Genomic DNA, 60,948 nt, shown 5'->3' with positions numbered 1-60,948 from the left:
AAGGACATGGCAAACCACTCTGGTATCCATGTCAAGAAAACCCCAAGAGTTGGACAGAACTGAACCATTATGTTTTGCCTTTCGTTGTATCCCCCAGCGCTTAGCACAGTGCCTGGCATAGAGTAGGCGCTTGAAAAATGCTGGGTTCTTGTGGACCGACCAGGTAACTAACCCTGGACAAGTCATTTCTCGCTGCCTCAGTTTCCTCAACTGTATAATAGCACCTACATCTCTGGGTTGTTTGTGAGGATCAAAGGGGCTTTGTCAAGTGCTTTGCAAACCTTACATAAAGCGCTATTTATTATTGTGACTGGGGAGAAAGTTGGGTGCAGGAGACCCCGTCCGGAAGGGAGAAGCTCCTGAAGGGTCCAGGCAGCAGGAGGTGGAGATCGGGGGTTCCGCCAGTGACTTTGGGAGGAGGCGGGGCCAGAAGCACCAGGCCCCGCCCCCAGCGCTCTGTGGCCACTCCGCAGCCTGGGCAGAGGGAGAAAGACAAGAGGGGAGTGGCCATGTAGATCCTGGCGCAGGCGCAGTTTCTTCCGCCTGCCCCTCGCCGAGCTAGCTCGGCTGTTTCCTGGAGAGCGTAGGCACTTTTCCTTTCTTCGCTCCGCCCCCCTCGCTCTTCCTGGCGGGGGCTCCTAACGCCGCGCTCGGCTGTTTGCGTGAGAGCGCAGGCGCCCCTCTCCTCCCTCCGCCCACTTTTCCCCACCCGTTCGTCTTCCGCGTTCTGCAGGCTCGGCGGTTTCCGTGAGGGCGCAGGCGCCGCTCCCCTCTTCCCCCGCCCCTCCCGCTTTCCCTGCTCTGGGCGTTCGGCTATTTCCGTGAGCTCCCCTTCGCACGGCTTGTCTCCGCCTGTCGGGGGCGGGCTCAGCGGCTCGCTCGGTATCATGGCTGCAGCCCTAGCCCTGGCTCCTGCTGCTGCTGCTGCTGCTGCTTCTGCTGCTTCTGCTTCTTCTTCTGTCTCTGCTCTGCCTCCTCCTCCATCTCCTCTGCTGCTTCTGTTGCCGCCGCTGCTACCGGAGGTGGAGGCCAGGCTGCGGGCTCGGGGTGACGTGACGGCGAGGTGGGTCTCGGCCAGCCGACTGCGGTGGGGCCATACTTTACGAGGAGGGGCTGGGCCATGCCAGGATTTACAGATTGGGGGGTGGTTATGAGTGGAGGTTCGGGCCATGCTGGGAGGGGCCGGTCTGTACTGGGCAGTGGAGAGGTGTTTCAAGCTGGAGAGGCTGAGTTACACTGAATTAGGGGAGGCTGTCCTTGGAAGAGGCTTTTGGGGGAGGGGGAGAATCCTAACTATACAGATGGGGACTGAGCTACATTGGGAGGTTCTGGGCTATAATGGGTCATGAGGGGGTGGCCACAGTGGAAGAGGCTGAGAAATACATATCTCTCTATCTGTGTAATTATATTTGGGGTGCTTTCCTTGGAAGAGGCCTTGATTATATTGGGGAACCCCAGCTATGCTGGGTAGAGACTGAGCCATTGGAGGGTGGCTTAAGTGGGAGAGAATGGGTTACATACCGAATTATATTTGGGGGGCTGCCCTTGGAACAGGCCTTGGCTATATTGGGGAACCCCAGCTATAATGGATGGGGATTGAGCTGTATTGGAAGAGGCTGGGCTAGAATGGATTCAGTGGAATGGGGCTGGGGCTGGCTTTACCAAGAAGGGGTCCCTACTGCTCTAGGTTATATTTGGGGGCTGTAAGCCTCTACAGGGAAGATTAGGCTGTGATAGGGGACATGGCTTATACCAGGAGGACCCAGACTATAATGGGTGGAGGCAGACCTGGTTGTCATGGGGGCTGACCAAATTAGGGGTGGGGAGGACAAAGGAGTGCTTGGCCTGGGCTGTACTTGGGAGGGCCTGGCCCCAGCTGTAATGTGGAAAGGTCTGGGGAGTCCATCCTCTTATGTGTCAGGGAGAAGACAGGATAGGGAAACTGAGCTCAAGCAGGAAAATGGGGTTCAGGATGAAAGCAGGGCTAACTGGCTGGAATATTGCATGCCTGTGTTGTGGAAGGGTGGGATGCCCAGAGCAAAATGAAGGGATTTTCATTGCTGTGAGGCTGCGGAGGGGCACCCCAGGAGGTGGTTGATATATTCACGTAGCCTCTCTCCTTGCTCCCATGCCCCCCTGGCCTGACGTGAATGACTCTGTGTTGTTGGCACAAGAACTCTGGCCTGGGAGTCAAAAGACACAGATTTGAATCCTGCATACCTGCTTAGCCGAGTGACACTGGGCAGGCCCCTTTATATCTCTTGGCCTCAGTTTCTCCATTTGAAAATAAGGTGGTTGGACTAGCCCATCAGTGTCTCGAGGCCCTCACAGCTCAGACAGGCTGTGTTCTGGGTCCTGGGGTTCCTTTCATCTCTGAGGGTCCACCTTCTGTTGTTCCAAGGTCCTTCCAGCTCTTAAGCCCCATGCTTTCTGTCACCTGCTCAGGCTGTGACTCTTGATGCTTGGGGCCTGGGTGCCCCTGTGGACCCATTCAGGGGGAACAGTCTATGCTTGAGCTGTCCAGGACCCTCTTCCTGAACATGCCTGGCCAAGTCCGGCACAGGAAGGGCCAAGTTTAGAAGGGAAGAGAAGTAGGAAGGAGGGCATCCCTCCAGAGAGTGAGAGAAAGAGAGATCCTGGCCTGAGATCTCTGCTTCCCGCCCACGGGCCCTGGGTACATGTGGAGCCTTGGCCTTTTGGAGCAGGGGAGCAAGGCAGACAGATGCTCTTTGGGGCAGGAAGCCCTAGCCTGGGGGAGGTGGGAAAGCTGAAGTGCCCAGCTCTCCATTCCCCCCTTCCCCCGCCTTTGGCTTGGCTGAGAGCCCTTCCAAGAGGGCTCTGCTGGCATTGGGCCTCCTGGGATGGGTTTGGACCCAGAGACAGAGCTGGGCCTGCCTCTTCCCCTCCCTTTGGCTTCAGAGCTTCCCCCTGCAGCAGGCATGATGAGGCTGGCTCTTCTCTGCTGAGTGTACATGTGTGCATGCTTCAGAAGAGCCCTGCATATGTGAGTCTGTGTGTGCATGCATGTGTGCATGGGAGAACACCCGAGAATGTGAGGGTGGTGGGGGAGAATGCAGAGCACGTGTGAATGTGTGTGGAAGAGTGAGGAGACGATGGGAGAAACACGTGTGAGTGGGTTTTCGGGAGCATGCCACTGTGTTGGACCGTGTGAGCATGAGAGCGTGTCCATGAATTGCATAAATGTGGGTTGGGAATGGGGAGGGTGGCCTCGTGGCTGATGCTTCTGAGGGGTTCGGGGGTATGGGTGGGGGGTGTGGAGCCGGGCCAGGATCCATAGACTCAGAATGTCACAGACAGAAGATAAGGAAACAGAGGTTGGAGGGGAAGGGATGTGCCTGAGGTCCCAGAGCAGGCCCCAGCCTGGATGCTCTCCAAAGTCTTCTCCATTCAATTCCTAAGTCACAGGTTCTATAAAGCCTATGTCCAGGCCAGTCCAGGCCCCCCTCCTGTTATAGGGGAAGCGACCCTTGCAAGGGCAGAAGCCAGGTATGGCCCCAGGTCACCCTGCAAAGCTGAAGGCTTTGTTCTTCCTTCTGCCTTTCCAGGTTTGCCAGTCTCCGTCACAGCTCTGACTCTCATGAATGATTCCTGCTGCCATAATCCCCCCCGCCCCCACACCTCCAATCTGTGATTTTTTTTCCTCAAGAGCCTTGGGCCCCAGCTGGCCCTTCTCCCCATGGGTGGTAGTTGCAAGGCAGGGAGAAGAGGGGGCACTCTCTCTGGGTCAGAGGGAGGGGTGAACCGTGTCACGTCCGTTCATCCTCAACATCTGTGGGGAGTCAGCATGTTCTTGGCTGTTCCTTTCAGTTTGGGATAGGGGCCAAAGCCGCTCCTTAAGAGCGTAGCATTTACAGCTAGAAGGGACCCCCTTTTACAGATGGGGAAATCAAGGCCCAGAGAGCCCGAGTATTATACCTAAAAGTGCTAGATTCACACCCAGCCCCTCTGATTCTAAACCTGGTTTCCTTTCCGGGGTGTTTGGAGAGCCGGCTGGCTCCTCCATCCTGAATTCAACTTCCCAGTTTGTGGTGGGACCCTGGGATCATGGAATGTTAGGTGGGAAGACCCTGGAGGGGTATCTAGGCCAACCACGACCTGAAGCAGTGTTCTAGACCTGAAAAACCTCTGGTAGGAGAAGGAAAGACATCCTCCGGTGATGGGCAGCCCACGCCACATTGGGGCAGCTCGGACGACCAGGGAGTTTTTCTTTATGTTGAGATAAAATCGTCCTCTGAAGTTCCCTGTGTTGGCTTCTGGTTTTAGCCTCAGGAGCCAAGCTGAGCAGGCCTGTTTCCTCTGCCCCAGGCTGCTGCTCCACCATCAGGGGTACCCCATTCTTACTTCACAGGGGCTAGGCTGGATGCCTTGGCCCACTGGCAAAGAGCCAGAGTCCTTCCCCCAAAGTGCATTAATTCTAGGCCTTGTAACGCTGTAGGGGAAGGAGGAACCCTGCCTGCCCCCTACCCGGGCATTGTAAATTCTCTCTGTGATCTCCTCTGTTAGAAGCCAAAGTCTGGGAATTTAGGCCATATACATAGATCAGGGCTTCTTGATCTGGAGTCTGGGAACTTGTGTTTTTAGGATTGATAACTGTATTTCATCAGAACTGGTCTCCTTTGTAATCCTATGTGTTTTATTTTATGCATTTAAAATCATTCATCTGAGAAGTCTGAGTAGACTTCATTCACCAGGCTGCCAAAGAGATTAAGAACCCTTGGTATAGATAATAGCATATGTTTATATGATATATAGTATCATATTAAGATATATAATATGCAACAAGTGGGTGAAACCTGTAGGACAAATATTCTCCCCATTTTACTGATGAGAAAACTGAGACAAAACTAGAAGTGACTTGTCCAAGGTCATGTAAATAGGGAGTTGCAAAGTTGGGACTGGAATTAATCAGTATCATAAAACATTTGTTAAGCACCTACTATGTGCTAGGCACTGGGGAGACAAGTACAAGTGGAGTCAGGAAGACCTGAGTTCAAATCCAATTTCAGACTAGCTCACTAGCTGTGTGACCTTAGGTGAGTCATTTAACCTCTGTCTGGGCCTCAGTTTCCTCATCTGTAAAATGAGGAGGTCAGATTAGATGATGTCTGAGGACCCTTCCAGTTGTAAATTTTTAGTCCTGCCGTCTCTGGGACAGACTAGCTGCCTTCCATCTCTGGAATTCTGTTTGGTGTTGGACTGATTAGGGGGAGTGCGTGCCCTGGGTCCCCTCTGGGCTCCTTGTATTGGCACTAACAGCTCTTTCTCTGTCTTTTTCCCTCCTGTCTCCTCCTGTAGGTCCTGACGCCCAGCTCCCAATCAGAGCCGTGGCCCCTCCTGGGCACAGACATTCTTCCCTGGGGCCTAGGCAACCCGTCTCCCCCAAGGTCCAGAGTATGGTGGTGATACTAGCCCTCTGCTCCATCATCTGGCTAAATCGGGGCTTCAAGCTGCGGAAAAGTGGCTAGGGCCCCCGGCCCCCTGCCCCGCTCTGCTGACACTGCCACCCCCTCCTCACTCCACCCCTCTCGCCATGTGGCTGTTGGCCCATAGCTGAGCTCCTGTCTTCTTTGGTCCGGGGGGGGGGTGCTGCCTCTCCTCGCCCAGCCATCATGGGCAGCGCCGAGGGCTTCCAGTACCGGGCCCTTTACCAGTACCACAAGGAGCGTGAGGAGGACCTTGACTTGCTCCCTGGCGACATCCTCGTAGTGAGCAAGGGCACGCTGGAGGCTCTCGGATTCCAGGATGGCGATGAGCAGAGCCCTCACCACATCGGCTGGATCCTCGGCGTCAATGAGCGTACCAAGCAGAAGGGAGACTTCCCAGGCACTTATGTGGAGTATCTGGGTCCTGTGAAGATCGCCCTGCCCTCCCACCGCCCCCGAGGCCACAGGCCGTTGCCGGCCACGCCAGGGGCAGGGCCTGTCCGTCCCCGGGACTCCCCTGAGCCAGGTAAGTCCCTGCTGCATTGTGGGGATATGGCAGAGAGCCTGATTGAGGCGTGGTGTGTCCCAGAGTGGAGTGGACTGCCTCGAGATGGGGAGGTCAGCCCCTCATTGGCAGAGGCTGGGGAGGGGGGCAGTTCATTCCTTTTTGGATTGGATGGCTTGTGGGGACCCTTCCTTCTCTGAAAGGTGATGATTCGCTGATTTTTCTCCCTATCAGGGCAGGGCTGCAGAAGGTAGGGATGGGCCAGGCTGGTACAGAGGCCCCTACAGAGGAGAAAGCAAGAGCATGGGGGGTCATGTCCTTACTGACTCAGCTCTTTACTGAGTCCCATGCTGGATACTGGGAGGGTGATGGGAGAAAACCAGGCCCTGTCCTCAGAGAGCTTCCAGGCTCCCCAGTGAGCTGGAAGAATATGGGACAATATGTTAGGAGGAGAGATTATGTAGTCCCATCCCCTTTGATTTTTCACATGAGGAAACTGAGGTCCAGAGAAAGGAAGAAAATTCCCCAAGGTCACACAGGTGGAACCCAAGGCCTCTGATTCTATATCTGGAGTTTTTACACTGTGGCTGGCTGCCAGAAGGAAAGGGGAGAGAGCTCCATGGCCTGGAGCAATAGGCAAGGGCTTCCTGGAGGAAGAGGCAGAGGGGAGGGAGGGCCAGGGGCTGGGCCAGCCTATGCTGGCTCTCCCTGCCATGGGAGCAGGCACTGCCTGGTCCTGCCCAGCTCTGCGGGGACATGCCCCAGACTTTCCCATTCTCTGCCAACGAGTCTACCCCATCTGGCTTGTCAGGACAGGACAGATGTACCTTCTCAAGGGGCCCAAACTCAGTGAAGCTTTTCCCTTCCCTTTAGCGGTGGCCAAGAGGGGAAGGGAGGCCATGGCAGGGAGGGGACTCTGGAACCACTGACCTTCCTCCCAAAGCCTAGTCATTCTGCCCCCACCCAGCCTCCTGCCACTTCTTGACTGGGGATCGGTAGATATTATGCAGGATCACATGGAAAAGTGTGTTCTCTCAGAGCCTCAGTTTCCTTTTCTGTCAGAGGGAAAGAGTAACCTTTGCCTTGCCTTCCTCATAGGGCGGTTGGGAAGCCCATATAAGAGAGTGGAAAGCGCTTCATCTGTTGAGAGAGAGCCTTTGTGGTGTGCTGCTCAGAGTGCAGAGAAAACTAGGTTCAAATCCCACCCTGATGCTTCCTAGCTGGAAGCAACCTCTCTGCGCCTCAGTTTCTTCATCTGTAAAATGGAAACAAAAATAAATTGTGCTCCCTACCTCATAGGGTTGGGGTAAGATGTTTTGCAAACCATAAAATGCTATTCATATAATAACAACAACAGAAGTGAGAGATAGCCACCCGTGGTGCAGAGAGCACAGGGTTTGAGTCTGGCTCCAGGCCCTTTGGTTACACCCGCCTGCTGGATTCTGGCAGTGGAGGTATCTGGACAAAGAGACTGCTTCTGCTACTGAAAGACAGGCTTGTTGCAGGGCCAGATTGGGGCCCCATAGTGGCGGGCCATCAGAGGAGAGCGGGATGGAATGGGCGAGGGCAGATGCCAACAGCTCCACAGGACTTTGCCCAGGTTCTCTGCACCTGGCCCTGGCAGAGTGGAGAGGAGGTAAAGGGACAAAGGGGAGATGGGAGAATAGGCAAGGCCACACTTCAGAGGTTCCTTGGTAGAAGATGGCCGGGGTGGAGCTGGGCATCACCTTTCCCTTACCTGGTCACAGTTCCTACCCATGTCCCAAAGCCGTGGAGAGGAAAGGCTCTGGAATCATGAAGCATGAAGCTGGTAATTAGGATAGCCCAGGCCGCTGGAGGAGGTGCCTGCCTTAGAACACAATATCAGATCTGGTAGGGCCCTTAGAACCCAGGATGTCTGAACTGGGAGGGCCCTCAGAACTCAGGATGTCAGAGCTGAGAGGACCCTTAGAACCCAGAATGTCTGAACTGGGAGGGCCCTTAGAACCCAGGATGTCAGAGCTGAGAGGACCCTTAGAATCCAGGATGTCAGAGCTGAGAGGACTCTTAGAACCCAGAATGTCTGAGCTGGGAGGTCCCTTAGAACCCAGGGTGTCAGATCTGGGAGGTCCCTTAGAACCCAGGGTGTCAGAGCTGGGAGGGTCCTTAGAACCCAGGGTATCAGAGCTGGGAGGTCCCTTAGAACCCAGGATGTCAGAGCTGGGAGAAACTTTAGGGATCAGAGGTCAAATCCCAGCACCGTCACTGCATTTGTGACCTTGAACAAGTCACTTCACACCTCCAGGCCTTGGTTTCCTCATGTGTAAGAGGAGGAGGTTGGGCTCAACAGCCTCCAGGGGCCCTCCCAGCTCTGAGTCTATGATCTTACGATCACCTAATTCAACCCTTCCTTTTACAATGGAGTAAACTACAGTATCACCTGGCTTGAAGTAGCAAAGTCTAGTCACACTCAGGCTTTTAGACTGTGCAGGTGTGTGTGTGTGTGTTTCTCTCTCTCTCTCTCCCCTTCCCCTCTTTCTCTCTTTTTCTTTTTCCTGAGCTCCCTGGAGACAGAATTGGCAGGAAACATATTGAGATTGGAGCAGGATCTGGGGGGAAATGGGGAGGGGGAGGGGAGGAGGCCCGGGGTTCTGCTGACACAGCACATTCCTGGAGCAGGGTTGGGGATGAAGGAAGCTCTCGCGTGGGATGATGTCCCCCCAACCCCCCAGCCCCCAGAGACTTTCTGCCGGGGTCACCACGGTTGCCTTCTGCCCTTGGCAGCTGGAATACCTCTCCTATAAAAGCTTTTACCCCGCTCCCACCATGCCCTTCCCCCTCAATGCCTCTTAGGTTTCCAGGCCATCGGGTGGGTGGGGTTTGGATCTCCCTGGTTCCATGGGGCCCCTCACCCTGAGTATCTCCGTGCCAAGGGCTCCCTCCCCCCTGCTTCTTTGGGCCTCCTGCCAGGGTTTTTTCCCCTCCCTGGTAACAGCCAGTCTGGAAAGGAACGGGATGACTCCCTTCCTGGGAGCGGAGGTGGGGGGTGGGGTTACTGGGGGGAGGGGGTGCAAAGTGAGTTCCAGGAACTTGAAACTGGAAGATCTGAAACTGAAGCAGTCTTGGGTCCTGGGCATGGCACATAGAGTGAGGAGGGTGGGCAGTGAGGTGGAGGTATAGAGAACCCTGCCCTGGGAATAGGAAACCTTTGGGATACAGAGCCTAGCTAGACATAAGTCACTGTCCCTGTGGGCCTCTGCTCTGTCTGAAAATGAGGAAACATTCTGGATTGACAGTCTGCATTATGTCTTTGATGTCCTGGGTTCTAAGGCCCCTCCCAGCTCTGACATTCTGGGTTCTAGAGGCCCCCCCCCAGCTATGACGTTCTGGGTTCTAGAGGCCTCTCAGCCCTTCCATCCTGGGTTCTAAGGGCCCTCCCATCTCTGACATCCTGGGTTCTAAGGGCCCTCCCATCTCTGACATTCTGGGTTCTAACAGCCCTTCCTGTACTAATTGTTTACATTCCCAGTCTCTTTCCCATCTCTAAATCCTCTGGCCCTATTATCAAGCACATCAGAGATGCGCCAGGCTCATAGAATTCGAGAAAAGACCTCCAGGGCCTCTAGTTCAGCCGAACCCTGCCACCAAACATAGCCAGTCCATAATAGTCATCCGACATCTGCTTGAAGACCTGGAGCAAGGCGGGATCTCTTCCTCCAGGGGCAGCCTGTTCCACTCTGGGACAACTCCCATTGTTAGAAAGTTTTTCCTGGCATGGAGCAGCAAGCCACCACAGCGATTTCTGCACCTTACTCCTAGTTCTACATGGTCCTAGGATCGGCAAAGTAACTGGGATGTTTAGCCTGGAAAAGGGAAGATGGGGGATTAGAGGGGAGATGTGACAGCTGTCTTCAGATGTCGGAAGGTCCATCATTGGCAGAGGCACTGCATGTGTGCCATTGACCCCAGAAGCCACGGCTGAAAGCTGCAGATTGGCCAGTCGAGGCAAGATGCCAGGAAGATCTCAGCAGCGGAGCTGTCCCAAAGGGCTTCTTGGAGAGGCGGTGGGTGCCCCTTCTGGCTGGTCTTCCAGCAGAGGGCTGACTGGGTCCCAGGCACGATGCTAAGCGCTGGTGATACAAAAAAAGGCAAAAACACGGGCCTTGCCTTTGAAGGATTCAGATCAGTAGGAAGGCAACAGGGACGATAACTGAACAGCCAATAGATGCAGACTCGTGGAAGGTGGTCTCATGGCAGAGGCCTCCTGTGGGAGGGAGGCTTTGAGCTGCATCTACAAGCAAGGCAGAGGTGGCGGTGAAGGGGCGGAGCGGTCCGGGCACAGGGGGACACTTGGCACTGCTCAGAAGTCATCTGGTCTGTCTCCTCCACTTTACACTTGAGTTCAGACCTGAGTCCAGAAACCGGCTTGACCAAGATCGTCCATCACAAAGGTAGAACTCCAGCCCCGCTCTTCTGACTCCAGATCCCATCCTTATTTCTCTGTTTTTTCCTCAAGAAGAGCATGAGGTATTTTTATCAAACTCTTGCAAAAAAAAAAATCCAAGTAAATTCTAGCCACCGCATTGCCACTTTTAGAAAGCCCATCAGAAAGGTGGTAACGCATTCTGGCCTGACCTGGCTCTTTGGGATGCCCTTTCTTTTTTCTTTTTTTTTTTCCTTTTATTTTCCATTTAATAATATTTTATTTTTTCCAATTACATATAGAGATGGTTTTCAGCATTCACTTTTATAAGATTTTGAGTTCCAGACTTTTTTCTCCCTCAGCCCCTTCCCAAGACAGTAAGCAATCTAATATAGGGACCCCCTTTCTTGATACTCATTGGCCATCTCTTTAATAATACAGTTTGGCCCAGAAATGAAATCCAGCACCCTGACCTGCAGTTTACGCAGTCCATTCTCTTTCCCCCACCACTTTTTTTTTTGATAGATGGTGCATTTGCCTTGCTCCCATCCTGTGGTCTCTTCGCCAATTCTCCTGCTCTTTCAGAGGTCCCTGATGGCAGCTCAGGCAGGCATGTCCACCAGTTCCCGGTATACCTAAGGACATGGTTCAGCAGGGGCACAGTCACGAGCGCAGCACAGACAGACGAGACAGCTGGGGCTCTTACTTGCTCCTCACTTCATCTCAATTATCAATGTTCCCTCAGCCATTTTTGTACCGTCCTTTCCCAATCTAACGTTCAGAGCAGTTCAGTTTTCTCTCTGGCAGTCATTACCATCCCATCCAGAAGAACCCATTGATTAGGGAATGGCTAAATAAACTGTGCCATGTGAATATTGTAGGATGCTATTGTATCGGAAGCAATAGTGACTATGAATGAGGTGATGTGGGGGGAAGTCAGCCGGACCAGGAAAACAGTCTGTTCATCTTGTCCCCCTGAGCATCTGTCTCCTCCTGCTTTCGTCATCTTCTCCCTGTATAGCGGCAACGAAAAGCCCTTTCTGTTATCCTGGGCTTTCCTCCACAGCCCCTGCTCATTCTGAGACTTAGCCCAAGGGGCATTATGCGTCTAGCAAGCAGCCTTCCACGCTCTTGTACTCATAAGAATAATAGCTGACAGTCGTGTAGTGTGCTGGCACTGTGCTAAGCATTTTACAGTTATTTTCTCATCTTCTCTTGCCTCCATCTTCTCTACATATGTGTCTTTTTAAATTTCTTTTTTTTGGGGGGGAGGGGGGAGGCCATTGGGGTTAAGTGACTTGCCCAGGGTCACAGCTAGTAAGTGTCTGAGTTCGCATTTGAACTCCGGTCTTCCTGACTCCTGGCCCAGCGCTCTGTCTTTTTAATTTTCAGTGTAAAGTCCCTCAGGGCAAAAATTGTTCTTTGTTTCATCTCTGTGCTCATAGTGCCACATACAGTAAGAACTTAATGCACGTTTACTAGATTGGGTAGATTGCACCAGGCACCTCCTCTTTTTTGTCCTCAGAGGGTTGTTTCTGTTTGTATCCTCAGAATTTCCTTTTTGAGAGTTTCCCTTTCCTCCGGCACTTATTAAATGACTAGGCACTCTTCTGACTTCTCCTGTATAGTCAGTCAGTGAACAAGCATTTATTAAACACCTCCTGTGTACTAGGTACTCTGCTGGTTCCACCTGTAGCTAGTCAACAAGCATTTATTAAATGCCCACTGTGTACTAGGTATTCTGCTGATATTTCACCTGTAGTCAGTCAACAAGCATTTATTAAGTGCCTGCTAGCTGTCAAGCACTCTGCGGACTTCTGTAGTCAGTCAGTTGACAAGCATTTGTTAAGTGCCACTGTGTACTAGGCATTCTGCTGTCAGTCAGTCTGTAAGCATTGATTAAATGCCCACACTGTTTACTAGGTACTCAACTGACTCTTCTTGTGGTCTGTCATTCAGCAAGCAACCTGCCTGCTAGGTGCCAGTGCCCTCCTAAGTGCCAGGGATGCCCAGGAAGATAAAAGACAGTTGCTGCTCTCCAAGAGCTAGCTGTGGTCCACGGGACCGACCTGTCCTTTCTCTGAATCCGGGGAGATCTTTTCCCAGATCTGGAGAGCGCGCCAGCCTGTGTGGCCAGCTCTCTCGTCCTTCTCCCATCACAGCCTTTAGGATGGACAGGCTTCCTGTCCCAGGAGGCCTTCTTTTTTAACCTGTTCCTTTAAAGTAACCTTTTCTGAAGCATTCTTCAGAAAGCGGTCATCCAGTCTTTGAGACGGGCAGCTAGCTGGGTGACTCGGTGGATAGAATACCAGGCCTGGGGCCAGGAAGGCCCGAGTTCAGATCTGGCCTCAGACACTTCCTAGCTGGGTGACCCTGGGCGAGTCACTTAACACTGTCTGCCTTGGTTTCCTCATCTGTGAAATGAGCCGGAAAAGGAAACGGCGAGCACCTGTAGTATCTTTGCCAAGAAAACCCCAAAAAGAATCACAGAGAGTCAGAGGCGACTGAAATGACCAAACAGCAACGAAGTCTTTGAGGACCAGTAGTGGGGGGGGGGGACATGGACCATCCCCAGTACCGGCCCATCCTTCCCAGATCAGGGAATGCCACTGGCGTGATTTACCTGGGCTCAGGTATGGCGTTTAGCTTGTTGTCTTGGGCTGTCCTTTTGGAAAGATGGAGGGAGACAGGGGCCAGCCGGCTGTGCGGTCAGGTGGGTCTGCAGCCAGCTGAATGGATGGATCCTGACCATCGTAATAATAGTGAGAGTCCCTGGGCAACCAGGGTGTCCCCAAAAGTCTTGGTGCACCTGCAAGCTTTCAGAGCGTAAGACTGCATGAATTCTTTGGGGACACCCTCTATTGTGCTCTCAGGTTTATAAAGCAGTCTGCTACATTTGGTCCTCACAGGAGGCAGATTCCACAGGCATTATTGTCCTCCTTTTACAGATAAGGAAACTGAGGGTCAGAGAAATGGCTTACCCAAGGTAATCATCCTAACAGCAACAACAGTAATAATCATAGCTAATCTTCATGTAGCCCCTACTGTGTGCCAGGCTTGTGCTAAGTGCTTTACAATTATTGTCTCATTTGATCCATGCAACAACATGGAGAGTGTGGAGGTGGGAATGCTGTTACTATCCCCATTTCATAGTTGGGGAAACTGAGGCTCAGAAATGTGAGGCAGCATGCCCACAGTTACGTAGTCAATGTAATCATCCTAGCAAATGTTTGTGTGGCGCCTACTGTGTGCCAGGCATGATACTAAGCGCTTTACGATTATTATCTCATGAGGTGGGGGAGTTATTATTATTGACCATTTTATAGTTGGGGAAACTGAGGCTCTGAGCTATGAAGTTACTTCCCCCAGGGTCACACAGTTACTATGTGTCAGAGATGAAATTCGAACTCTTTTCTTCCAGACTGGAAGGCTCTATCCAGTACCCCGTTTTGCCTCTCCCCCCAAAAAGAATTGTTTAGAATCAGTTTGGAAGGTTGTCTCGAGTGGTAAGCCCCCACATTTTGTACGTGGCTCCATGTTGTTTCACAGCTGCCAAAGTGATTTTTTTCCCGTAAGCCCCAATCTGACCATGTCACTCCCCTACTCAAACTCCCACGGCTCCCTGTTGTCTGCAGCAACATACGGTATTGGCCCCAACCTGTCTTTCCAGTGAAAGAGTCATTCGATCAGTCACACAGTCAGCATTTACTAAGCCCCTATTGTGTCATGGGCAGTGGAGTAGGCATGAAATAGCCTTACCCTCAGGGAGTTTACATTCTTTTGGGGTATAGCATGTATATAAATCACTATTACAAGATGAATACCTAGCAAAAAAAAATGGTGGGGTGATGACAAAAACATCTGGGAATGGATCAGGAAAGGCTACCTGGGAAGGTGTCCCTAAAGCCGAGTTTTGAAAGAAACTGAGATGAGGAGGGTCTTGCATTCCTGGTGTGGGGCACAGCCAGTGCAAAGGTGTGGCCTGTGCATGAAGGATAGAAGGCCAGTTTGGCTGAACAGGAGGGAAGTCGTGTATGTAACATAGGTGAGCAAGAAGGGAAGTCGTGTATAAATCAGGATGTAAGGATAGGTTGAGGCAGAGCTGGGATGGATCAGACCAGAGTTGACCCTGCTGTCAAACATGGATTGTGGAGATGGAGGCTGCAAGGGTGGGGGCCATTGCATTAGCCTTTATTCAAAGTAGTGATCAATTATGCTAGGGTTTTTTCCTCTTCTTTTTTATTTTAACTTTAATTTTATTTATTTTGGAGAGCCAGTCAGAGTTAAGTGATTTACCCAGGGTCACACAGGTACGACGTATCTGAGGCCAGATTTGAACTCAGGTCCTTCTGACTCCAGGGCTAGTGCTTTATCCACTGTACACCTGGCTGTTCCATTTTTGTTTGTTTTTTTTGTTTTTTAAGCAGTCTTTGTTATATGGGATGACTGAGGGAGGGAGAGGGACACAGGAGGAAATTTAAAAATAAAAGATATCAATAAAAATTTATTTAAAAAAAAAAGATTACTGGAGGGAGAGACCAGAGTCAGGGAGGATGATTAGAAGTCTGTTCAGGGCGCAGTGGATAGAGCTCCGGCCTTGGAGTCGGGAGGACCTGAGTTCAAATCCGGCCTCAGATGCTTGTCACTTACTAGCTGTGTGGCCCTGGGCAAGTCACTTAATCCCAATTGCCTCACAAAAAAAAAATAAAGAGAAGTCTGTTCAAATAATCCTGGTGAGGGGGGTGACCATGAACTATTTGAAGGGCATTAGGCCCTCTGGAGGCTTTAAAGTGTCTATTCCCTTCCTCTCAGGAGAACAGACTTTTCTTCTTTCTTGGTCTAGGCCCTGACCCTGGGGTCTCACCCTTGGTCTTGGTGCTGGGGTTTCTGCCCTGGTTGGGTCTTCTGGCACCCCCTCCCCAACCGCTTCTCTCAAGGGCCGTCCACCTTCTTCAGGGCGAACGGGAATGACTTCCTGGGTCTGCCCACCCCTGGCTCGGGGCAGCCACTTCGTAGCCATAAAGTTCTTCTCCTCCCTTGCCAGCTGGTACCCTGCTCCCTGACCTGCCGGAGCAGTTTGTCCCTCCCGAGGCAGCACCGCCCATCCTTCAGAAGTTGGTGGAAGCCATTGAACACAAAGGTGAGGGGGCTTTGTACCCAGGAGCTCTCTCAGCCCTCCTCCCTCCCCATTCTCTTCCACCTTCCCAGGGATGGTGGGTAAAGTCACCAGAATCTCAGCAGTCACTCATTGCTAGAAAGGGAGGGAGAGCAGTAAGCATGTATGGAGCACCTGCTGTGTGCCGGGTACTGTGCAGGCCCTTTGCAGATACTGTCTCCTTTGATCCTCACAGCAACCCTGGGAAGTAGGTGCTATTGTTATCCCCGTTTTGTAGATGAGGAAACTAAGGCAAACTGAGGTTAAGAGACTCGCTCCCTGGGCCCCAGAGCTAGGAAATGTTTGTTGTGGGATTTGAGCTCGGGCCTTCCCGACTCCAGGCCCACCAGCCTGTCCTCTGTGGCACCTGGAGGCCTCATTCCTTCCGTCCAGACCTTTCTGAGCTCCAGACTCCTTGGCTCCTTTTCTCGCCTCAGTCTTTCTTCTTGTTCTAAGAGCCAGCGCCTGTCCTCTCTCCTGAACTTCCTTGGCTGGTGCTCCTCCCCGCTGACCTCCAGCTCACCCTCAGGAAGTTATCTGAAGTGGTTTCTGACACCCCTGTCCGACCTTTGTCCCACACCCTGCTGAGGAGAAGCTCGCTAAGGATTGGTTTGTTTGATGTTACTCGGACCTTCCTTCTGCAGGGCTGGACAGCGAGATGCTCTATAGACCATCTGGTTGTGCGATGCGGCCACTCAGAATTGGTGAGGGACATCCTTCTTTGGGTGCTTGCTCCCCCTTCTTATCTTCCCCTCCCTCCAGAGGTTGGAGTCTTAGGGCAAGTGGGGAGGGTCTGGGAGGCGCCCGTGTGGCTGTGTGTTGAGCTCCAGAAGATGAAGGCTCATGGCGAGGTGTGATCCCAAGATCTGATGCTTGAAGCTGAGCGGGGTAGGGTAGGGAGGGAAGGATGCAACTTGGCCCCTGGGACAGGAAGCAACCATTCCCTTCCCCATGTTCCTGGCCCCGTGGTAGACTGGACTCTGAGTGACGTGGATCAGTGGGATGTGGCCACCCTTTCTGAGGCCCTGAAGGGCTACCTACAAGCTTTGCCCAGGCCCCTTGTGCCACCTGGAGCCCATGGAGATATGCTTCATGCCTTGCAGGGTGAGTCCCCTATGATTGTCTCGACAGTCACTTGAGCAGGAACTCTCAGGTCCCTTGAGCAGGGAGGTGGGAGCAGGTTGGGACGAAGGAGGAGGAAAGGGCTGACCTTGGGCCAGCCAGGTGCCTGTGGCCGTGGGGATCCCCGTAGGCCCTGGTTGGTTGGTTTGGGGAAGGGTCTGGGAGGCTGAGCAGACCCCAGTGACGCACGCCCTACCCGTCCCTCCTCAGAGATAGCCGGTCCAGCCTCAGCGGCGGCATCAGCGGGATGGAGGAGGCAGCAGCTGCAGGCAGTGCTGGAGCCTCCCCTGGTGCCCCTGCACAACGCCCTGACTCTGCGCTTCCTGCTCCAGCACCTGCGGAGGGTGGCCCGGCAGGCCCAGGCCCAAGCCCAGGGCAGCGGCCTGGGCCCCCGGGCCCTCTCAGAGATCTTTGGACCTCTCCTCCTTCGGCTGCCGGCCACTGGGTATGTCTGTACATGACCAAAATGCGGAGGAGGGGATGGAAGGCTAGGTGCATAGAGAGGGAGGAAGCAAGAACTGAGGGAGATGGGGGAGAGGAAGGAAGAGAAGGAAGAAGGAGGGAGGGGAGAGAAGGGAGGAAGGAAAGAGGGGGGAGAGAGGAAGGGAAGGAAGGAAAGAAGAGAAGGAAGAAGGAAAGAAGAGAAGGAGGGAAGGAGGAAGGGAGGGGAGAGAGGAAAGAAAGAAAGTAAGAAGGGAAGGAAGGAAAGGAGAGGGAAGAAGAAAGGAAAGGAGAGAAGGAAGAAAGGAAAGAGGGAAGAAAGGAGGGGAGAGAGGAAGGAAAAAAGAGAAGGAAGGAAGGAAGGGAGAGAAGGAGGGAGGAAAGAAGGGAGGGAAGAAGGAAGGAGAAGAAAGAAGAAAGGAAAGAGGTAGGAAGGGAGGGGAGACAGGAAGGAAAGAAAGTAGGAAGGGAAGGAAGGAAAGAAGAGAGGGAAGAAGGAAGGAAAGAGGAAGAAAGGAAAGAGGGAAGAAAGGAGGAAGAGAAGGAAGGAAAAAAGAGAAGGAAGGAAGGGAGAGAAGGAGGGAGGAAAGAAGGAAGGAAGAGAGAGAAGGGGAGAGGAAAGAAAGGAGGACAGTGATGGAGAGAGGGCAGGTGATGGACAGAGGGAGGGAGGCTGGAGGTGAGCAGAGGGTGGGCGCAGGAAGGGACACCAACACCTTGGCCCTGACCTTGCTTCTGCCCCAGGCCTGAGCAGACCCCTGACTTCTCGGCTCTGTTCCTGGAAATGCTGCTACAGGAGCAGGAGGAGGAGGAGGAGGAGCCAGTGCCCCCAGGTAAAGGCCCCTGAAACCCCTTCTGGTCAGTCCGTGGGCCCTCCGTCCAGTGACCTGCCTCGGAAGAGCAGCCTGCTATAGTGGCTGGAGCACTGGGCAGGAAGCCCTGGCTGTGTACCCTCCCTCACTGTTCTTACAAGCTGTGTAACACTGGGCGAGTCACGGAGCCCTTCGGACCTCAGTTTCCTCATCTTGTAAAATGACTCTCTTCCAACCGGGGAGGGCTTAGGGCCCTGATAGGGAGGGGGTGCATCAGGGGATCCTGGCTAGAGGTAAAACGGGCCCAGGACATCCTGGTCTGATGTTAGCCTGCTTTTATTCCAGCCCTACCCCCAAAGCCTCCCAAACCCAAGGTCCAGGCTGGTAGCTTGTCTAATGGAAGCCACGCCCCCCTTCAGGAAGCTGAGTGGTATTGGGGCGACATTTCCAGGTAACGTGGAAACTGCCAACTTGGGAAAGGGGAGGAGCAGTCCTGGTCTTAACTCCGTGAGCGATGAGAGGAACTTTTGTTTTCCCTCTCTGGGTCTCGGTTTTCCCCTCTGTATAATGGGCATGGTGTTGGAGTCCATGCTGTATTGCTTATGGGGCTGGTGTGAGCTTTGAGATCTGGACCTAGGGGAGGGAGAGACAGAGAGAGAGAGAGAGAGAGAGAGAGAGAAGAGAGAGAGAGTGAGGTGGTGACTGGGGCCAGGGCAAGGTGAGGATGATTCTGTGGGCTGGGGGTTTGCTAGCAGCCCAAAAGGAAGGCATTGTGGGCATCTGGCCAGGGATAGACCCCTCTGGCTTAAGATCCAGCCCCCTCCCCCCTCTCTGCAGGGAAGAGGTGAATGAGAAACTTCGTGACACTCCAGATGGTACCTTCCTCGTCCGGGACGCATCTAGCAAGATCCAGGGTGAATACACGCTGACCCTCAGGTACTGGGGCTCTAGGGAATCTAAGGGGGTCCACATCCTGGCTCCCCAGCTTGGCAACCTGGAGCCCCGTCTGTTTCCCCAGCTGTAAACTGGCAAGCCGTCCTCTGCAGCTCTGGCTCCCGGGAAGGTGGGGCTGGCGATGTGGGGTCTGCAGGAATGCCATCAGGGAAAGGGGGCGGGGAGCTTAGGAAGTGTCCCAGAGTGACAAGGGAGGCTAGGCCGCAGGTGTGACCACGTGGCCTCGCCACGTCCCTCCTGGGGGGCCGTCAGGACCCCGAGGTGGTCCGGCCTTGTCCGGCTCCTGACCCCCGTCTACCTTCTACAGGAAGGGCGGTAATAACAAACTGATCAAAGTCTTCCACCGAGATGGGCAGTACGGCTTCTCCGAGCCCCTGACCTTTGGCTCCGTGGTGGAGCTCATCACCCACTACAGACACGAGTCGCTGGCCCAGTACAATGCCAAGCTGGACACTCGGCTGCTCTATCCCGTGTCCAAGCATCAGCAGGTCTGGGGATGGACGAGGTCCTGCCCGGGAGGGGAGGGGGCGCAACTAGTGCACTGGGAACGACCAGGGGCCTGCGGAGCTCAGCTCGGACTGCTTGCTAGCCACAGCCACAGCTAAACAACCAATTTTTTTTATTTTACATTATGCCCATTACATTCTGTCTTTCCCTATCAGCAAAAATTCATTAAGCACCTACCGTGTGCTAGTCATTGAGCACCTGCTGTGTTCCAGGCATCATGCTAAGCACCAGAGAGACAAAGAAAGGCAAAAGCAGAGTTCCTGCCCCAAGGAGCATACGCTATAATGAGGGAGACAGCGTGTGAAATAGCTAGAAACATAACCCGTGCGTCTTTTTTGGACCCTGAGTTTATTGGTCAGAGTATTAGCCAGCTGCTGTCAGCTTTGTGTCATCTGGAACCTCCATCTCCCACCACGGGGTCTTTGCACTGGCTGTGCCCCCATGGCTGCAAGGCACTCCCCCTCACCTCTCTCTTAGAAGCCTTAGCTTCCATCAGTGCTCACTTAGTTCATGTGCCGCCTCCTGACGAAAGCGTGAGCGAATACTTGGGCAGTGTTGGGCAAGGCCTCTAACCTCTCGGGGTTTTCTCATCTGTAAAATGGGGGGCTTGGACTGGGTGCTCCTTAAGGTGCCTTCTTACTCTAAGGCTGTGTGATGTCAACTACTGTCCTGTCTTGTTTTTTTAGACAGTGGAATGGAAGCTCCCTGAGGGCAGGCACTGAGTTTTGCTTTCTCTCTCTTCTCACAGTACCTAGAACCTAGTGGGTGCTTAATTATTGCCTTTTTGGATTGGACTGACTTGCTTTTCCTCTGATTCCTGGTGACTTCTGGCAAATCCCTTCCCCTCTGTGGTCAGAGTTTATCTGTTGATCAGATGAGATGATGTGTATAAAGCACTTAAAATTGCTAACCAAATGCGCACTGTTATCATCATGCTGGCTTGGAGTCAGGAGGACCTGAGTTCAAATCCAGCCTCAGACATGTGATACTTACGAGCTGTGTGACCCTAGGCAAGTCACTTAACCCCCCCATTGCCTCACCAAAAAAACAAAAACAAAAAAAAAGGTTAGGGCCTGTTCAGGGCCTGTCGGGCCCAGATTGGTTCCAGAGAGCTCACCTGCCTCACTCTGCCCCCTGCCCCCAGGACCAGGTGGTGAAGGAGGACAGCATCGAGGCCGTTGGTGAACAGCTGAAGGTTTATCATCAGCAGTACCAGGACAAGAGCCGAGAATATGACCTGCTCTATGAGGAATATACCCGTACTTCCCAGGTATCCCACGTGTCCCTCCTCTGCCCCTGGGAGCCTGACTCTGAAAATACTGAGGGTTGTGGGGGCGTCGGGGCAGGGCCGACCTCCGGGACTGGGGCCCGTGACCAAACCCGGGGTTCGCAGCAGAGCAGGGCTGGGGGTCGGGTGTCGCTGCAGCCTCCCAGATCCTGGCCCAGGTTCCTAGAATATGCTCGGAATGAGGATGGAGAGGGCCCAGTATCAGGCACCACGCCTTGCCTCCTGGCGTGGGCATCGTGAGGACTGAATGGATGAATAAATTACAAAAGACAACTTCAGCGCAGCATTAGGCAATGTCCTTCTCAGCTTCCTCATCTGTAAAATGGGGGTAATTACTATAGTGCCTATCCCTTAGGGTTATAGCAAGTATTCCAAAAAGTATCCCCAAACAAGGATGAATGTAAATGATAAATGTAAACTTTAAAGTACACTAAATAAATGTTACCTGGCCAAATCCCTTCCTACCCTACAGCACCCAGAACAATAGCAAGAAAGTCTGGTGGAATGGGGAGAACAGTGAACGGGAGAGTCAGGAAAGCTGAGTGTGAGGCCTGCTCTGCTGGACTTACTGTGGGACCTCCTCCTGTTAGTTCCTTTTCCTTTTGGAGGCCTCAGTTTCCCTATTTGTAATCATGAATTTGATAACATTTAAGGGCCCTTCCAGCTCTAATGTTCTGTGTTCTAAGGACCATCCCAACTCTGACATCCTGTGTTCTAAGGACCCTCTCCGCTCTAACATTCTGGGTTCCAAGGGTCCTCCCAGCTCTGACATTCTGGGTTCTAAGGGTCCTCCCAGTTCTGATACCCTGGGTTCCGAGGGCCCTCCTAGATCTGACATTCTGGGTTCTAAGGGCCCTCCCAGCTCTGACATCCTGGGTTCTAAGGGCCCTCCCAGCATTGAGAGCCTATGAGACAGAGCTCTAAATTTCGATGAAATTGAGCACTGGGAAGGAATTTCTGGACACCTTTCCAGCTCTGCTTACCGTGCTTTACAGGACGGTCATCTCTTCCCTGAAGAGCTCATTCAGTCCTGTTCCTGTGGCCTTTCCCTAAAGGGAGGGGGTAGGCCGCTAAGATGTGGGGGAAGTGCAGGCACAGCCAGGCCGCGCTGGGCTGGGCCCCTGCTGCTGCTGCCTCTGCCCGGGAAGGAAAGGCAAAGCTCCAACACCCCCCCCAACCTCTCCCCATCCCCAGGAGCTGCAGATGAAGCGCACAGCCATCGAGGCCTTCAACGAGACCATCAAAATCTTTGAGGAGCAGGGCCAGACACAGGAAAAGTGCAGCAAGGATTACCTGGAACGCTTCCGGCGAGAGGGCAATGAGAAGGAGATTCAGCGGTGAGCGACAGCCCAGGGTGGCCGGGGATTGCTGGGCGGGGTTGGGGGCGGCTTTGGGCCCCTTCCTTCTCTACTCATCGCCTCTCCTTGCCTGGGCTTGTTTGCCTCTCACCGTTCCCTTTGTCTGGACCCCCACACCCCCTTTTCTCTCCCTGTCTACCCACCCTGACCTGGATATTTCTCCTGCCTCCGTATCCTCCCACAACCCTAGGGTCGCTTTTCCCCAGGGCGCTCCCCCCTGCTGTCCACCTGCTGCCCCATTCTTTCCCTTCTGCTCTCGACCTCCACAGGCTTCCCTTTGTGACCTTGAAAAAGTGAGGACCTCTCTGTTTCCCAGTCTGTAGAGTGAGTGTGTTACACTAGGTGGTCTCTGACACCCACGTGCTGTGTCCTGAGGGTCTTGTGGGCTAGGATTCTGTAAGACCCCCACCTACCTCCCTTCCAGGATCCTGATGAATTCTGAGAAGCTCAAGTCCCGAATAGCAGAGATTCACGACAGCAAAATGAAGCTGGAGCAGGACCTGCGGGCCCAGGCAGCCGACAACCGAGAGATAGACAAACGCATGAACAGCCTCAAGCCTGACCTCATGCAGCTACGGAAAATCCGGGACCAGTACCTAGTGTGAGTGTCCCCTCCCAGCCCTGCTCTAGACCTCGGGGCCTGGGGGGAGCCTGCCTCCTTGTGGCCGCTGGCTAGCAGTGCACCCAGCCGCAGCTGCCTTCAGCGTCCTTCCCCATCAGGGCATCTGTCCCGCCCAGACCCCTCCAGGGCAGGGACCTTCCTTCAGTGTGTGCCTGCCACCATCAGGAGTGGGCCATGGGGTGGCATGGAGAATAAAAGTGTGTGTGTGTGTGTGTGTGTGTGTGTGGTGTGTGTGTGTGTGTGTGTGTGTGTAGAGAGAATAAGAATGTGTATGTGTGTGCGTGTGTGTGTGTGTGTGTGTGGAGAGAATAAGAGTGTGTGTGTGTGTGTGGTGTGTGTGTGGAGAGAGAGAATGTGTGTGTGTAGAGAGAGAGAAAGAGTGTGTGTGTGTGTGTGTGTGTTGTGTGGAGAGAATGAGTGTGTGTGTACATGTGCGTGTGTGTATTTATAGAGAGAGAGAGAATAAGTGTGTGTAGAGAGAGAGAGAATGAGTGTGTGTGTGTGTGAGTGTGTGTGTGTGTGTGTGTTTAGAAAGAGAGAGAGAGAGAGAGGGAGAGAGAGAGAGAATGAGAATACGAATGTGTGTGTGTGTGTGTGTCTGTGTCTGTCTGTGTGGTGGTTGGTGGGGAATGTTTGCTCTTATCTGGGAGGTTTGTGAAATCTGCCCTCAGGAGGCTGACTTACCCCTGAGGGGGAAGGGAGGAAATGGTTGCAACTTTTCCTGGTGGTACCTTATCTTAATTACTAGGCAAACTGTAACCCCTAGGGTTTGTCTCAAACCAGTCCAGAAATTTGAATGGCCCAGGAGCTCAGTCACCATAAGCATTTATTAAGCGCTTCAGGTATGCCAGGCACTCTGTTAGGTTCTGGGGATATAATACAAAGGATAAACCAGTCCTAACTGTGCATGTGGTGTGGCTGATGTAATTTAAGGTTGGTTTACTGAGGGCGTAACTGGATTTTGTCTGGGTTAGACCCTCTCTGGAGTACGACTGTTGTGTTCAGTTCCTGACTATCTAGTTTAGGGAAGAATATTGATAAGCTGGGAATATTGATAAGAGTCCTCTAGATGCTTCAGGAAGCCAGGTTGGTTAAAGGCCTTAAGTTTGTGACTCTGGATTCAGAGGACCAGGGTTAGAATCCTAGCTGTGCTATTTACTACCTGGGTGGTTTCAAATGAGTCAGATAATGTCTGCGTACCTCAGTTTCCTCACCTGTCCCTATATGGCTGGAAAGTTTTCCCTTCTCCCTTCCTTCAAGGCTCAGCTCACAGGCCACCTCCTCCAGGAAGCCCCTCCTAATCTCCACCCTCTCTAGTTAATTAGAACCCTTCTGCTTGAACAATCATGTATAGACTCACCTGGTTGAATGTTCTCTAGCGCCATTGGTGCAGAGAAGTAAATGGGTCCAGTGGGAGGCCCATGGATCCCTTCTTGCTCCAGACCTGTGATCTGTAGACACTTCACTGACGTAACTGGGAGTGTTTAGTCTAAAGGAGAATAATCTTAGGGAGGATGTGAAAAATGCCTTCGGGTGTTTGAAGGGCTGTGTGCTAGGGGGATTAGGTTTGGTCTGTTTTGTTCCCAGAGGCCAGAGCTAGGATCAGCAGCCTTGGAGGCAGTAGATGGACATTACAGAGAGACCATTTGAGGTCTGGAAAAACATTAAGAAATCATTAAGAAAGCGGACCTAGGAGATCCCTGCATTCTTGCTTATTCATCAGGCTCCCAGCTGGATGAGCGGTTGTTGGAGAAAGGCTGTGGTGGGGGTGGGGGTGGGAGTGCTTCTTTTCCAACCATGCATTGGGCTAGATAGCCATTTCTCGGTGACTTTGGACCGGCTCCCTTCCCCCTTCTGGGTCTCAGCAACATCCTTCATCAAATGTGAAGATTGAACTTGATGATCTTTGATAACACTTAGGATAACATGGATGATGTTAATGATAACACTTAATGATCCCTTCTCACCCTTCTGTAGCTTCTGTTCTCTGTTCTAGTCTCTTCCAGATCCATCTTTCCATATGTTCCTGCTTGCCCTCCCCTGACCAAGTGCTTTTTAAAATTTCATTTCATTTTTTTCAATTAATAAAAATCAATTGTCTCTCTCTCCCTCACACAACCCTTGTAACAAATGTGCAGCGTCAGACAAAACAAATCCCTGCATTGCTCACGTCCAAAACAGTGTCTCGTCCCACCCCCTGAGGGCGTTAGCCCTCTGCTGGGGGTGGGCCTCTGGAATCGTGGCTGGCCCGGCATCCATGAGAGTTCTTTAGACTTTCAGAGTTTGTCTTTATGATGCCGTTGAATGTCATTGTGGGAATTGCTGTCCTGGTTCTGTCCCCCTTGCTCTGCTTCAGTCATTCAGATCTCGCCGGCTTCTCTGAACCCATCTCTTCCATCAGATCTTACATGGCACAAAGGCATTCCATCTCACTCGTACATCATTATCTGTTCAGCTGTGTCCCCGGGAGGACGGGCACCTCTTTTGTGGTTCCAGTTCTTTATTGCTTTGTGACCCACAGACCTTTGTGACCTCTGTTTCTGTTTGTGAAATGGGGGTGGTAATCTCCCGTCTTGCCTCCCTCCTTGACACAGATAAAGCCTGTGAATGGGAAAGACCTTTGATAAAAGCCAGAGGCTGGTTGGGCATGAGGTATGACGGCTCTTCTCTCCTGACCTGGCAGGTGGCTCACCCAGAAGGGAGCCCGGCAGAAGAAGATTAATGAGTGGCTGGGAATCAAGAACGATACTGAAGAGTGAGTGTCCCCCTCCCCTTGTCCTCCTTCAGTTTGGCTCTTTAGGAGAAGGACACATCAAGTAGTGGAGAAAGAGCCTGCCTTAGAGTTAGGAGGCCTGAGTTGGAGTCCTCAGCTCTGTGACCTTGGGCAGGTCACTTAACTCAGCCTCAGTTTCCTCATCTGTAAAATGGGGTTGTGAGGAAAACCCTTGTAAACCTTAAGCTGCCCGCGTGAAGGGGAGTTGTTGGTGTCCGTAGCAGTAACAGGGACCCCTCCCCACTCAGGTATCCAGGGAGCCTCTGGGCTGGGTTCAAACATGCGACACTCTCCAAGAACGTGGGGAAGGGAGAGAGGGGTTCATGTCCTTCTTTGTATCCTGGACCCCTTTGGCCAGCAGAGGAAGAAGTCTGTGGACCCCTTGTCAGAATAAGGTTTTCAAATGCATAAAATAAAATTCATAGGATTACAACAGAAACCAATCCCATCAAAACACATTTATCCAAAAATATACAGATTTTTTAATCAAGTTTGTGGATTCCCCAAGTTAAGAATCCCTGGTCTGAGTGGTCCAGCTTCTAGCTTAGTAACTGGCACATAATAAATACTTGTTAATTGAGTGATTTGGGAAGAACTGCCACCTGAGAGAAGAGACCAAGGGTGGTGGTGTCTGTCTACCCCTTCACCGATGCCGGACGGAGGTGCTGAGCCCTGGACCATCCTGTCTGCCTGGGCTCTCCCTCCTCCCTTCCACCTGTCAGGCTTTCACTTCCTTCAAGGCCTCTTCAGGGAAGCCCCTCCTGATCTCCACCCACTATGGTGTTTTCTGCCCAAGTAATCCTGTATAGACTTGCCTGGTAACCAGGTTGTTGTGGCCCCCTCCCCTTCCCTGTTAGGTAGCTCCATGAAGGCAGGGTCTGTCTGTGTGTGCCCAACACCCGGTGTATAGTAATCACATCATGAATGCCTCTTGGGTGGGGTGCACTGGCTTGGTGAGCCCAGCCTCCTTCCAGGCAGGAAAAGAGAAAAGTTTGGGCCTTGGGAGGGGGAGAGGAACCAGAAGAGTTGAGGGGCCCTCAGCACTCACTGGGAGCCAGGTTCCATGCTATGTCCCGGAGATGGGAGACAATATGGTGGACTGTCTATGCTATGTAGGGTGTAAATAAGCAGTAATCCCAGAGGGAATGCACTGGCGGGGATAGGGAAAGGCTTCTCAGGAAGGCAGGCTTTGAGTTGGGTGTTGAAGGAGGTTGGGGAAGCCAGGAATCAGAGATGAGGCGAGCAGGAATGCTGATCACTCAGTATTTATTAAAGGCCTACTGCGTGCCAGGCACTGTGCTAAGCACAGAGGATAAGACATGCCTGCCCTCTTCCCTGGGAGTCCTCCCCCGGAGGGGCGTGGGAGGCTCTGAGGCCGTCCCTGCCTAACTCTGCCCACACCCACAGCCAGTATTCTATGGTGGATGAGGAAGAGGACCTGCCCCATCAGGAGGAGCGGACGTGGTACGTTGGGAAGATCAACCGAGGTCGGGCAGAGGAGATGCTGAGTGGCAAGCGGGATGGCACCTTCCTCATCCGTGAGAGCAGCCAGCGGGGATGCTACGCCTGTTCGGTGGTGTAAGTATACTCAGGACTGGCCTGGGCCAGGCCGGCAGATGGGAGGACAGCTCCTTAGCTACAGGCTGTCACTAGGGTCCCCTGGACATTCCCTCCTCCCTCAAAGCAAGGTCAGGCCCTGAGCTGCAGGCCGTCACTAGAGTCCCTGGACATTCCCTCCTCCCCCAAAGCAAGGTCAAGGCCCGGCTTCTGGTGACAGGCTGGTGCCTGAGTCGGGGGCACACCGAGGGCCAGCTCTGCCTTCTCTTGCCTCTCAGGGTGGACGGAGACACCAAACACTGCGTCATCTACAAAACGGTGACCGGCTATGGTTTTGCCGAGCCCTACAACCTGTACGCCTCCCTCAAGGACTTGGTGCTACATTACAAGCATACGTCGCTGGTTCAGCATAACGACTCCCTCAATGTGACGCTGGCCCACCCCGTGCTGTCTCCACCACCGCCTGCCCGCTGAGAGGCCTGGCCTGCTGGGCAGGACGGTGGCGAGGAGGGGAGCTGCAGGAACCGAGGTCTGCTTAGGAGCCACGGCCCTTCACCTCTCACTGCCTGCCCCTGCCCTCGTCCTGGACTTCCCACTGATGAAGGCCCCCAGACCAGCCCTGCGGCTCCCTGCAGGAGTTAGGGTCTCGTGGCTGGACCAAGGGGTGTGTGTGTGTGTGTGTGTGTGTGTGTGTGTGTGTGTGTGTGTGTGTGTGTGTGTGTGTGTGTGTGTTTGTGTATACGTATGCACGTGTGCGTGTTTGCATGTGTGCCTGAGTGTGCATGCACGTGTCTCCCCCTTCATTTCAGCCAGAAGGGGAAGTGGACTGGTTAATTTTGGTCACGGTCCATTGGTCACCCAGATTTGTCCCTGACCCGCCCCTGGGAGGGATGCCTTGAGGAGGAGATGAACCCCAACGCTCGCCTCCAGGTTGGTCTGAAGCTCTTAGAAGTTAGCCACATTCTCAAACCCCTTGGCCCTGTCCACTGTGACAGCAGGGGTTCCTGGGGAACCCTCGGAGACTGCCAGAGACCTTAGGGATCATCTAGTTCAATGTACTTTGCAGATGGGGAAACTGAGGCCCCCGGGCCAGGTTGGAAGGGGACCTCAGAGTGCATCTGGTTCCCTTTGGACCTCCCTGAACAGGAGTCCCCTCCACTAGATCCCCAGGGTTCTCGCCTCTGCTTGAACACCTTCAGCGATGGGGTGCGCACTGCTTCCTGCTGCAGAAAGCCCCTTTGTTCCACTTTAGAACAGCTCCACATAGTGGTTTTCCTTGTGTGGGAGCCATGCAGTGAGAAGAGTCTGGAGACTTGAACCAAGTCTACCGACCCTCAGCTCGGCACTCTTCCTGTTGGGGCCATCTGCTGACTCCTGGTGCTCAAGGGGTCAGAGGGCAAACCCTGCGTCCCTACAGCTACAGGAGGGAGAACATCCCGGGTTATGGCTCCCGACTCCCCTCCTCCTCACCCTCGTTATTGGTGCTGCAGGCAGCCTCCCATGCTTGATGTCCAACCTTGTGTCCCAGAGGCTGGGAGCGTGGCAGGGTCTCACTCTAGCTGTTGCTCCTGCCCTCTGCCCCCTACTTGCTGTAGGATCTTGGACACTTCCCCTAGCCTTTCTGGGCCTCAGTTTCCTCATCTGTCAAATGATGGCGTTTGATCAAAGCCATAGGGACTAGTGCCACGCCCCACCCCTCCCTCCCTGGGCCTTGGCCTCTCATGCAGAGGCCGTGAGTGGCCGGGGACTCCATGGGGTAACTACAGGGCAGAGACAGGAACATGTTTCCTGTGTGTGTGGCTGAGAAAGGGCTCTTGGTCAAGAGGCAGACCTTTGCTGCATAGCTTCCGAGGTACTTCCACTGTGTAGGAGAGGGTAGCAGGAAGAAAGTGTGTGTCAAAGCGGGTCTCTGGGACAGTGTCGTCCCATGGGAAGTGTCCCTCTCTGGGGTTTTATGTTCCAGGGAGGGTGTTTCTTTGAATATATGGGCACCTAGGGGGTGTGTCCTGCTGGGGCTGAGGGGAGGACTACCTCCACATATGAATGAACCTTCGGAGTTGACTCTGCAGAGGGTATTTCCCAGTGTGTGGATCTCTGCTCAAGAGAGTGTGGGGGGGGGCGCCTCGATCTGGGAGTGTGTAGTGAACTTGACCTCAGTCACCCTCCCTCTGGGTCACAGACCTCCTGGTTACTCTGTTCCCCTCTCTCAGGCCCACTTATCTGTTAAGCCTACTCCAAGAGGTCAGGGTCATTATGCCCAAGCCACAATCCGCACTCATTCTTCTAGCCCGGTTGGGACTTTAAACTTGGGAGCAGAAGCAGGATCCCATCCTTACCCCTCGGCAGGAGGATAAGGTCCTAGGTGCCTGGAGCAGCGACCAGAGCAGTGGCTCCTCTTAGGAGTCTGGGTCCTGCAGTCCCCCCCACACTGCCTTTGGGGGCCAAGAGCCATCCCCCTCCTCTCCTCCCTCTAAGCCACTTAAAGCCTTCCTGCCCCACAATGCAACCCCAGACCCATAAATAAGCCATAGAACCGGGGTGGGGGTTGGGGGTCAGAGGCTCTGGGCCCCACCCCCCTTCTTCCCTCGAATCCCACAGACCGTGACTCCAGGGGCAGCCAGGTAGAAATATGCTGCCTCTGACATATTCTGGGGTTAAAATTTTAAAAGGGACTTACCATAAGGTTTGCTCTATCATAGACACCCGATATGGGCTTAATCCCTATATTGGGAGGCCTGTGCTCTGGCTTCTGGACCAGCCAGTTTGGGGAACGGGTGTTTTTGTTTAAACTCTCGCAGCACCACAGGATGGTACTATAAGAGTTCCCTCCAAGCCAGGGGGGCCCCTGAGCCAGCTGCCCTTGGGCAGGTCATTGTAAAATCCCTTCCATCCCTTCCTTGGGAGTGTGACTTGGGGCTGGGGCCGGGTGGGGCACACAGCTTAACTTCCCTTCTCAAGAAGCTGGGTTTACTGAGAACTGAAACCTTTGTGTGAGGCTAGGTCTGCAGCTTTAGCTGTGACCAGGGAACATGGAGTTCCCCCAGGAAGTCCACCATAGCTTCATTTCCCCCTTGGAGCCCCATGAAGACCTCCCCACACCCCTAATATCCTCTTTTCTAATATAAGCTAGCTAGGTTTGTTTGTTTACAACTCTCTGACTGGTCCTATGGGCTGATGCAGCTTCCTCCTCCCTCCTTAGTCCCCTTGGGGTCAGGGTGCCTGCCTAGCCTAGCCCCCTGAGGTGAGATGACCTTTGCACTTCCCTTCCCAGGGGACTCTGGGTGAATGAGTGTGGAGAGACCCCTTAGGGGAAAAAAAAATATAACTGAGTTGGGGCACAGAGGGCCGCTGGTTGGGCCATTCTGGGAAGTTTTTTTTTTTTGGCTTTTCTTATTTGTGGTTGATTTTGTTTTTAAAGGAAAAACTTTTTTTTTTTACTTAAAGATGGAAGGAGGGCTGTGTTGGGGAAGGTTAGATATGCAATAAATGCTTAGCTGGCCTTCTGTTCTCTGTGGTTCCAAGAAGCCGTCTGTCATGGTCAAAGAGCCAGTAGATACTGGGGGGCTGGTTCTGGGTGGTACTTCGAGGTGAGAAATAAAAAGTCATCATTAATGGTGCTGTAGGTGTCTCCACAGGACTCTGGGGAAGGCTCGGGTGCCATGTTTGTGTGTGCTTCCCCCAGAAGGTCCAGGAAGGCAGGCTGGGCATGAGAACATGCGAGCTGGGTTTGAATGCTGGCACTATGCTACTGGATCATCTTGGGCAAGGTGTGACCCCTCTGGACCTGTTTCCTCATCTATAAAATGCAGGCCAGAAGAGAGTCCCTCAGAGTCCCCAGATCATCAGTCAAAGGCTGGGAAGGAACTTTAAAAGTTACCTAGGCCAACCCCTTCATTTTGCACTTGGGGAAGAATGAGACCCACATAAGTGACTTTCCCCAGGTCACAGATAATTGGCAAAGACAGCATTCCCCCCCAAATTAGCTGATTTTCTAAACCCCTAGTTCATTCCACTCTACCTGACTGAGCTTGTGTTCCCCTCCATACCTTACAAGGGCCCACCCATCCAGCCCATGCCTGAGATGATCCCTCAAGAGAAGCTCACTACCTCCCGATGAAACCTGTTCATTCAGAGCTCTGGTTTCCAACTTTGCTTTACATAGGGCTGAGGTCTGCCTCCTGACAATGTCTACCCAGGCTAACGAGGATCTTAAAAGATGAAACATAATACTAGGGGACTGCTGGATCTAGAAGAGTGGCAGCTGAAAAGTACCAGTGATCTTGGGCTTCAGGAAGAGATGCCTTTCTGGTGCCTTGGTCTGGGGAAGGGGTGAGCCCTCTTTCTGGGGAGAAACCCTTGAATGTGCTTGGGCCCTTAAATGCTTATTGATCATTTGACTAAAAATGAAACAAAACAGTCCATGCCTTCAAGGAGATTGTGTTTTATTGGGACAAAATGACTGGAAAAATTTATCAGAAATCATATAGGTTTGTTTGTTTGTTTGTTTGTTTTGCTGGGGAGGACTCACAACAGAGGGCATCAGGATGGGTTTCCTGTAGGAGGTGGTTCCTGAACTGGGCTTTGAAGTATAAGTGGGATCTAAGATCCAAAAAAAGTGAGGGAGCAGATGCCAGGTGGGAGGGACAGGCTGGGTAAAGGCATGGAATGTAACAGCAAGCCAAGCAGTTAAACTGTAGCATGAAGCATGTGGAAGAGAGGACATGCAGTAACCCTCCCAAGATATACTGGAACCAGGCAGGAAGAGTTTCTAAAGCCGTTCAGGCAACTGGCATTTTTTAAGCACCTTCTAGGTGCCAGACAACGACAGTGCCTGCTCACAGTTTAATGGGAGACAACACCAACGATCTATGGACAGGCTAAATCGGAGATGATCATTGGAGGGAAGGCACCAGAATGAAGGGGGATTGGGAAAGGTTTGGGGCAGAAGGTGGGATTTTGAGCTAGGACTTGAAGGAAACTGGTTATGCCAGGAGGCAGGAGATGAGGAAGGAAGTTCCCAGCAGGAAGGACAACCAGTGAAAATGTCCAGAGTAGGGAGACGGAGGCTGTGGGGAGAATAACCAGGAGGTCCATGTCACTGATCACTGAGTACATGGGAGGAGGGGTATTAGGTGTGAGAAAACGTAGGAATGGATCAGGTTATGCAAGGCTTTATAAGGCCAACAGAGGAATTTGTATTTTATCCCAGAAGGAAAAGAGTTAGAGCTTCTGGGGGCGGGGGAAGGGATGTGACCTAGACAGATAACAATTTGGCAGTTGTATGGAAGAGGGATTGCAAAAAAAGAGAGATGGAGAAAGGGAGATCAGTTAGAAGACTGTTGCGTTGCTCCGGATAGGAGGTGAAGGGGGCTTGAGCTTGGGTAATGACTGTGAGTGGAAAGAAAGTGACAGATGGAAGAGACTGTGGAAGTGAAATCGGCAAGACTTGGTAACTGGTTGGATATGTGGGAGAAAGAAGAGCTGAGGATGATGAACCTGGGTGACTTAAGAAGATGGTGGTGCCTACAACAGAAGGAGGGAAGTGAAGGATAGGAGAGGGAAGAACAATGAGTTCTGGTCTCGATACATTAAGTCTGAGATGCCTAGGGCACAAGGCATTGAAAGTGTCAGTAGGCAATTGGTGATGTGGGGCTGCAGGTTAGGAAAGAGACTAAAGCTGAATGTGGAGATCTGGGAGTCATTTGCACGGAAGAAAGGGTTGAATCCATGGGACCTGATGAGACCAAGTGAGTAATAGCTGTAGAAAGGAGAGATCCCTCAGATACATGGAGGAGTGGGACCAGGATGATAATCTAAACAAAGGGGAGTGAAGAGGAACCAGACAGATAGGAGAGGAACCAGGAGAGAGGAGGGATTGGACCACGGCAGGAAATGCTGCAGAGAGGTCAAGGATGATGGAGAAAAGGTCATCAGGTCATTGGTTAACTCAAAGATATTTCAGTTGAGTGATATGATTGGATGCTAGATTATAAAGGGCTGAGAAGCAAGAGGCGGGTGAGAAAAGGGCACCTAAATTATTCTAAGAGTCTGACTATGAAAAAGGGGAGGTGTAGGATGGTAGCTGGAGGGGATCAAGGGAAGGTTTGGTGCCTTTTTTTTTTTTTTAAAGGATATAGAAGTCTGGCCATGTTTGTAAGGATCATGCTCCAAAGGGAGTCAGGGGGAAGGGATGTGATAAATTCACTACATAGAGAAGGGGAAATGCACATTCATTTCTCTTGTAATAAACCTAGTTTTCACATAAATCATGAAGTTGTGCTTGCCTGCTGACAGAAGAAAGGGTCAGTGAGAATGTTCTCTCAAGGGCACAAGTAGAGAGTTTGGCATTTGCAAGAAAGGACAACCTCTTCCTTCCAGACTGGAGCAAAGGAGGAGGGAGTTAGGAGGTGGGCTGTATGTCATGATTCAGGGATATGAAGAATAACATTGGAGGGAAGAGGAAGCTTGGGATGCAGGGCTGTCGCTGAGAGGAAGGGTGTAGTATAGATAACTTCAGAGAATTGCTTTGGAATAGATGCTGAGGGGAGTGGATTAGAGAGATTGGGGAAGACTAAAAAGATGGAGGTGCTGCAGGGAGAACACGGTTGAGATTATAGGACAAGAATTTGGAGTGGACCTATTCAGTGCAGTATTATGATCTCCTCCATTGGCATTCAACAGTGCTTATGTTGGAGCAGAGAAGGTAGCTTTGTTGTTGTTCAGTCATTTGTAGTGGTGTCCAACTCTCATTTGGGGTTTTCTCAACAAAGATACTGGAGTGGTTTGCCATTTCTTTCTCCAGCTTATTTAATGAGGCAGACGTGGTTAAGTGACATGCACAGGGTTACTCAGCTAAATAAGTGTCTGAAGCCAGATTTAAACTCAGGAAGATGAGTCTTCACTGTCAACCTGGCTGCCCCCAGAAGGCAGATGGTGAAGTAATCCAGGGTTGGGGTTTGGAAAGGGATAAGTAGCAATTGGAATTGCTAGGCAATGCATTCAAGGATAAAAGAAAGGGTAAAGCCAAGCTGGTTAACTATAGGGTCAAGATTTTGAAAGGAGGAAAGTGAAGCCAGAGCAAGGATGGTGGCTGGCCTGGGAAAGTAGGGAGGGAATGGAGTGAGCTACTAAAGGTTGTAGGGAAGAGAGAGACTGGGTTTAGGAGGAAAGTGTCACGGGGAGAGCTGGAAGGAAAGAAGTTTATGTTCTCAGACAGGAATTTCAAAATTATGGATTATGAAGGACAAATACATAGGGGTGAGGATGAGCTCAAGGGTGTGGCCATCCCTATGTGAGGCTGAGGCGGAGTGAAGGAGAAGGTCAGGAAAGCCGGGGGTCTCGATGAGCTCGAAAGCAAGGACGTTTGAAGGAAAATCAACTTGTAGGTTGAGCTTCCCAAGTATGAGGGCCTGGGTTGGGGTGGGAAGGAGAACTGTGAGCCAGGCATGGAACTCCTCAAGAAAGGAGGAAGAAGGGGGAAGGGGCAGGAGACAGGGAAAGAATCTGGAACTCAATATTTAAAAATTACTGTTAATTTTTTTTTGTAATTGGGATGTATTTAGTGAAATAAAAAAAAAAGAAAGGAGGAAGAATGATACAGGTGGTGGCGGTTGAGAATGGTCACCAAGATCTGTATCGGGTAACAAATTAGGAAACCCAGAGAAGGAGAAGTTGGTGAATGATGAGTGTGTATGAGAGTGTGCTTTCTCCTCCTACTGGACCACTCTGGGGTCAGAGGGGAAAGGGGGAGGGCCTGGATAGAGGTCCATCCAGAGCTGGAGAAGATGCCCAGAGGTGCAGTCTCTTGTGAGGGAAGCCAGGTTTCCATTTTTTGCCAAGAAGGAAGAAGCATGAGAGGAAATTTGAAAGGATGTTTGTTACCAATGGAATGGGGGCAAAATGGAAAGCAGGTTGAGTAGAATAGGGACAAAGAGAGTTGGAACTGACAGGAATGGGCATGAGGGGTAGCCAAGAAAGGGATATTCTCCCTTATGGCCTGTGCCTCTGAATCACAGGGATTCTGAGTCTAGGAATTTAGTCTAGTACTAGGAATAGTGCTAAGATAATAGATTGCCATGCCTTTCCCTACAGCCATAATGCTGTATGTTTGACTCCTTGGACAAAGCATGTTGGGGAATGATGTTGGGGGTTACAGCCTCTGGGCAGGTGGTAAATGGCTAGGCCTGCCTAATGGTCAAGGCAAAGTTCAGTGGAGTTTGATAAATGATTATAGATTGATCAGTTTAGGCCGGGCAGCCAGTCACCCATCAAACAGGTCAGCTCTACCCTAGGGTTTGTCCAATGTTGAATAGATGGACTCTATCCAACATTAGAGTGTTGTGTTGGTCTGGGGAACAATTTTTTTTTTTTAAGTTTCAAATCTTTTTTTTTTCCCACTGTTAATGAGACCTCCCAAAGACTCCTCCCTACCCTTTTTACAACCACTAGAATTCCATCTTGTAACAAATAAGCATAATCAAGCAAAACTAGCCAACACATTGGCCATGAGTAGAAACACCTGCCTTATTCTCCACCTGGCCATCTGCTTCCACCATACTTAGAGCTGGGAGATATGCTTTACCATCCATCCTCTGAAATTAGGATGGGATGCTCGCCTGAGAAGCGGTCTGAAGTCTTTCAAGGCCATTTCCCCCGTAGCCTCTTGTGGTGATTGTGTAAATTGCTTTCCTGATTTTCTACTCACTTTGCTCTGCATCAGTTCATGTGGTTCTTCCTAAGTTTTTCTGAATTCTTCATTATATTAAGTTCTTACAGGATAAGAACCTTGTCAATTGCAGTATTACACTGTAATATACATACGTAGGACAATTTGTTCAGCTATTCCCCAAATCGACAGCAGGTTTTGAAAGGACATTGAAGAGCCAGAGGAAGGAAACAAGGATAATGAAGGTTATGTCTTGTCAGTGAGTGGTTTAAAGGAACTTAGGGATGAGAAAACTTCAGAGGATGTGATAGCTTTCTTCAAATATATGAAAGGCTGTCATGTGGAAGGCAGCTAGGGGGCACAGTGGATAAGACCCCTGAGCCTAGAGTCAGGAAGACCTGAGTTAAAATCCAGCTTCAAACCCTCCCTAGCTGTGTGACCCCGAGCAAGTCACTTCACCTCTGTTTGCCTCAGTTTCTTCATCTGTAAAATGGGGATAATAATAACATCTACCTCCCAGGGGGTTGCTGTGAGGATCTAATATGATCATGTTTATAAAGAACTTAGCAAACCTCAAAGCATTATATAAATGCTAGATGTTACTGTTAAGAAATTGTATTTGATCTGCTTGGACCCAGAGGAAAGAATTGGGACCAAGAGAGAAAATTCAGAGAGAGGAAATATTTAGGAATTTTGTCCTGATGTCAGAAAAAAAAATTCCTCAGAAATTGAGCAATGGAGAAACTGGAATGAAGCACCTCAAGAGGTAATGGGTTCCCCTTTAGGGAAAGTCTTGTCCAAAAGGCTAGACAACTCCTTATCAGGGATGAGAGGACATTTTGTGAAGGGGCATAAAAAACCCACCAGGTGGTTAGACGTTTAGATAGTGCATCACAAACTGACATTGCTGAAAGAGGCTTTCTGTGTCTTCTAGACCAACCCTCTTGATCTACGGAGGATGAAACTCAGGCCCGAGGGGGGGAAGTGAATTTCCAAGATCACCCCCAGAAATCAGGATAAGAACCTCAATTTTCTAACTTTTGTTCAGGGTAAGAAGAAAGGCTGAAGAGGAAAGCTGGGAGGAAGAGCAGGTCTTGGTGGAAAGATGCTGACTGTGAGTTTAGGGTACTGGTGGGATACATAACCAGGAAGGAGTAGACCTGACAGGAGTTTAGGAAAGAAGCCAGGGCTAGAGCTATAATTCCAGGAGTCAAGTAAAGTTAACAAGTATTTTTAAAATAGTATTTTATTTTTTTTAATTACTTGTAAAGACTATTTTTTATATTCATTTTTTTAAATAAAATTTTGAGTTCCAAATTTTCTCCCTCCCTTTACCCCCTCTCTAAGATGGCGAGCATAAAGGTTATATATATGCAATCATGTAAAACCTATTTCCATATTAGTCATATTGTGAAAGAAGAAAGAACAAAAGGGAAAGAACACAAAAAATAAAGAAAGTGAAAATAGCATGCTTCTATCTGCATTCAGATACCCTCAGTTCTTTCTCTGGATGTGGTTAGCATTTTCCAGCCTGAGTCCTTTGGAATTGTCTTGGATCATTGCACTGCTGAGAAGAGCTAAGTTAATCATAGTTGATGTTCCGATGGTGCTGCTTCAACATGCATTTATTAAGTACTTTTTGGGTGCCAGGCACCATGCTAGGCACTGGCCATACAAAGCAAGGCACAAGGCAGTCCTTGCCTTCAGGGAGCTCACAGGCTAATGGAGGAAACAATAGGCAAACCTTACTGGACAAACAAGCCACAGACAGGACAAATGGGAGCTAATCAACTGAGGGAAGGCACTAGAATCAAGGTGAACTGGAACAGGCTTCCTACAGAAGGGGAGATTTTAGCTAGGCCTTGAAGGGAGCCAGGAGGTGAAGATGAGGAAGGAGAGTTGTTCTGGTGTGGGACACAGCCTGGACAAAGGCCTGGAGTCCTTCAAAGGGCATCTCCTTGTACTTAGTGCTGGGGAAGATGGGGACTGGGACAGGATCCATGGTTTCAATGGGAGGGGAACTCCCAGCAGAAGATACTCCCTCTGCCAATGCCAGTTGGTACCTGCTTTGCCACTTAGAGGGCTGGAGAGAGCTGTTGGAAGCACTGAGAGCGGAGCCCAGATCACAGCCAGTCTGAGTCAGTTCTTCCTGGCTTTGAGGCCATTGGGTTATGCTATTTGCTGGGCTTGATCCAAATGCCTTTTCATTCATCCATTCATTCATTCAAAGTTTCAATAAAGTTTAGTCCTTGTCCTCTGGGACCCAAGGGACACAAACACAGACAACCTGACTTCAGTAACAAGAAGAAGCATTTCCTTGCAAATCAAAACAACTTTAAGGTACCACATCACACCTGTCAGATTGACCAACATGATAAAACAGGAAAATGATAAAAGTTGGAGAAGATGTGGGAAAATTGGAACGCTAATGCATTGTGAGTGGAGTTGTGAAATGATCCAACCATTTTGGAGAGCAATTTGGAACTATGTACAAAGGGCTATAAAAATGTGCATACCCTTTGACCCAGCAATAGCACTTCTAGGGCTGTATCCCAAAGAGATCATACAAACGGGAAAAGGACCCACATGTACAAAAATATTCATAGCAGCTCTTTTTGTGGTGACAAAGAATTGGAAATTGAGGGGATGCCCATCAGTTGGGGAATGGCTGAACAAGTTGTGGTATATGAAAGTAATGGAATACTATTGTGCTATAGGAAATGATGAGCAGGTGGACTTCAGAAAAACCTGGAAAGACTTGTATGGACTGATGCTGGGTGAAGTGAGCAGAACCAGGAGCATGTTATACACAGTAACAGCGATGTTGTGTGATGAGGAATATTGATAGACTCAGTCCTTCTCAGCAATACAAGGATCTAAGACATCTCCAAAGGTCTTATGATGGAAAATGCTATCCACATCCAAAGAAAGAACTATGGAGTCTGAATGCAGATTGAAGCGTACTATTTGCTATTTTTTTCTTCTGTTTTGTTTTGTTTTCTCTTTCTTGTGGTTCCTCCTATGGTTCTAATTCTTCCTTACAATATCACTAATGTGAAAATATGCTTAATAGGAATGTATATGTATAGCCTATATCAGATTGCATGCAGTCTTGGGGAGGGGGGAGGGAGGGAGGGACGAAGGGGGAGAAAAATTCAAAACTCAAAAGCTTATGGAAGTGATTGTTGACAAATCAAATTAATTTAAAAAAAAGAAGAAGCATTTCTTGTGCTTCCTATGGACTAGGCAGGGTGTTCAGCATTGGGGATCCAAATACTAGTAAAAAGGAAAGAGCCCCTACCCTCAAGGAGTTTCCATTCTAATGAGGGAAGCACCAGTCCAGGAGTTAAAAAGAGTCTGGGAGAGGTGGACCTTTACTCAACATGGCCATGCCAGGAAGAACTGACCAGTGGGAGAAGGAGGTCAAAAGGGCGAAAAGTATGTTCCAGGGCAAGAAGGCCAGAATAGAAGAGATCACCTCCAGGGAGAAGAAGGCAGCTGAGGAATGGTGTCAAAGCTGGAAGAGCCACATGCATTTCAGAGACATGATCTGAGTAGAAGGGAGGATGGAAAGTGTGACCCATGGGGAGGAATGAGTTGACCCAAAGGGAGAAGGAAAAGATAGAAGATAACAGAGCACAAAACAACCTTGAGTGACTCCCACATTATGGGGTAAGAGGAAGTGGTTGGAAGGAAGATGAGATACTGCAGAAGCAGCATTCCAGGAGAGGAAGGACCCCAAAAGTCTGGGGGTTGCTTGCCTTAGTCCTCAGAACTCAAACCTCTGGGTGAGAAACAGGCTTCCTGGACCAGAGAGGAAGAGCAGAACCTTCCAGGTTTCCCCAGCTGAAAAGGCTTTTCCTCTGGAATTTGTTTCAGGGTATCTACATCCTGTTTCTGTATCAGTGATTACCTCCCCACCCTCACCTCCAAGTCTCTCAGACCCCATGAACTCCCTCTACTTACCCTCTTCCTTCTTCCCCCTCCCCCAATGTACCTAGAAAAGCAATTCACAAGAAATTCAAAAGTCCCTTGGGTTTATGAAGGAGGAGCTGATGGGGGATAGGAAGTGTTTACGTAGCAGAACAGCCCTGGGAATTCCCAGGTTCCCGAGGTGATACTTTTCTTTTTAAAATTTCTTTAAAGCAGTCATTATTGATGAGAGACTAGACCTGGAGGAATTTGTTTTCCTAGTATCTTGATAGGATTGTATCCTGTTACTCCAGTTAAGTGGAATACTTAACTGCAATCTTGTGGGATGTCTTCATACAGTTTTTCAGAGATTTTATAACAGATCATGACAGTAATGGTACATAGTGATCTCCCCAGAGAGGGGAAAAGGGTAAAAAGAACAAAAGAAAACAAAAAGGGAGCAAAGAAAAGCTGGGCAGCTTTGAAAACGATGTGTAGTATTTATTAGATAGGTTTTCTTGAAATGGAAATCCATTGCTCTGTATTTAATCCCCTCCCATGGTGTGCTGCATACACAGCACTGGTTTTTTGTTTTTGTTTTTTTCTTTTCTCATTTTGTATTTAAAGAGGTGATACTTTTTTTTTTAATCAGAATTTAGGTTGACATATGACACACTGGTGCACAGCTAATCTGAGCCTTGCCCTGATCAGACCCCAGGACAGCCCTCTTCCAAAAGCACAGCTGACAGTCCAGGGCCCAAGAGCCACCCCAAGCAGTACCCCAAAAATAAATCCAGAATCTGCTGCCTCTTTACTGGAAAAGAGAAGCGAAGAGTGGCTTTTGTGGGCAAAGGATGGTTTTCCTTTCTGACCCTGATGAAATCTTGGAGGGGTGGGTGGGGTGGGGTGTAGAGAAGAATGTGGACAACCAGGGAGACTAGGACTGGGAAAATTCCAAGTTCTCTGCCCTCAGCTTCAACTTCAGGAATGAAGCCATCACATCCATCCATCCATCCACCCATCCATCCATCCGTCCGTCCATCCATCCATCCGTCCACCCATCCATCCATCCGTCCGTCCATCCATCCATCTATTCATCCATCCATCCCTTTAGTTAGGCGGAAGACTGCTAGGTCTTTGATGGCTCTGACTGCAGAGCTGGCAGTGGTAGTGGATGGCATTCAGTTGGGAGTTGACCTGTGGTCCAGCCAAACGGCCTATTTGTTCTCCTGGACATGCATTCTGTCTTCCATCTTCCTTGGCATAGGCTGCTCCCATACCTAGAATGCTCTCAGAACCCTCTGGCATCCTTCAAAGCTCAGCTTTGGTGTTGTCTCTTCAAGAGGCCTCATCTGATTCCCCCAGCTGGTAGTGCTCCCCCTCTTCACACTGATGGGTATTTCTTTAGTCCACATCCTCTCACTGATGGGTATTTATCTGAGAACATAGAATCAAAGATGGAGGCAGCCACCAGGCCCAACAACCTTCTTACTCTGGAAGGTCCCTCCAGCCCTTTGGCTCCTTTCCCTGACTGGTCATCTCCTCTTGGACTCTCCCTTTTAGGGAAAGGCCCAGGCCAGATTTGTTTCCTCCTTCATTCCTCACCAGGGTCCACTCCTGACTCTCTGGATGTCTTTCTCTACCATGCCCCCATTCAAGGACATTCACCTCACCTCCCTCTTCAGCTCCTTGTCTGTGTCTCCTTTCCCTCCCCCATTCAAATGGAAGCACCATGAGGGCTTTGTTTCTATTTGCACCTCAGTGTTTAGCACTGCTGGGCATACAGTAAGTGCTTAATAAATACGTAGGGAAACACATCTCCTATAGTCTCTTTCTCTCCTCTGACCCATCACCCTTCTAGTGCAGTCCCTCATCACCTCAGGCCTGTACTACTGTAATAGCCTGCTGGTGGGTCTGCCTGCTCTAAGTCTCTCCCCACTCCAATCCATCTTCCATTCAGCCACTAAAGGGATTCTTCTAAAACACAGGCCTAACCATATCACTACCTTGCACAAGAAGCTCCAGGGCCACTAATTAGAGAAATGCAAATTAAGGCAATTCTCAGATATCTCCTCACACCTGTCAGATCAGCTACCATGACAGAAAAGGAAAATGACAAATGCAGGAGGGGCTGTGGAAACATGAATGCTCTGCTGGTGGAGTGGTGAACTAGTCCAGCCATTCTGGAAATCACTTTGGAACTATGCCCAAAGGACTATAAGACTGCATATCCCTTTGATCCAGCAATACCACTGCTAGGTCTGTATCTCAAAGAAGGCAAAGAAAAAGGAAAAAGCCCTATATGACCTAGTAATGGTATTGCTGGATCAAAGGGCTTGCACAGTCTTATAGCCCTCTGGGCATAGTTCCTGGGTGTCCTCCAGAATTGACAGGGAGTATTCAGTGTATGTTCCTTCTCTCCAGTTCTAAAATTCCATGTGTCTGTTCCATTGTCCCATCCTGACCTAATTTTCTGTGTCCTAAGGCCCCCTCCAACACTCAGTCTTGTGATCTTATGGATCACAAGGACTGGGTAACCCACACCCCAACTCCTGGGATTCCCTTCCCCCCGATTTCTTCATTTCTCTGTCTCAGTCTCCAGTGAAGGCTGAGCCGTAAAGGCGATAAGGAGCTTCCAGGGAGCAGAGTCCATTCAGACTCTTTTCTATCCACAGTCCCTCCCCTAACCTGCCTTAATGGCCCCCAATGTCTGGGGTAAGGTCCAGGGAATGCAGGAAGGAGCCCAGAGTGCTTCACCCATATTCCAAACGGGGGCCAGACTGCGAACTTTGCTAAATGTCCTCACTCCCAGCCTTCCCCCCACCCCCCGCAGCCATAGGTCCTCCTCTCTGTTGCTTTCTGAAGGTGGCACAGGGTTATTTATACAGGACATCTAGAGAGAGTGGGGGAAACTCCCAGTTCCAAAGTTGGTAAGGATCTCTGCAATTGCTAGCTGGTCCAGCTCAATTCTATGTAAAGAGACCTTTTTAAAAAAATAAAAAAGTGAATTTTTTAGCCTTTATTTTTTGAGCTCCAAATTCTCTTCCCACCTCCAGTTCCTCTCCGAGCCATTGAGACGGGAAGCAATATGATACCCATCATGCTTGTGGAGGCATGCAAACCATATTTCCATATTAGCCAAAAAAGCAAAAGGAAAAGAAAGAAAGAAAATGGCCAAAAAACAAAAAACAAAAGACCCAACCCCAACCCTATGCTTCAATCTGCAGTCAGAGTTGATTAGTTCTCTCTGGAAGTGCACAGCATTTTTCTACAGATGATTTCTTTGAAATTGTCACGGACATTGTCTTGATCAGAGTAACTAAGTCTTTCCCAGTTGTTCCTGGTTATAATGTTGCAGTTACTGTGGACTGTGTTCTCCTGGTTCTGCTCTCTTCACTCACTTGGTTCAGAGAAGTCTTCCCAAGGTGTCCTTTTGGGAAGACCCTGGAACAGGATTTCCCTGGTGCCCTAATGAAGGGAGATGGTTGTTTTTTAAAGGTTGAATACCTTTATTCCACACCCTTTCATTTTTTCAGATGAGTTAACTTGATGTTTACAATCACAGGATTAAAGAAAGATAGATTTCAGAAGGGTCTTGGGGATCAATCACTTGGTTCTGCTCCACCTCTCTCTCCCCACCTTGGAGCCCAGCGCAGCACGGAAACAGCCCTGACTGCTGGGGTCACGTCTGAGGTGCAGGGATCTGTAGGGTCCTGCGGTCCTCCTCGCCCCGGCGCCAGGCCAGAACGGGGGGCGGAGACAGGGGCGGGGACAGGGAGGGCGGGCCAGACCCCGCTGGGCAAGGAGGTTAAAGATTGGGACTCTCAGCCTCCCTGCACAACCAGCTCGTCGACGCTCAGTTCTCGGCTTCACCAACTCCAGCAACCCAAGCATGACGGCTCGGGCTCCTTTGGCATCTCTGCTCTTCCTCCTGCTCCTGGTGCACGTAGTGCCCAGCCAGGCCTGGAGTCTCCGACAGCCGGAACTCCACCGAAAATCCCAACCCACAACGCCTGTCTGTACTCAGCCCGTCTACAATTGGTGCTCCTCCTGGGAAAATTCCCGAATCTGCGAGGTACTGGGTCCGGGCAGAACCGCTGGCTAGACGACGGCTGGGAACGCGACCGGGGCTGGAGCAGGGGAATGGGGAATCCTGAGCTCTTTTTGCCTCCGGAAGCCAGGCAGGCACCTGGTGGGGCACAGACCAGCAGGCGGGACAACGTCCCAAGGCGGGTCTCTGGGTCATCTGACCCTCTCCCTATCCTAGGCCTGCACCAGACACTCGGTGAGATAGGAGCCAGCTACATCAACCCATCAGGCCAGAGGCAAAGGGAATAGAACCAGGGTCTCTGAGTACCAGACAGGCAGATAGCTCCCTGAAGGACATGGCTGGACAGAGAAAGTAGCATCTAAGTGACAGACCCTGGAGCATATAAGCAGGGACCTGGATAAAGAAACCAGGAGGGCAAAGCGCTTTTCCCCCAGAGCCTAGGTGGTAGCCTTGGATGGGTGGGCCTTCCTACAGCTCCAAGTGGTCCCACAGCCTTTTCTTTTTCCCCTACTGCTTTTCCTAGCAATTTAGACTTAATTTAGATTTGACTTCAGGGTGGAGGTGCCCATGGGAGATTCACCTGAAGTGGGACTATCCTTGCCCCTGCCTGGGGTCATTGGGCAGCCAAGCATCTAGAGGATGTTTCCTAGGGAGCTGGAAGCTGGGAAGAGCAGGAGAAGAAAAGTGTTGAGGGGAAGTCAAAGATGCAGCCAGTTGAGAGGGTCAGGATTTGCTCAGAAACCCATGACAGGCACATGGTGACTCACTGGAGCCGATTCCTCAGTGGTTTCAGAGGATGGGGAAGGGGTGGCCAGAGAAGTAGGAAGCTGTCCCCAGTCAGTGGCCATAAGGGATCTTCTTTATCATGAAGAATGGGAGAGCTGAGAGGGCTCCTAGAACACAGAGCTGGAAGAAGACTGCAGGCATCTATTGATAGGGTGACAGGGCCAGAAATTCTGGGGAGAATACCTGTGCCAGAAGGGTCCTCCAGATGATCAGGGACCAGTGGCCTCATTCTGCAGATTGGGAAACAGGCCAGAGAGTTCCTCTCTGCCAGACCATCAGCCAGCCAGTATTCATTAAGTGCCTCGAATGTGCCAGATGGTGCTAGGGCTGGGGCTAAAACACCAAAGGGAGATAGTCCCAAAGGACTAGCTCCATGAGGAGCTGCCACTCTACTGGGGGATAGAACATGTTCACTGCACACAAGTCAATCTAGCCCGTAGGAGACCGGCACCCCAGTGGATGTCTGCATTCATTGGCACAGGAAAGTCTGCTGAGCAGTGTCCCTCTACCAGGGAAAGTTGGTACTTTCTCTACTACTTACCATCTTAGAGAGTGTCTCAGGCACTGAGACCCAGTGACTTGCCCAAGACTACTTAGCCACTAGGTGCTTAGGACAGGACCCAGGTCTTCCTGGCTTCATGGGAGCCTTTGCATGTGGGACAGATGGACAGATAGAGTATATATGGATATGTCTATTGATAGCTATATAAAATGTATGTATGTGCATGTATGTCTATATGAATATATCTAGAATATCAACAACATATTGATGGGGGCAGGGGGAGGACATTGACAAAGAGGTCTCTTAAAGGAGGTGTCACTGAGCTGAACCTTAAAGGAAGCTAGGTGTTCCAAGACAGAGGTAGGGAGGTAGAACATTCCAGGTATCAAGGGCAGCCTGTGCTAGGACCTGGAGGTGGGAGATGGAGTCTCCTGTTCTAGAAAGAGCAGTTGGCTGAAGTATAGAATGAGTGATAGGAAGTCATGTGTAATGAGTCTGGAAAGAGAGGCTGTGTAGCCAGAATCTGATGGGCATTCAGTGCCAAAGAAAGGAGTTGGTATTATTTTTTTCACAACAGCAGAGGAAGGCCAGTGAAACTTCTTGGGGAAAATCACTCTGGCAGCTGTGTGCAGGATGGATTGGAGAGAGGAGAGGCTGGAGGCAAGGCCAGACCCTGCAATAGTCTGTGTAACGGACAACATGAGGGGACTTGGCTGCTGTTGGCTCTCAGGGTCCCATAGTGGGCAGGGAGCTCAGTGCAGCTTGGCCTCAGGAGCCTGTCACACTGTACTCATGTGTCCACCCCCCATGTGCCCTGACCTGCCCATCCTATAGGCGGAGAAGGAGTGTTCTGCCCTATGGAGACCTTCAGCTGTCCAACCTGTCTCTGTACAACTCTTCTATGAGGCCCTGTGTCCTGCGTGCAGGGACTTCTTGTCACTGCTGCTCTTTCCTACCTGGGCTTTGCTGGGTGATAACGTCATGAATGTCACTCTTGTGCCTTTTGGCAATGCTCAGGTGAGTGATCCAGCTCTGCCTGGGGTGGGGGTGAGTGACAATAGGGGGGAGCTTGTCAAGGGCCTTCTGCCTTCTCCTTCACATCTTGGGGGCGGGGTGTATTTCAGGAGAAAGAAGTGAATGGGACCTGGGAGTTTACCTGTCAACATGGGGAGCTGGAGTGTGAACTCAACATGGAACAGGTAAAGACTCCTCTGCCCCAAGCCTCTCTTGGAGGTGTTTTGTGACTGTGAGCAGTCCACTTAACCTCTGGGCTTTCTTTTGCACTCCTGGTGCATTGGGGGGGGGGGCAAGGTGTGTGCTATTTCCCCAGGGCAAGAGGATTCTTGCTTTCTGCCTCTGCTCCTACAGACCTGTGTGTTGTACCTCCTTGGGAAAGAGTTTCCTAATGCCTTTGCTGTGATCAACTGTATGATGTCAACTGCTGATCCAGAGACCTCACTAGAGCCGGTAAGTGCCTGCCTGGTCTAGGCAGGGGGGAAAGAAATAGGAAGGGAGGAGATCCCTTCCAGCCCCCCCTTTGTCTCTGCCCTGGGGCTGCAGCCAGACAGATGGCTCCCTGAGCCCTGAGGCAGCACTTCATTCTCCTGAGTTCACCTAAAAGACATTAAGAGCTTGTGCAGGACAGGAATGGCTGTAAGATCTTGGAAAAATGACTGCTGTTTCTTTCAGCCTTGATTTCCCCATCTGTAAAGTAGGGAGAGTAGAAAGGTAGTTGCTAGGATCAAGTAAAAGTCACTGATGTGGCAAGTGCTAAGACCAGTAGGGAGATACTGGTAATAGATGGAATAAAAGAAGTGATGGAAGGTTTTTTTTTTTTTGGCTTTTTGGTGAGGCAATCGGGGTTAAAGTGACTTGCCCAGGGTCACACAGCTAATAAGTGTCAAGTGTCTGAGGCTGGATTTGAACTCAGGACTTCCTGACTCCAAGGCTGGAGCTCTATCTACTGTGCCACCTAGCTGCCCCTGTGGAAGGCATTTTAATAGTGTTAAGAATAATTCATATTTCTAGAGGTGTTAGTTTCCAGAATGTTCCACGATTGTTCTTGTGAGAAGAGTAGTGAAATGATGGTCACTGCTACTATTTAGAGCAAATGGCTGAGCAGTGGAAATCCCCATACAGACCAAATTCCTCATCCTTAAAGTATGAAAGCAAGGACCTCGTCCTTGGGGACTTACCTCCCCAGGTGCCCCACCTCCTGGACCTGCTTCTACACTTCTTCTGTTGGTGAGGCTGGGTTTTCTGCTGTCTTAGATGGGCAGAGTAGTAATGAATGGTCCAGAAGTAAAGACAGGCACTTTCCTCACCAACCAGGCTAATTTGGGGGGGGCTTCCTGGAGAGTAGCAGGAGCTCAAATCTCCTCCAGAGGCTTCCTCCAGTGAATGCAAGCTCGGTTGCAACCTTCTGACAGTGTCTGTGTTCTCTGCGGACCCAAAGGTGGCAAGATCTCAGAAGACGAACTTCAAGGCAGGGCAACAGTCCTCTGAAGGGACCACAGTCCCTTTGCCTTTCATTCTATCCTCAGTGCTTAGCACAGTGCTTGGCACCTAGTCATTGCTTAACAAATGTCTACTGACTGACAAACTGAGACTAGTCCAGACAAGTGGTAATTATCAACAAATCTGTTGACTTTTTTTTAATTAATTTATTTTGATTTGTCAAAAATCACTTCAACAAGCTTTTGAGTTTTAAATTTTTCTCCCCCTCCCTCCCCAAGACTGCATGCAATCTGATATAGGCTATACATTTACATTCCTATTAATCATATTTTCATGTTAGTGATGTTGTAAGGAAGAATTAGAACCAATAGGAGGAACCACCAGAAAGAGATAACAAAACAGAAGAGAAAAAGAGTCAATAGTATGCTTCAATCTGCACTCAGACTCCACAGTTCTTTCTTTGGATTTGGATAGCATTTTCCATCATGAGTCTTTTGGAGATGGCTTAGATCCTTGCATTGCTAAGAAGAGCTAAGTCTATCAAAGTCAGTCATCACACACTGTAGCTGTACAGTGTTCTCTTGGTTCTGCTCACTTCACTCAGCATCAGATCATACAAGTCTTTCCAGGTTTTTCTGAAGTCTGCCTGCTCATCATTCCTTATAGCACCATAGTGTTCCATTACATTCATATACCACAACTTGTTCAGCCATTCCCCAAGTGATGGGCATCCCCTCAATTTCCTATTCTTTGTCACCACAAAAAGAGCTGTAATAAATATTTCTGTACGTGTGGGTCCTTTTCCCGTTTGTATGATCTCTTTGGGATACAGCCCTAGAAGTGCTATTGCTGGGTCAAAGGGTATGCACAATTTTATAGCCCTTTGGCCATAGTTCCAAATTGTTCTCCAAAATGGTTGGCTCATTTCACAACTCCACTCACAATGTATTAGTGTTCCAATTTTCCCGCATCTTCTCCAACATTTATCATTTTCCTGTTTTGTCATGTTAGCCATTCTGATAGGTGTGATGTGGTACCTCAGAGTCATTTTGATTTGCATTTCTCTGATCAATAATGATTTAGAGCATTCGTTGACTCTTGATGGATTCATCTTGTGGGTATTCCCTCTGCCCACTGTGGGGAAGGGAGGTGGTATTCTTTCTATGTCTTCTCATCCCCTGGGGTTCTTGTCCATGTCCTTTCATGGCTTCTCACTTGGAGGATCCATCCAAGGCATCAGAGTCTTTGCAAATTTCATAGACAATAGTGCTACACTCATACTCTCCATCCTCGTTTCATACTGTTGTTAGTGACAGGCCAATCCTATATCCACTTCTCTTGAGACCATCCTAGTCTGACTGGTTTCTACGTAGGCTGCAACCTTCATCTGCCTACCATCCATCTCCCATCATCCTTTGAGTCACCTGTACTTCTACTCTTGGAGGGGGAAGGACCTGCCTATGCTTTTCATCACTGTAAGGAACTCTTGCTATGGAAATGACCTGTAGATTCCCAGTTGCTTTTGGCTTAGTTTTAGAAAGTTTCCTGAGAAAGTTTGGTGACTTACCCAGGATCACACAGCACCAGAACCCAGGTCACTCTCAGATCAGTTCTGCTGAGTCACAATTCACCCAGAGAATATGCTATTAAAAAGAAGGGCATTCGTTGGTGGCAGGGATGAATTCAAGTCACCCACCCTCTACTGAACGGCAGCTATGTGCTTAGCATTGTACTAGGCACTTGGGAATACAAAGACAAAATGAAAACTAGACTCTTCACTGACATTTTCCTAAAGCAACTCATGAAACAAACAAAAATTATGATGACTAAGAAGGGTAATAAAAACTCTCATTTTTTTATTAATTTATTTTGATTTGTCAACAATCACTTCCATATGCGTTTGAGTTTAAAATTTTTCTCCCCCTTCCTCCCCACCACCCTCCCCAAGATAGCACACAATATGATATAGGCTATACATATACATTCCTATTAAACATATTTTCACATTAGTGATGTTGTAAGTAAGAATTAGAACCAATAGGAGGAACCACCAGAAAGAGGAAACAAAACTCGAGAGAAAAAAAAAAGCAAATAGTGCGCTTTGATATGCATTCAAATTCCATAGTTCTTTCTTTGGATGTGGATAGCATTTTCCATCATGAGGCCTTTGGAGATGTCTTAGATCCTTGTATTGCTGGGAAGGGTTAAGTTTATCAATATCAGTCATCGCATAATATGGCTGAAAAACTCTCATTTTTGTAGTGTTTGAACACTGACCAAGATCATTGTTCACAACAGCTCGGAGGGAGGTTGTGTAGAAATTTCTGTTGATGTGTCATTTTTTTAACTGAATCATCTTTTTTTTTCCGTCTTTTTTTTTGTTTGTTTATTTTTTGGTGAGGCAGTCAGGGTTAAGTGATTTGTCCATGATAACACAGCTCACAACGCGTCAAGTGTCTGATGCCAGATTTGAACTCAGGTCCTTCTGATCCCAGGGCCAGTGCTCTATCCACTGTGCCACCTAGCTGCCCTTTGAATCACCTTTTTTTTTTTGAAGTTTTGAGTTCCAAATTCTATCCTTCCCTCCCTGCTCCATAAGATGGTAAGCAATCATATACTGATTATATATGTGCAATTATGGAAGACAGTTTGGTATTAGTCATTTTGTACAAGAAGACTAAAATAAAAGAAAAAATGAAGGTGAAAAATAGAATGTTTTGGTTTGTATTCAAACAATATCAGTTCTTTCTCTGGAGGCAGATAGTTCTTTGAGATTATCTTGGATTACTGTAATGCTAAGCATAGATAAATCATTCACAGTTCTTCACTGAACAATAGTGCTATTAAATATTCTCCTGGTTCAGTTCATTTCATTATGTATCAGTTAGTGTAAGTCTTTCTAGGTTTTCCTGCAATCACCCTGCTTGTCATTTCTTACAGCAGCACAATAATATTCCATTACAGTTATATACCACAGCTTGTTTAGCCATTCCCCAGTTGATGGGCATCCCTTCATGAATCAATGAACAGAAATTTATCTTCCTTATCTCACACCTATGGTTCCCTTTATCCCAACTGGTAAAAACAACAATATTCCCCAATTGATAAATGGTCAAAGGACACGAACAGGCAGTTTTTAGATGAAGAAATCAAAGCTATAGGCATATGAAGAAGTGCTCTAAATCACTTCTGATTAGAGAAATGCCAATTAAAATAACTCTGAGGTACGACCCCACACCTATTTGGCTAATATGATGAAAAAAGGAAAATGATAAACACTGCAGAGGATGTGGAAAAATTGGGACATTAATGCATTGTTGGTGGAGATGTGAAGTGGTTCAACCATTCTGGAGAGCAATTTAGAACTATGCCCAAAGGGCAACCAAACTGTTCATACCCTTTCATCTGTCAATACCATTAGCAGGTTTGTAGCCCAAAGGGATACTGAAAAAGGGAAAAGGACCTATATGTGCAAAAATATTTATAGCAGCCCTTTTCATGGTGGCAAAATATTGGAAATTGAGGGGATTCCCATCAACTGGGGAATGGCTGAACAAGTTGTGATATATGAATGTAATGGAATACTATTGTGTTATAAGGAATGATGAATAGGCAGATTTGAGAAAATCCAGAAAAGACTTGTACAAACTGATGCAAAGTGATATAAGCAGAACTAGGAAAACACTGTACACAATATCAGCAACACTGTGTGATGATCAATTATGCATGACTCTGCTCTTCTAAGCAACACAATGATCCAAGACAAGTACAAAGGACTCAGGAAGGAAAATGCTCTCCATGTCCAGGGAAAGAACTGATAGACGCTGCAGACTGAAGCATATTTTTTTGACTTATTCTTTTTCGTGGTTTCTTTCCTTTCGATCTGTTTCTTCTTTCAAAACTGTTACCAATGTGGAAATGTTTTACATGATACCACATGTATAACCTATATCAAATTGCCTATCATTTTTAGAAGAGGGGATAGGAGGGAAAAAAAATTTGATACTCAAAATCTTGCAAAAATGAATGCTAAAAATTGTCTTGACATATATTTGGGAAAAAAATAAAATACTATTAAAAAAACGACAACAAGAAGGCTGGAACAAATATACATAGGTAAGGAAAAGAAATTCTTGCATTGGCCATGTAAAAAATAATGTGTCTTTCTGCCTCTGGAGTCCATCCCCTCTCAGTTAGGAGGTAGGCAGCATTCTTCTTCATCCTCAGTCCTCTAGAATCAGCAGACTGTTTTTACAATTGGGATAACAGAAGCTCAGAAAAAGGAAGGGATTTGTGCAAGGTCCCACAGCTAATCAGAATCAGAAGATAATGACAAAGTCCCATGAGCCTTCTGAAACTCTGTGGAAGCCAATGGGCTGTTGGGCAGCTTCCGACATTCTACATACAGAGTTTTCAACCCAGAGTAATGACTTAGTTCAAGGAAAGTCAGTTCTTCCTGAATTTCAGAGATACTGGGCACAATTCAGAGATCTGGAGTCAGAGAAGAGGGTGGTGGCTGGACGGAGGGGTGAGACAATCCTGGCTTACCTTCTTCTGGTGCTCTCTCTTCTATGGGAGATGAAATTCACTCCAGTTGTAGGCTTGTGTAAGGGAAAGAGGGGTGGGTTTAGACATCAAACCCACATTAAAAACTGCTGAGAGAGGGCAAGGAAGGACCTGATGGAACTGCTGAGAGAGGGCAAGGAAGGACCTGATGGAAAAGATTTGTCCCATTTTCAGGGAGAAGGCTTCCTGGGTTTTCAACTCCCCTCTCCTTTCCCCCACTGCTTCAGTGACAGAGATGAGGCTGGCCCAGTGGCTCTGAGGGAAGAAGAAAAGTGGGGTAATGCTGCAGGGCTCAGGTCCCCCTCCAAATAATACCTCCTTCACCTCTCTGCACAGTGTCTGAAGGTCTATGCCCCCAAAACTTCTGTGGCTGAAGTCATGAAATGTGCAAGAGGACCTCAAGGCAAAGAGATGATGCATCAGAATGCCATGCTGACAGATCATCTTTCCCCTCCACATACATACACCCCTTGGATTCTGGTTAATGAGGTAAGAAGTGTACCCTATCCCCACCTCACCTACTGCCTTCTGTTAAGTTAGCCTAGCCTTCTCCCCCAGGCCACTACTCCCAACCCCCGCCCCCCAACTCCTATCTAAGGAAGGGACCATAATTTCCCCAGGCAGATCACAAGGGTTTCTTCTTAGGGTCTTGTGGGTATCTGGCATTGCCCAGACACAGAAGCTTGTGAGAATGGAGGGAGAAAAGGTGGACCTGAACTCTGACGAGGCAATGCAGTGTAGCGGGCAGAGGACCTGGGTTCAGAACCTATTTGAACAACTCTTTCTGTGACAGGGCTAGCTAGTTTATCCCTCTGTGCCTCTGTTTCCTCACCTGTAAAATAAAGGGGATAGTGGCCTGAGTTCCCTCACAGAATGGATGAGAGGGAAATGGCCTTGAAGTGGGAGTTGTTTTTATCTAGTCTCATTTTACAGATGAGTTATTTTATAGAAGTGAAGTGAGTTGCCCTAGTTCCCAGGTAGTAAGGAGCAGAGCCCAGATGTCTGCCTGGTTCTCTGACTCCAAATCACCCAGTCCATGCTTGTGATCTTGACCACTCTAGCATTCACTGGCCATGTGACTTTGAGTGAGTCCCTTCCACATTCTGAGCCTCCATTTATGCCTTAATCATTCTACTCAGGCTTCTCGGGAGTTATAGTTAGGGTCAGCTTCCTAGCTCTTCAAGCTTATACATTTTCCTTTTATTCTCTATTTCCCCCTGATGGTATCCTTTTTTGTTTTCTGGAGCAGGATCACTTAGAGGATCCAACTCAACTTTTAAATACTGTGTGTCAAAAATACCAGGTGAGTTGCCATACCTCATTTAGAGGCACTTCCAAGAGGAGGAGGAGTCCCTGAAACGGTCAGGTCCTTAATTCAAGAGGGCCAGTGGTGGTGCTGGGGGTTGAGGGTGGTAGTGGTAGTGGCTTCAGGACTCAGGCTCACAGATTCCACATTCCCAGCAGGGAGAGGAGGGGACAAAGATGAGTTGGGACCTAAGAGTAACAGTGTCAATATCTTTTGTAGGGGGAGATGCCTGAAGCCTGCAAAAGGAACACCTTTTCTATCACAAGATGAATATTCTTGCAGTGAACCTGCAGTGGTCTCAGGGGAAGGCCTGGTATAGTACCAGTCATATACATCAGGAGGGAGCTGGTTGGGCTGAGAAGGGACCAAGTCACCAAGAGTAGTAGCCCGGAGTTTGATGTATGTGGGTACCCAGAACTTTCTGTTTCTTCCTGACAGGCTCAGGAAATCTCACCCTCTCCAGAGTTTTCTTGAAATAAAAACCTATTTTGAGAAACATGATTATAGAGATTTTTTTAAAATTACAACTTTTTTTATTATCAAGTTGTTTGTTTGTTTGTCTTAAACAAGAAGGCTAGAGGGCCCAGGTTCTGCCAAGCTCTGACATCCTATGTTCTAACGTTCCTTCCAGATGTGACATTGTGTTCTAAGGTCCTTCCCAGCCCTGGCATTCTATGGGCCAAGCTCTTCTCTAGCTTGGCCAGTGACCTACATTCTCTTCTAACTGCCTCTCTCTTCTATACACTTGGTGGTCTCTCCCAAGGAAAAACATTCTTGACAGCCTTGATAGTGAAGTCTCTTCTCAGAAACACATCCTCCTCAGTAACATTGGTCCCCATTTATACGACACTTTACTCATTACAATGAATCTTTTTTTTTAATTTAAGTTTTCTTACATATACAAGACTGGGTGCTGAAATACTTGGAATTTGTCCAGGAAATAAACCCAGACACATGGCTCAATTAGACAGTAATTAAATTCTGTGATTGAGTGTTGGGTAACTTCGGCCCCACCCTATGCTGGGATCTGGGAAAACAGGTCACAGATCATTCCATTAACACTTGTCTCTGAAAATCACTTTTCCCCGTATGGAGGATGGACTGGAGTGGGTAGAGACTTGAGGCAGGCAGACCCCCTCCCCTATCCCTTCCCACTCCAAGCTACTACAGTAGACCAGGGATGAGGTGATGAGTGTCTGCACTAGAAGGGTGTCAGTGTCAGAGGAGAGAAGGGGGCTTATTGGAGAGATGTGAGGAAAGTGAAGTTGGCAGATCTTGACAACAGCTTGGATATAAGGTGAGAGATACTGAGAAGTCCAGGATGACTCTCAGGTTGTGAGCATGTGGGAACCGGAGCGTGATGTTGCCCTCTAAAGTAACAGAGAAAGAGGTGTGTATGTCTGTGTCTGTGTGTATGTAGTGTTTGGGGCCTCAGTTTAAAATACCTACAGGGACATCCAATCTGAGATGTGGAATGGTCATTTGTAAATAAAATTCTGGAAGTATACAGAGAGGTTAGGTCTAGGGAAATAGATTTCTGAATCATCAGCACAGACAACATTGAATCAAAGGAGGCTGATGAGGTCGTGAAGTGAAGTGGAATTGAGGGAGAAAAGGTCTCAGGACAGAACCATGGGAAACACTTAAATTTAGTGGGTGTAACCCGGATAGAGCTTCAGAAAAGCAGATTGAGGCGCTGACAGACATATGGGAGAACTGGGAGAGAGAAGACCCTTTTAAGGTGTCCTCAGGGTTCAATTTGAGACCAAAACCACAATTTCAAAGGACTCATGAAACATGACAGCCATCACCAGATAGAGAGCTGAAGGACTCAGAGGGCAGATTGGAGAATATTTTCTTTTTTCTTGCTTTTTTCTTTTGGGGAGGGCAGAACATGGCCAAGGTGGAAAGATGTTCTGCAAATTTCTAACAGGAGGGAATAAGCATTTATATAGAGCCTACCACGTGCCACGTCTGTTAAGCATTTTAGGGATACTGACTCATTTGCTTCTCACAACCCTGGGAGGTAGGTGGTTATCATCCCTATTTTACAGACGGGGAACTGAGGCTGACAGCTGAAGACTTACGCCGGGGTCCAGAGGGAGAAGTGCTGAGGCTTATCTGCCCGGGCTTTCCTGGCCGCGCCCGGCGCTCTGGGAACACGGCGGCTCTGCCCTGTTTTTTAGTGAGTTTTATTTTTCTTGCTTCTCCATGGGTGGGGTTGGGGAGAATTTGGAACCGAAAATCAACTAAACTACGACAACTGAATCTAAACCAGACACGTGAGCCGAGCTCCAGCTGCTCAGACGGGGGGAGGGGCCAGGTCACGCGAAGGGAGGAGCTGAGCTCGAGTCTGCGCAGTTCCCACTTCCGCCCAGGGAGCTGTGGGTCCGGTAGGAGGCGGGTCCGCGCTGGTGACGTCACGCGCAGCCGGGCGGCCGTCGGAAGCACGCGTTTGGGAGCCGGAGCCGAGGCCGCGTCCCTGGCGGTGTCGGCGCGAGCTTCCGGGAGCTTCCGGCGGCTTCAGGGTGTCCGGGGCCGCGATGCTCGCCGCGAGTCGTCGTGGGCCTGTGGGCCGCGTGGCGGCCGCTGTTCCGGGGCCGGCTCCTGCTGGTCACCAACACGTTGGGCTGCGGGGCGCTCATGGCGGCGGGGGACGGGGTGCGCCAGGCCTGGGAGCGCAGGCTGAGCGAGGGCGCCTCGGGCAGCCCCGGCCGATGGACCTGCGCCGCACCGGTGAGCCGACCCCCCGACCTGGCCCCGGGATCGGTGTGACGTGGGAGCCGCGCTGGGGCGGTCCCTGAATGGGGGTCACCCTGCCGTCCTCCCATAGACCGCCGAAATGCACAAGCACACCGACACGCCTGCACAGGAGCAGCCCCTAGCTCAGCTCACCATTTGTTAGCGGAGTGGGTTTGGGGGCATAGCAGTAAAAACGTGCAAAAAAAAATGAAAAGCATCAGTTTTTTTTTTCAAGAATAGAAAGCTGGAGGGACTTCAGCTTCTGGAATGTTTTGGATTTTTCTATTTGCCCTCGGCATTGTCCCCTGAGGCTTTGTGAATAGAGAATCATAGGGCCAGACTGAATCCACTTCAGCAATCATGTATTAAGTACCTACTGTGTGCAAGACTAGAACTTTGAGTAACGAAAATTTGTCTGACAAGATGGGAAGGATGAAGGCAGAAAGGGATGAAGAGAGGCAGCAAGGAGTCTGATTTTGTAGAAATAGAAACAGTAATAATAATAATATCATTTGCATTGCACTTTAAGGCTTGTGAAATGCTTTATAAAAATTATCTCATTTGGTCTTGACCACACCCATGGGATGTCAGTGGTATTATGATCCTCATTTTATAGATGAGGAAGCTGAGGCAGATAGAGGTTAAGTGCCTCTTTCTTTAAGGGTGACAGCTAGGAAGTGTCTGACCTCTGATGTTCCTGCCTTCAGGTCCAGGACTCTAGCCACTGAGCCACCCAGCTGCCTCTGCTCTAAGTGGAGCAGAGGGTTTTTGTAGAGAGGCAGGAGAAGATTAGGTAGGTTGAAAGCTGATTGTTCAGGGCCAGGTAATGCTGGCTGCCTGGGTGGGAGAAGAGTCTGGAGGTGGGAAGCCTGTTAGAGCTGCAAACACTTTTAAATAGCTCATCTTTTCTGTCTCTCCTCTGCCTTGCAAGGAAACCCTTCAGTTTGGCATTCAAACCAGGCTTCCTGATTCCCAGTCCAGAACTGTAAGCTGCTCCTCAGGTGGTATCCTCAGGTACCTTTGGGACAGCCACATGGAGCTGTCCAAAAGGCATTTGGACATGCAGGAGTGGATTTCCAGGGAGAGGTTGAGGCTAAAGAGGTAGATTGTGGAGGTGATGAATGTCTAGAGAGTAGATGAGATCTCAGGATTGAGTCTAGTGAGAAAACAGCAAAGGACTCCATTTTGAGCTTTGGAGAAGAATCAGTTGTAGAAAGTTGGCAGTGTGCATGTGGTAGTGGTGGGGCATTATCTCCTGCCTCTTCTCTTCTTCCCCCATGCCTGCTTTCGGGGACCCTAAGGGTCCTCAAGAGCCTGCCAGGAGTGTATTCTGTTTGCTAGTTTTTGCTCTGCTTCTGTGGGTTTGGGTTCCTTTTAGCCATCACCCAAAGGGGAGAAATTGACCTCAAGCCTATAGCCAAGGAGAATGTGAGCCCTGCATGGTAGCACTGACCAGCAGTCCCTTATCCTAGAGTGGAGGTTGAGGCTGAGGGATCTGGAGGGCTCTGGAGTTCAGAGTTGCAGCAGAGCTAGAGTCAACTGGGTGCCCATGCTAAGTCTGGCACTTTTTTTGTAGGGAGTGTAGCTCCAGGGAGCCCAGGCCCTCAGGCTCCCTAAGGATGGTCTAACCAGCTCACGAGCTCAGGTCAGAAATGGAGCAGATCAGAGAGAGAGAGAGAATGTGTTCAGAAAAAAATGCTGGGCTTCCAGATGATCCCATGCAGACAGCTCTGAGAAACTGGGGCTACCAAGAGGTTCAAGGGGGATGTTATACAGCTGTTTAGGTGTTTAGGGATTGTGACAAGAAAGGTAATCTGGATAATCCTTTGTGAGGAATACTTTAAGGCTCAGAGTGGGAGGCTGAAGCCTCAGAAAACATTGGGAACTCATTCCTGAGAGCAGCTTCAGCTGGGTGGTGTGGGTGGCAGGCATCTATCTTCTCAGGGCTTCCATGGAGACTAAGGAGGTCTATTCCTTTTCTCCTCAGTTAACTATCTATGATTGGGAGGACTAGAAAGACTATTCTGTTGAGCTAGGATCCGTGGTTTCATTGGGATGGGAACTCCCAGCAGAAGACACTCCCTCTGCCAATGCCAGTTGGTACCTGCTTTGCCACTTAGAGGGCTGGAGAGAGCTGTTGGAAGCACTGAGAGCGGAGCCCAGATCACAGCCAGTCTGAGTCAGTTCTTCCTGGCTTTGATGCCACTGGGTTATGCTATTTCCTGGGCTTGATCCAAATGCCTTTTCATTCATTCATTCAAAGTTTCAATAAAGTTTAGTCCTTGTCCTCTGGGACCCAAGGGATACAAACACAGATAACTGGACTTGAATAACAAGAAAAAGCATTTCTTGTGCTACCTATGGACTAGGCAGGGTGCTCAGCACTGGGGATCCAAATACTAGTAAAAAGGAGAGATAGCCCCTGCCCTCAAGGAGTTTCCATTCTAATGAGGGAAGCACCAATCCAGGAGTTTAAAAGAGAGGGGGAGAGAAGGATGTTACCCATGAAGGTTAGTCTGGGAGAGGAGGACCTTTCCTCAAATGGCCATGCCAGAAAGAACTGACTAGTGGGAGAAGGAGGTCAAAAGGGTGAAAAGAGTATTCCAGGGCAAGAAGGCCAGAGTAGAAGAGATCACCTCCAGGGAGAGAAGGCAGCTGAGGAATGATGTCAAAGCTGGAAGAGCCACATGCATTTCAGAGACATGATCTGAGTAGAAGGGAGGATGGAAAGTGTGACCCATGGGAAGGGATGAGATGACCCAAACGGAGAAGGAAAAGATAGAAGATAACAGAGCAGAGAACAACCTTGAGTGACTCCTACATTGTGGGGTAGGAGGAGGTAGTTGGAAGGAAGAAGAGATACTGCAGAAGAAGCATTCCAGGAGAGGAAAGACTCTAAAAGTCTGGGGGTTGCCTGCCTTAGTCCTCAGAACTCAAACCTCTGGGTGAGAAACAGGCTTTCTGGACCAGAGAGGAAGAACAGAACCTTCTAGGTTTCCCCAGCTGAACAGGCCTTTTCTCTGGGATTTGTTTCAGGGTATCTATACTTCATTCCTGTATCAGTGACTACCTCCCCTCCTCCCCTCCCCACCCTGCCTCCAAGTCCCTCAGAGTCCTGGCATTTCCTCTCCCTACCTTCTTCCTATGCTGATATCTTTGAAAAGCAATTCACAGGAAATTCAAGAGCCTTTGGGTTTGTGTAGGAGGGACTGATGGGGAATAGGGAGTGGGAGATAGGTTGGGTAGGTAAAAGAGCCTTGGGAATTCCCAGGTCTGGGAGGTGATACTTTTCTATTAGAATTCAGGTTGACACATGACATACTGATGCAGAACTGATCTGAGCCTTGCCCTGATCAGACCCCAGGACAGCCCTCTTCCAAAAGCACAGCTGACAGCCCAGGGCCCAAGAGCCACCCCAAGCAGTACCCCAAAAATAAATCCAGGGTCTCCTACCTCCTTATTAGAACAGAGAAATGGAAGAGTGGCTCTTGTGGGCAGAGGATGGTTTTCCTTTCTGACCCTGCTGAAGTCTTGGTAGGATAGGGTGTAGAGGAGAATGTGGACACCCTGGGGGACCAGAGCTGGAAAGATTGCATGTTCTCTGCCCTCATCTTCAACCTGAGGAATGGAGCCATCACATCCATCTGTCCGTCTATCCATCAGTCCATCCATCCATCCATCCCTTTAGTTAGGCGGAAGACTGCTCTGATGGCTCTGACTGCAGAGCTGGCAGTGGTGGCGGATGGCATTCAGTTGGGAGTTGACCTGTGGTCCAGCCAAACGGCCTATTTGTTCTCCTGGACACGCATTCTGTCTTCCATCTTCCTTGGCATAGGCTGCTCCCATACCTAGAATGCTCTCAGAACCCTCTGGCATCCTTCAAAGCTCAGCTTTGGTGTTGTCTCTTCAAGAGGCCTCATTTGATTCCCCCAGCTGGTAGTGCTCCCCCTCTTCACACTGACGGGTATTTCTTTAGTCCACATCCTCTCACTGATGGGTATTTATCTGAGAACATAGAATCAAAGATGGAGGCAGCCACCAGGCCCAACAACCTTCTTACTCTGGAAGGTCCCTCTAGCCCTTTGGCATCTTTCTCTGACTGGTCATTTCTTCCTGAACCCTCTCTTTTAAAGGCCCAGGCCAGACTTGTTTCCTCCTTCCTTCCTCACCAGGGTCCACTCCTGACTCTCTGGATTTCTTTCTCCACCATGCCCCCATTCAGGAACATCCGCCTCCCTCCTCAGCTGCCTTTTCTATGTTGTCTCCTTTCCCTTCCACATTTAAATGGAAGCTCCATGAGGGCAGGGAATGTGTTCTTTTTTGTTTCTATTTGCACCTCAGTGTTTAGCAGTGTGTTGGGCATACAGTAAGTGCCTAATGAATACTTAGGGAAACATACCTCCTGTAGCCCCTTTGTCTCCTCTGATAGCATCACCTCTCTGGTGCAGTCTCATCACCTCAGGCCTGGACTGTTGCAATTGGACGTGGAAGGGATAGACATCAACTGGGGAATGGCTGAACAAGTTGTGGTATATGGTTGTGATGGAATGCTATTGTGCTATAAGAAGTGATAAACGGGATGCTTTCAGAAAAACCTGAAAAGACTTACAGGAACTGATACAGAATGAAGTGAGAAGACCCAGGAGATCATTGTGCACAGTAACAGCAATGTTGTAATGAAGATCAATTATGAAAGACATGGCTACTTTGATCAAGACAGTGATCCAAGACATTTTCAAAGGACCCAAGGTGCAAAATGTTATAGACCTTCAGAGAGAGCACTAATCAACCTTGGGGGTCATCTCCAGTTGTCCTGATCCATAGCTGGCCATTGGATCCAGATGGCTCTGGAGGAGAAAGTGAGGCTGGTGACTGCACAGCCTTCCCTCACTTCAATCCAATTGACTTGCAAGTCATGACATCATCTTCCTTATGTCAAGGTCTTCTTCTAGAAAGAAGGACAAACCACATACACAGTGATGTATTCTGAGTGCATATTGAAGCATACTTTTATTCACTTT

The 60,948-nt window shown here is 49.7% G+C and overlaps 2 protein-coding genes across 4 annotated transcripts; both read left to right on the top strand.

Annotated features, from left to right (window-relative positions):
• Positions 1-822: 822 nt before the first annotated feature.
• On the top strand, positions 823-30,439 carry PIK3R2 (phosphoinositide-3-kinase regulatory subunit 2). 3 transcript variants are annotated; one of them, XM_021008883.2, is made up of 16 exons: positions 828-1,063; positions 5,317-5,970; positions 15,396-15,491; positions 16,151-16,210; positions 16,479-16,610; positions 16,839-17,073; positions 17,814-17,902; positions 18,227-18,332; positions 18,719-18,817; positions 19,143-19,323; positions 20,487-20,612; positions 21,825-21,967; positions 22,413-22,589; positions 25,294-25,365; positions 26,791-26,961; positions 27,219-30,439. In XM_021008883.2, the coding sequence occupies exons 2-16, from the start codon at positions 5,631-5,633 to the stop codon at positions 27,412-27,414; spliced, it is 2,223 nt and encodes a 740-aa protein (XP_020864542.1). In that variant the 5' UTR covers positions 828-1,063; positions 5,317-5,630; the 3' UTR covers positions 27,415-30,439. The 3 variants fall into 3 exon arrangements, with proteins under 3 accessions (XP_078010283.1, XP_020864542.1, XP_020864543.1); XM_021008884.2 differs by lacking the exon at positions 828-1,063 and adding an exon at positions 1,345-3,004; XM_078154157.1 differs by lacking the exons at positions 25,294-25,365; positions 26,791-26,961; positions 27,219-30,439 and adding an exon at positions 25,205-25,284 and having other exon boundaries at positions 823-1,063.
• Positions 30,440-43,320: 12,881 nt separating this feature from the next.
• Positions 43,321-53,686, top strand: IFI30 (IFI30 lysosomal thiol reductase). Its single transcript, XM_021009082.2, has 7 exons — positions 43,321-43,592; positions 45,691-45,873; positions 45,981-46,055; positions 46,225-46,323; positions 52,216-52,368; positions 53,129-53,182; positions 53,405-53,686. Exons 1-7 carry the CDS (start codon positions 43,410-43,412, stop codon positions 53,453-53,455), a joined length of 798 nt encoding a protein of 265 aa, XP_020864741.1. The 5' UTR covers positions 43,321-43,409; the 3' UTR covers positions 53,456-53,686.
• The last annotated feature ends 7,262 nt before the right edge of the window (positions 53,687-60,948 follow it).

This window comes from Phascolarctos cinereus, unplaced genomic scaffold, assembly GCF_003287225.1.
Source record: "Phascolarctos cinereus isolate Bilbo 61053 unplaced genomic scaffold, phaCin_HiC Scaffold_4;HRSCAF=312, whole genome shotgun sequence".
In the NCBI taxonomy this organism is placed as follows: domain Eukaryota; kingdom Metazoa; phylum Chordata; class Mammalia; order Diprotodontia; family Phascolarctidae; genus Phascolarctos; species Phascolarctos cinereus.
Note: the sequence above shows the minus strand (reverse complement) of the source record. Positions and strands in the feature narration are given on the sequence as shown.

Coding starts and splice junctions, on each gene's coding strand:
- PIK3R2 (XM_021008883.2), top strand. CDS start 5,631: ATGGGCAGCGCCGAGGGCTTCCAGTACCGGGCCCTTTACCAGTACCAC. Junction 20,613..21,824: donor AATATACCCGTACTTCCCAG/GTATCCCACGTG, acceptor CCCCATCCCCAG/GAGCTGCAGATGAAGCGCAC. Junction 21,968..22,412: donor AATGAGAAGGAGATTCAGCG/GTGAGCGACAGC, acceptor CCTCCCTTCCAG/GATCCTGATGAATTCTGAGA.
- IFI30 (XM_021009082.2), top strand. CDS start 43,410: ATGACGGCTCGGGCTCCTTTGGCATCTCTGCTCTTCCTCCTGCTCCTG. Junction 45,874..45,980: donor TGCCTTTTGGCAATGCTCAG/GTGAGTGATCCA, acceptor GGTGTATTTCAG/GAGAAAGAAGTGAATGGGAC. Junction 46,324..52,215: donor CAGAGACCTCACTAGAGCCG/GTAAGTGCCTGC, acceptor CTCTCTGCACAG/TGTCTGAAGGTCTATGCCCC.